The 72,089-nt window shown below is 38.8% G+C and overlaps 1 protein-coding gene across 1 annotated transcript; it reads right to left on the bottom strand.

Annotated features, from left to right (window-relative positions):
- Window positions 1–14,443: 14,443 nt before the first annotated feature.
- On the bottom strand, window positions 14,444–61,312 carry LOC146304473 (double-stranded RNA-specific editase 1-like). The gene is made up of 10 exons (XM_084713559.1): window positions 61,204–61,312; window positions 33,338–33,412; window positions 28,036–28,970; window positions 25,762–25,876; window positions 21,478–21,646; window positions 21,141–21,295; window positions 20,900–21,068; window positions 19,167–19,348; window positions 17,480–17,658; window positions 14,444–15,512 (listed from the first exon to the last, which is right to left on the bottom strand). The coding sequence occupies exons 1-10, from the start codon at window positions 61,301–61,303 to the stop codon at window positions 15,336–15,338; spliced, it is 2,256 nt and encodes a 751-aa protein (XP_084569685.1). The 5' UTR covers window positions 61,304–61,312; the 3' UTR covers window positions 14,444–15,335.
- Window positions 61,313–72,089: the final 10,777 nt, after the last annotated feature.

Raw genomic sequence — 72,089 nt, 5'->3', positions numbered from 1 at the left:
TCAACCACCAGTTAATCTGGAACACCCCGGACCGAGCTGTCCTACCTGGGTGGGTGTCACATGACCAATGGAGCGTGACATGATTGGCTGGATGTTGGCTGAATTGAGACAGGGATCGATTGCTTCTCCCTGATGACCCGGATGTTGAGTCTGGTTCTTTTTACACTGAATTTTTTGATGTTGAATTTTTTTACACTGAATTTTTTGATGTTGAATTTTTTGATTTTGAATTTTTTTACACTGAATTTTTTGATGTTGAATGTTTTTATTTTGAATTTTTTTTACACTGAATTTTTTGATGTTGAATTTTTTTACACTGAATTTTTTTTAGAAATTGAATTTTTTTTTTTACACTGAATTTTTTTTAGAAATTGAATTTTTTTTTTTACACTGAATTTTTTTGAGATGTTGATTTTTTCACACTGAATTTTTTGGGGTGTTGAACTTCTTTACATGTTGAATTTTGAAAAACTGAATATTTTGAGACAACGATTTTTCTTTTACACTGAATTTATTTCAACAAAATAAAATTCAAACAAAAAACAAAAAATTCAGAGGCAAAAAAAATAGAAATTTGATGGTTTTTAAAATTCAAAGTCTGATTTTGATGCTGAAAAAATTCAATCTTAGAAATTCATATTCAAACTCAGATGGCACAGAAATACTTCCATAAATCAGCCAATAAACTGCCCTCTGTAAAGTAAGTTTTGAATGTAAATGTAAAAATGTACAGTGGAAAACTAAAATGTAGACTACAGTATGAATAAAATATAATGCATTTGACATTTGTTTTTGCACTGTTCTCTGTACCACATGGTTCGTTTGTATACTGCTGCTGCGACGTGCACATTTTAAATGAGGTATCCATCCATATGTCTACAGTATGAGACAAAACTCAGAAAGACATTAAACACACAATACTGAAAGAATAACACTTTTGTTTTGATATAAACAGTTATTAAGTCACAGACAATGAATGTGTCCTGTCTGTGTGTTCATAAGGCAGACAGCAGGTCTTAGTATCACTGCTGCTGCTGTACTGAACATTAATGACCACAAGATGGCAGATATGTCTCAGTTCATCTTCACAATGACACACCTCCTAAACAAATATCTCACCATGCAGTGTGAGAACGTTGCACTGGTTTGTACATTAGCCAGAAATGGCAGATAATACTAGTGCCTTGTGTATCTATTGATCATTTCTTCATATTAATAATTGTATCTTATTTATGTCTATTTCTTATTTACACATATGTATATTTCTTTTGCCAACTTCAGTGTGTTCATGAGCTTTAAGTTGTGACATGGAAACAACATGGATGCTACAAAGAGGACAAAGTGGGCCTCTTTTTATCGCTCAGAGATGGCAGCTAATGTTTATAACCTGTCATTACATGGCTTTATTATATGCTCAATTCTGATTGGTCAATTACAGCATTCCAAGATCTGATATTCTGTATAGCAGATGGTTGCTATGTATAACAGACCATTGCTGTGGTTGTAATCAAAGACTCTGGAATAGAGCTTGAGATATGTGTCCAAACCTGACGGGACCCGTCCTGCCTCGTCCCACTCCCATTACAGAGTAAAAAAAAAAAATCCTGTTCAGTCCTACTCCCATCACAGAGTAAAAAGAAAAGTCTTGTCCCATCCAAATCTTAGAAGGCTAATCCTGTTCCATCTCATTCCTGTCAAGTCCACACACAACATTACACATGTTTTTATATATGAAAAAACTGACCTATTATAACATGATAATTAACTTTGTTAATAGATGAATGATGCATTAATTAGCACTCATTTGTATATCAATGTTCTTGTTTTTGTGTTTACATTAACACGGATTGAACTTTTGGCCGCTACAGGCATTTCTGTCATTCTTCCTCATTAATGTGCAAATTAATGCAAAATTTGTACTGAAACGTATAGTCAGACAGGTAGTCTGTAGAAAAAGGCAGCAAAATGTGATCTGTAAGCGTCTGTAAGCCGCAACATTAAAATTTGACCTGAAAAGATGGCATTTACCTTTTTTTTTTTTTTTACCATTTTGTAAATGGTGTCTTTTCGGGTCAAATTTTAATGTCGCAGTTTACAGACACTTGGATTACACCACATGGGCAGTATGGAGACATTTTGTGGTGTTTTTTTTTTGTGTTAATCTTTACATTTTAAAACTGGTCACCATTCACTTCAATTGTACTGGATTTGGCTGCAACGCTGCTTTCTGCTGAAGATCCAGGAGTGTTTTGTGAACTGGAGATCTTCACCCATCCTCACATCAGCACAGGGGTGAGTAGATATTGAGTGAATTTTCATTTTTGGGTGAACTATCGCTTTTAACAGGTATCTGGTTTGCAATTTGATCTCAGCATCATGTCTCACATTACGTTGTCACATATCAGCTCCTGCAGACTGTGGTGTGGTGCGGTAAATATTCATGTCATGGATGTCTAATGTTCTAATGTGACTGAGATCACACACGGATGTCTCTGCTTTATCTTGAACTTTAGCTTTACTGCATTGGAAAGGTCAAAAATACAGATATAAATGCAAATGCACACGTTGTCTTATAATGTTCTTTATATTATCTGATGTAAAACCTTTGCAAGGTCATACGAGAATCCATCCTGCCAGGCTCGAAGTTATCCATTAGTGTTTGCACCAAAAATGGTGCAAGCCAATCAGCATCCTAGGGGAGACTACTGGCAGCCATGGGCATGGTAGAGATTATTCTTCATTAAAAAAGGAGCAAAAAACAGCAAAGAAGACTTTACTTGATGTAAAAGATGTTTTCGATCTTCTACAGACCAACCTCAGCAAGAGATTGATTTGATTGGTTGAAGGTGGCTAGTGGTTTAAGTGTGCCTGCCCATTTCCAAACACTTTCTGTGGATGACTTCCCATATGGTTCTGTGTAACAAACCATGTGTCAGGTTATGGCCTCTCATGAACCCATGTCAATACAGCTGTCCTATCATAATAAATGCAAAAAGCCTAGGAAAAGAATGTTAAAGACCTTCTGTCTCTCAGTGTTTATCTGTTCCTTCATTCACACTGAAGAGACAGTCAGGAGAGGAGAAGTTTTGCAAGTTTGTCCTTAAAATCATCATTTAGAGGTAGAATCCTTAAGACGTATATGTAAATCTGAGCCTACATGCTTTCTGACAGTTCTCTTCACTGGATGGTAAACGTCTTGTGTCGCTGTAGTACTCACATCTTCCTATCTCGTCATACGAAGGAGCCTAGTTTTCACAGATCCAGATCCAGGAAGGAAAGGTCGTCATTTCATAATGAATAGGCGGGAGTGAAGAGCCTGGCTACTCACTGTGTCCCTGCATACATCAACTCCACTGAGCAGAAAATTAAAATGGAAATTTAGGCCTTGAACGGAGTCGAGGGTCCCATTGACCTGCACTGTATGATTTATGGCAGCTGATTACATCACCTCGATGCTACCTGGACCACTGAGCTCCTTCTATGCTCCAACTCAGAACCTTTCATCACAAAATACAGTGTTTATAAAATCACATTGATCCACTTTTTATTGATTATCAGTAATTGTCAGAGTAAACATCATCATTCAATTCCTTAAAAGTTGTTTGACTATTGCGCAATGAAGCTCAGACTGTCAACAGATTTGTTTTCATATTTACAATCAATTGATGCTATCAAGATGAATGAGGGAACATGAATTGATTCTTGTGCAATCCTTTAATCAGACTGCGTACACAACAGTTGCATGAATATGGTGTGACCTAATGATATTCACAGACCCAGGGACAACTGGAACCATAGACATTCATGGAATAGATAGCAGCCACAGGCCTAAATGCAGGCCATAATAAAGGTACTGGATAAATTGAACAGGTAGCACCAAAATCTTGTTAAAACTTAAATAAAGAAATTATGTGAACTTAGGGCCATAGGAATACAGGGTCCTTCCATACTGAACCCTAGGAACACAGGACCTTATGGACATAGGATGCTGGGAACATAGCACCTTGGGAACTTTGGACCATTGAAACATCGGTTTTTGGGGACACAGGGCCCTGGGAACATGGGACTATAAGACCCTGAGAACACAGAGCCCCGGTAATATAGGGCCCATGAAACGTAGAAACCTGGGAACATAAGCATCTCGGAGCTTAAGACTCTCGTATCATCAGGAACCTTGGTGCTAAGTATGCTAGGAACATAGGACCCTGGGGATTTAGGACCCTTGAGCTAGACTGCACTATCAGGGTTGAGTGCTGAGTCACACTTAAAAAGGTGAAAATGTCACAATATGTTGGCAAGTTATGAATAAACCACCACTACACATGAACCAGTTTAAACCAATTCAAAACCATTCTGCAACACTCAAATTAGCATTAATGTTATATCATGTATGCAGCTGCTATGTACCATTACACAAACACTTTCACAGGGTCCTTGTTTTAAAACATGTGAGACGAAAAAAATCAAATGTCAGCTGGAGACTTTTCAGCTCACTTAAGTCAAGTTAGCATTAGCTTAGATCACCCAGCTACACTTATAAAATCATCTTTGAGTCTTGATTTTAGCCAATGAAATTCACCATCATCAGCTAGAAATGAGAAGATGCTTTTGTTTACGTCTCTAAGGAATCACAGACCTCGTGTTTCCACAATTATTCCAAAGTTCGATGTTAAATCTGTCACCGTTATCACCGTAAACTGCATAAATGCAGTGTGAGAATGGAAAGCTTGTTTGACTTGGCAACAATGAATTTGATGTTTGTTTGTTTTTTGAATTATATGCAGATGTTTCCAGTCAAAGATCCAGAGTATAGAATATAGAATATATAGAATCTTGGGAACATTAAGAATGTAGGACCTGGGAACATAGGACCTTGTGAATATAGGGCCATGAAAACATAAGACCCTAAGAACATAGTACCTTGGGAACATAGGATACTGGCAACTTCAGACCCTGGGAACATACGACTTTGAGAGCTTGGGACCCTGGGAACATAAGACTTTGGAAGCTTAGGACCCTGGGAACATACAACTTTGAGAACATAGAACTGTGGGAACATGTGACTTTAGGAACTTTGGACCCTGGGAATGTACAACTTTGGGAGTTTACAACACTGGTAACAGACAACTTTGGAAACAAAGGACACTGGGAGCATACAACTTTGAGAACTTGGGACCTTGAAAACTTAAGAACCTGGGAACATACAACTTTTGGAACATACAACTTTGGAAACATATGATTTTGGGAACTAAGGACCCCAGGAACGTATGACTTTGGGAACTTCAGACCCCGGGAGCTTTGGACCCTGGGAAAATACAACTTTGAGAACTAAGTACCCTGGGAACATAGAACTCTAGGCACAAAAGATCTTGGGCATTCATGACACTGGGGACAAATGATTTTGGGAATAAAGGAGCCTGGGCACATACAAATTTAGGAACTAAGAACCCTGGGATTATGGACACAAAAGTGTGTTTCTCATTAAAATATGCATCTGCTTCATGCACTTCAAGAAAGGTGTGAGAGAAATCCACACCAGTGGGGAAATACAAGATTTCAAGGTATTGTTTCTTTCTGCTCTTTTATTGTTACATAGTTCTTTAGGGAACACTAAAATATGACATATTGGCAAACTATACCAAGAAATATTGATAGGAAACACAATGAGCTCATCTTGAGAGTCCAAAGCACAAGACACAGGACTCATATTAGGTTGTTTTGTGTCATTAGTGGATAAACTGCAGCCTCTCTGCAGGTACTGCAGCAGCATCGAGTGTGCAGCCAGGTGAAGCTGTTGCTCAGCATGAAGAGAACTATGGCATAAAATCACCTGAAAACAGAACTGTTTGTGTCTGCTGTCTTACATGTTTACAAGCAGGAGACAAAATATTACACCGGCAATGCAGACATACGGGTTTAATGATAATGTCATTCACAAAGTTTGGTCCATGATGTGACATAAGAGAGGAAATCAAGCAAACACCACTGAGGCTTAATGGAAGGAATTATACAGATCGATTTGGAAAAAATGGTCTCCGTGGGGGAGTGAAGGATTGGTTACAGGACGGTGACTCAAGGCAAACAGATCACTGGCCACGGCTCTGCCAGGGCTAACACCAATGAGGCATCCCTCAGTGTTAATGAGGCTAACCATCTGTGTGCCAAATTTGATTCCCAGCATTTCTCATTGCCATCACAGCAGGTTTTATCCTTTAATTGTCACTGACTGAGCACAGATAGTTGCTTTCTCCTCTGCTGTTGGTTCATGTAGCCCATAGCCAGGCTCTGGAAGCTTGTGATGACCACAAGTCAGCTACATTTTGAATATAATTGAAATGTTTATGACTTCACTATTCATCATCATTAACGAATACTGGGACAGTGAAATCTTTGTCAAACTGTCTTTCTTTCTGAGAGTGGGGTGATGAGATCTTATCTTGTTAGTGTGTTACACAAAGTTAGAGTCATGACATGGTTAGTCTAGCCTAGCACAGCCAGTTTAAAGGTGCAAAATATAAATAAAAGAATAATAACGCTTCAATTCCCAGGTCCCATAATTTCACAGTAAATAGCTTATAATTACCAAGTAATATGTTTGAAATGTCATAGAAATTACCTCCAAATTTCATACTTAATTATGTGATAATTGGCAAGTACCATTTTTGTGTAGTGGGTAATAATTACCAAGTAACGTATTTGAAATTTCTTAGAAATTACCTACAAAGTACCTCCAATTTGTATGGTTAAAAATGTGATAATTAGCAATTGCTACAACTTGCATGAAAATGACAATGTTGCTTTGTAATTATCCCCAAAATGGTACATGCCTATTATAACATAATTAACCATGTAATTTGGGGATGATTTAAAGGTAGCTTGTGGGTAATTTTTAAGAGATGTCAAATATATCACTTGGTAATTACCACCTATTTACATGGAACTATGGGACCTTGATATCGAAGGGTTACCAGATAGAAATAACAAGAAAGAAAGAAATAATAGGTTTGATGTGATGTCAAAGATGCTTGTGTATTGTGCTGCAGAGATATGTGCTGAATTTAGCATGCTAACCAGCTAGCCCTGCCACATAATACTTTGTAGAGAATATAGTCCAATAGTATAGCTCAGACAGCTGGGAGATTTGTTCAAGTGGAGAGCTTGCTACGTTCCACAAGCTCCCCTAGCTTTTTTATTCTTACAAATAATCAAAATCAACTGCAAAATGTCAAGAAAATAAATATTATTGCTCCTATTTTCCTTATTAAACAGAAAAATACAGCCATACACCTTCTGGATTCAAGTTTGCCTCTTCTACAGAACAAAGACTAATGCTATCTTAACTGTCTTTTTAACTCATCGTAACACACACTTCCAAAATCAACAGAAACAAAATAACTCTCATCAAAACCAGCTTGGTTTGTCTTTACACTGTTCAAAAAGTCACCCCTCTGTAAATTACCTTGGTACTGTATTCCCTATCATCAGTCTGCTGGCCTCCATCAGTCTCAGAGGCTGTGTTGGGTCCTGGTCCGGCCATGTTCACTGGGATTAGCAAGGACAATATTAAGGAGAGGATGTCGCTCTTACCTGTAATCAAAGAAAGTCGCACCAAACTCCTTTCACAATGCTCTGAATTTAAAGTTCTCTTGGTTCTCAGCACACAGTCTTTTCTAGTCCCTGGTTGGAGCCACAGTAAATCACCCTGCTACTGTACTCCCTGTCATAAAACTGGCTTCCATCTGTCTGGGAGGTTGAGCTCAGTACTAATCCAGCAGTGTTGCCCAGCTCTAGCTCATGGAGCTCCTGTTTGACATTTGTTTTTCGTTTCTGGACTTCCTTTCCAGGCACATGGTCAAACTATCCAAAAGTAGTTTGACTCATGGGATGTATCTTTCAAAGGGAAACAACAACAACCCTGAGCAAAGAATCTGCACAATGAAAATGGCAAATTACTACTTGGTTCATGAACAGTACAAACATAAACAAGTGAGCAGCTGTTGGCTTTTCTTTTGCAGTGATTTAGACATTTTAATTCCAGGGCTCGTCTCCTGATGTGCAAATGTTCCACCAGTATCACTGACGTTATTTTTCAGGAGCATCACTACATCCTGGGCTTAGCTCCACCCAAGACAAATGTGATTGGTTTAGAGAAATTCAAAAGTGCCAGAGCGTGTTTTTTTCCCTTATAGCAGAATGATCTTGTGTGCAGCCAGACCTTTCTCCAGCACTCAGTGCTGTGGAGATAAGTTTGGCTATGCAAGACTAGTCCAAAAGCAAACAAATCCAAAAATGGCAGGCAGGTAATCTAAAATCCAAAATCAAACAGCGGACCTAAACACTGGTAAACACTGGGAAAATACAAAAGCTAGGACTGCTTCTCTAGAGACAAACTAGCAAATGAAGGGAGGAAACACACGGACTAAATACACGGGGAGGCTAATCAGGGACAGGTGAAACTGATCGGTAATGAAAAAAGGTGAGAAAAATACAAAGACAGGAAGTAACTTAAACAAAGACACAATGAAACAAAAAATAACTGAACTGAAACGCAAAATCATAACAGGTATAAAACAAAATACAAACAGAAAAGGGGTCTTTTTGCTCTCATTCAAAACTTTTTCACTGTTTTTATGAAATAACTTTTTTCTCTATCACTTCGGTTTTATCAGTCATCCGCTTTTAATTAGTGATTTAATCAATAATCTTGCATGTACTGAGTCATACTGTTGCTGCAAAAGTTAGATTATAAAGTTATCAGTGTGTATTTTTACAACCCCACTGTAGTTTTACATCTTTGAGAAAAAGCAAACTGTGGTCGGGGCATTTTTCTGACCATCTGCTGAGTGCTGCTGTACTGTACTGTATGTACATTAAGTTCATGCAGAGGCCCATTAAGTGGCTAATGGGGTTTGATTGCTGGGGAAACGAGCCATGACAAATGAGAAGATGTCCTAATGGATGGACAACTTCAGCCACTGAGCCAGAGTGTTTGATGGAGGGGGGGGGGGTGTGCCCAGGCTCTGCTCCAGATCTGCTTCTTCAGCTCCAATACTCTGAAGGAGAATCATTTATCTCATGAATGAAACCAGGTTTTCACTTAAAACAGAACAAAATGCACATTAAGATTGTCCTGTTTAATGGTTTGGAGACATTCATTTCTTGAGATTTGTCTATAAATTGTTATTTTTCTAAATGATGAACGATGTTCTCTGTGTTGCTCTACCCTTCAAATTATGATGCTGTAGGTACCACATGGCCCTTTTCCATACACAGAGCTGGCTCAACTCGGTTTGGCACAGCAGAGGTTTGCATTTACTTTACAACAGGGCTACCTAACTGAAGACAAGCTTGAGGAGGCTCGAGCCAAGTGGCTGTAAATTGGATAAACCATTTATATACATCTCTGGGAGAAACATGCTCTTTCCTTAAATTCTTCACAATAAAAGTCCTGTATTGTTTCGTTATTTAAATACTTTTATTATAAATCAGCATAAACAGGTTTTAATTTGGAGAGAGTTTCATCAGCAGCAACTCAACATGACTCCTACACAGCTGAAAGCAAAATGAAACAAAAATAATGCAGATACCTGAAAGTACAAACAGCTACACAAGAGAGAAACTACAGTTCAAAACATAATGATTCTCTTAGAAGCTACAGAAGCTTTCTACTCTCCTGCACACACATGTTCGAGGGGGAGAAAGGAGGCTCATCACGGGTCGGTTGCAGCTCACTTGGTGGTGGGTCGGGCTTGCTTTGGCCCCACTCCATCTCAGCACGGCTCAGCATGTTAAAAATGGTAATGGAAATGCAAATCAGCTTGAGTCAGCACAGCCAAACACACCGTTGGAAAAGCCCCTGTAGTGTGAAGCATAGAGGCACTGACCAAGCTGCTGTATTTAATATGCTAGAAGTGAGAATGGACGGGTAAGTCAGGGAGACTAAAAAGTGTGGTCAGTTTGGATTCCCAGCGCCTGGCTTGTAATAAGGCAGTTCTGACCGGTCGAAGAGATGCGGGCTAATGGGCACATTGACCCGCTTGACAAGGTCATTTACGACAAACTGCAACAGAAGCAGATTATTTAACCATATTTTTTTTTAAAAAGTGAGTGTGTTGAACCAAATGATATGCATGGACAAAGGAGAAATGCTGCAATGTTGCTTTGAGAAGTGTGTTTGGACGTTTAGTGAAGTCCGCTTAACGTGATGTGAATGATTTTAGGTATAATACCAATTTTAAAACTATAATTAATAGTCACAATAGTTTTGATTTGTGGGAAAAGCAGACTAAATGGCTGCTCAGGGCAGGGCCTTTAGCTTTTATGTAAGTTTTACCATTGCTTGTTTAATTTCTATATCTGTACTTGATATAAGAAAATAAGTGGAACTATCACCTCAGAACAGGAGACAGAAAGGACGAGGTCTTGATATAAAGTAGAAAATTGCTAAGAAATGACTATTCAAGTAAAGTGGTTGAAGGGAAGTCTTAAAATTTGTCGAGGACAAGGTCCGTTTTACACAGCCCCTGTCAGAGACTTAGCCTGGGAACATAATTTGCAGATAAATTGCGGAAGGTGGAGAAGTATGAGGAGCTGTTTTCACTAATCCCACTTCACCTTGAAGCTGTTTGACTTCTCCATTCTCTCATTTTTAGCCACACTCTATCAGCTCAAATCCCACGGCCCGGAAATCAACTGCTTAACTTCGCTCTCTTACACGGACGAGGAAAGGGAACGGAGGTTCACCTGTCAATATAGAAAGCTGTGTCTTTTTGCAAGGGGGGGACTGGCTGTCCCCTGGTGATGCAGAGAGGACAGGTAATCCACAGCGAGATTATCGGCCTCTCTCATGTTGCACAGGTGCCGGTGGCTGATATGACACAAAGTAATAGGCCTCTAACAGTCCATGTGGAGATGGCGGTTGGGACGGCTTTAGATAGCAGCAGATAAACAGCAGCTGCCTAGCAGTATGTCAACAACAACAAAAGCAGTGCAGCATTCACTGGATTTGACTCTAGGTCGTCATTTTGACATCACACCGTCACTATCATCAGAGGTTTACAACTGTTTCTTGTTTGCTTGAATATTTCTTAAGTTAAGTGGAGGCTTGTATTGTATTGTTATTTGAATCTGACCAACAAGTAGCTGAATGTGGCTATCAGTGTGCATCTGTAGTGACCACAATGCAAGGAAGCCAATAAGAAAATAAATAATAACTTTCAAATACATTATACAAACCCTGACTCTAAAAAAGTTGGGATACTGTAAAACTTTTGAACATGTGCAGAATGTGTCTTAGCATTGTCTTTAAATAAGCAGGGACGTCTCTGAAAAAGACGCCTGGATGGCAGCATATGTCTCTCTGCATTAATTGGGCCTTCACAGGTGTGACAGTTACCCATGATACCATGGGTACTAACATGGGTGGAAGCAACTAATTACAAATACTCATATTACAGTAGGTTTTTTTTTGTGGGGGGTGGGGGTACTTGTACTTTTATAAGTAGATTTTCAAGTCTGTACTTTTACTTGTACTTAGTATGCATTACAAGATGTAATCTACTTCCAAAGTGTTTTTGAGCCCATGTAGTATCCTTTATACAGTGATGTGGGTTTTTAATGCTGTGCTGAAATTCAATGTTGTCTTTTCTCCTGACCCTTTGCATGTAAATGAATAGTGTTAACATTAGCTGATTCAGGAAATGAACTGACTTGCGGATTCACACTTTTTAAAATAACAGATTTTTCATCTCTTGACTTAGGGGGAAGTCAAATATTTTCACTTCTAAAGGCTCAAAGTTAAGTCACTTCATTGAGAACTGTTTTTATTGAGCTACTATTTCCAAGGTCAGTAATGAACTCAAATGCTCAAAAACCAAAGCATAGAAAGTTTCTCTGATGTTTTGCTGTGTTCTGACACATTTCTGACTGTACTCTGGCCCTTCATTTCAATCTGTTTCAACGGCTGGGTATCCAAGATGACTACAGTTGCCATCTTCCATGATGGGTCAAAGCTTTCAAAGCTGCTGCCTCTAGAGTCTACAGGGGCTGAATACTGAAAATATCCATGAGTATTCCTTTAACATTCATTTCAAAGCACCACTACAAAAGTCCTTATTTAAAGGAGCAATATGTAGCTATTATGCACGCAAAAATAATGAGTCCAAATAGTGATTTGGAGCCATTTTAAATCCTGTTTAATAGACAATCTCTGGTTAAAGCGAGTTGTTTCCACCCACCCCCTGCACTCTGGATGATGAGTTCAATGACTGTCTGTCTCACTGCCTGCCAAACTCCATTAGCATTTTGCTCAATTTAACCGTTATAACCATCCACACCTTCTTCCAAGATTATTAATGATTTCTTATGAACCATAAACAGACATGTACTCATTTGGTGAAAAAACAGACATACAAAACAGCTACCCTGGCCAAGAGCAGGACATTTCAGAGATGGACACTGCAGCTGTAGGGTTCATGTCAAGTGACACAAGTATTTCAACCTCATGTTTGCTTGATTTCTGATGACATATTGTGGTCATTTTATGATTTAAAAGCAAAGACAACCATACAGAATGACTATAATAGCATTTTATTAAATCTCTAGCTCAGTGACTTGACTCAGTTTCTACATATTTTATATTTATAGTTTTCATGCTTTACAGGTAGAGCTCATGCATTAGGTCCCCATGTCTTGTTATATTTTATGGGGCAAATCAATAACATAGTGCATGAACCCATCAGAACTGCAGAGGCTCACCAATCACCAACATAGGGACATACAGTGGACCATCTTTTCCCATTCATCCATTCACTTTTGCTTCACCTCAAAGTCAATGAAAAAAAAAAAAGTCATGGTTTTCCCTTTTTAAAAAGTGCATATCCTGTGGAGACGGAATCGGCTGGCACCTCTAAAAACCCTGAGGGCCCAAGCCTGGAGCCAGGAATGCTTGAGACTGGAAAAGGTTTGCACATGCTCAAAGTTAAAACATATTTTTCAGCAATTAAATAGAAGCAGAAGGATACGCATTCAAAATATATAAAGAAAAGACTTACATTAAACGTAAAATAAGTTAAATATGCCCTGTGTGAGTTTGAGGCTGGAGGTTTACATCCAGAGGACGTTCACAGCAAAATCAAGAATTCAGAAAATAATTAAAGTTAAAATTTACATTTGCTATAGAGGAAACAGGTGATTCTGGGGTTCTGTCGCGTTTGGTTTGAAAGAGTATAACATCACACATAAAACAGCACTTCACACGTCATCACAAACATACATCTGAATGATCTGAGATACAAGGTCTGTCGAGGCAGATTAAGGTTATAAAAGGAAACATCTGACTGTGTGGAAAACAATAAAACAAATAAGTCTCAGAAGTTTGACAGATGCTGACATCATCTTTGGTGAGCTTTTACTGGTGATAGTGGTAACTGAAGAGTTGACACCAACAACACGAGCAGGGTCTGGGTTTACTTACTGCATACTGACTATCACTGTAGGAAAGATTCACACTGACTCTGAAGTGTTTGAGTTTCATTGCATAAGGGTTGTTACTCTGATGTAGTGCAAGACGGATCGTATTGGAAGATGTTTTAGCGTCTGTTCACACCTGACAGTTCTGTTCAATCTTATGGTTCTTTTGTACAGAAAAGGCACAAGGGGAACAAAATGACAGAAGGATTTTCTCTTTCGAAATGTCGACAACAAAGCAGAAATATCGAGAAATGGGTCAAAATGTCAAAGAAAATATTTCAATGTATAAAGTCAAAATGTTGAAATGTTGAAAAGCTAAGAAAAAGTCAGAATGTGGAGAAAGTTAAAATGTCTACAACGTTGAAATCTCAAGAGTACAGTCAAAATTTCAATACTGAGGAATAAAAGTTGACATGTTGCAAGTAAAGTCGAAACTTCAAGTCAAATGTCGAAGAAAAAAAGTCGAAATGTTGAGATCGTTGTGTCAATGTTCAGTCAAAATGTCAGCAATAAACTAAAAACTTTTTGGAGCTTGGATGTTGAGAATAAAGTCAAAAGATCAAAATACTTCTTGACATTTCAACTTTATTCTCAACATTTCTACTTTTTCCTGACATTTATTACATTTACATTTTTTCCAACATTACAACTTTATTCCCATTTTGAGAACAACTTGACATTCACTTTATTCTTGACATTTCAACTTTTTTTTGCAGTATTTCAACTTTATTTCCAACATTTTGAGTTTTTCTCAACATTTCATTTTATTCTCAATATTATGACTTTATTATTGACATTTCAACTTTTTTTTTGACATTCAACATTTTGACTCTGTTCACAATATTTCAACTTCATTTTCAGAATACAAATTTTACAAAAAAAAGTCTTCCTCCTCTCATTTTTTCTCTTTATGCCAGTCTTACTTTAAAAGAACAATGCTTTAGGTCACAGTTCTTTGATTGACAGGTGCCGTGGTGGTTTCTTGGCTTCGTCCCCTTTCATGAAATTTGTTTTTAGAGGGAAGATAGAAGTTCTGCCTTTAAATTATGATCATAAAATGATCTTTTCAGAAACCTGTGTGAGATGTCACGGACACTCCATCTATGGTATCTTACAGTCTGAACTAAATCATGTACAGTATAGAAGAACAGCACAGACAGGTCCACCACGCTAGAGTATAATTAAATGGAATCAATTTGTGTTGACCCTCTCCATACAAAAACTATATCAACATAAGCCTTCTTTGAAATGGAGGGTGGACCTGTGGATGACTGTCTTCTAATGTCATACTGAAGTCTTTTGGACATTGGAGTGTGCGTATTCTTAGCTTAAAAGAACATAAAATACCATTGTGGCCTCAAATTTGCAGTCAAAGAGCTGCAGCAGAGCAGATAAAAGTCTGACACAGTTTGACAAACTGCAGGAGGACACTCTTGAGTTCTCACAACACTGATAATCTGAGATCACAATACTGAACATGATAACAAACCTTTTACTTCCTATGAATTTGGTATAATCATACATGCAAAATGAATATATCACTAGTCTTTTAGAAACAAGTGCCATTTCAGCTAACAATGCTGTTTACCAAGGTTCCATTCCAAAGTCTCTTTTTACATTTGTATAAAGTTGCATAACTGACTGAATATGAATCTTTTTCTCAGGTGTAGTGCTGGCTGAGAGGGAGGAGCATGAGACTATAAAAACGAAGGAGGAATGTTAAATCCAGGGGTTCTGACATCCTCGTTCTGCTCACTAACACACAGTCCAGGGAGACGATTCCACCACTCGAACTGTTTCAAGGAATAAAGCGAGCAGTTGGACATGTTTTTGTCAAAGACCACCATCAGGAAACCGTCACTAGCTCAGGTGGTGAGAGCAAACTGGTCCTGCTCTATAGGTTTCTTCACCCAGGCGCCCAGTCCAGCTTTGTGGAAGGCTCTGAAGAGGGTCTGCTTGGAGTTGTGGTACTCCACCGCCGCCTGCTTGGCTTCGTGGTAGCTGCTGGGCCTGACTGTCCTGATCCGCAGGGTGGAGGACAGCTGCAGGGACAGGGACACGTTAGACAGAGAACAAGATTGTGCTGTAAAGTCACGAACAACAAAAAAAGAATTCTTACCTCTGAACTATTGATATTTTACTAGAGCTCACATTTTTTACACTGCACCTAGCTCAGGGCTAAGAACTTTGTTAAACCCAGGCTAAGAAAGCTGTTAGCCCCAGAGTAAAAAGCTTTCATATGGACTTTCCACACTGCATATCTTAGCCCTGGGCTATCCTTAACCCTGGGCTAAAAGTTAAACTTGGGCTAACTTAGCTCCTTTTCACGCAGATATTGTTAAGACAGGGTTAAGCTAAGCACAAGGCTATGTGATTCACACTGCCCTTCTACTAGTCCTGGGTTATATTTCACATTGGCACTTTTAGCCCTGGTTCTGGTCGATTTTCCCACAAACTCTGGGCTATCGCTGCTCTGGAACAGGGCCAGTAAGCCCTAGGGTAAAGTCAGGGTTAGCCCACTTTGTTTTAGGATCTTATCTTATCTTCTTAAGCCAGGGCTAACAGCTCCCATAGACTGGGGCTCACAGCTTCCTAAGCTGGGGCTAAGTGCAGTGTTAAAAAAACTTTAGCCTAGGGCTTGGTGCCAGGGTTAGCCCTAAGTTTCCCCCTTCCCTTGAAAATCTACTAAACACAGGGCTAACAGGCGCCAGCGTGGAACAATGTGTTTCTTTAAGAGTAGTCACAACATTCTGGAGTGTAAAAATAAGTTGCTGTTTAAATGGGCACTTAATCCAGAGCTAGTAGTGCAGTGTGAATCTTTCAGCCCTAGGATTACGTTAACCCTGGATTAAGAGTGTGTGTGAATGAGGGTTATCCCAGTGTTAACTCTTATCCCAGGGCTATCATTAGCCTTAAGAATATTGAGAGGAAAAAAGAAAGGTTTCACATCAACACAATACTGGCTCATTCGAAAGTAGCCCAGGACGTGCTGGTCTGTTTTTCACACCGTATCAGGGCTAAGAATAGTCCTGAGCTAGAAACTGAGTTGGGAAACAGCCCATAAGCTTAAGGGAGACCTTAAGATACAACTTACGATGCACTTGGCGCTACAAAGGCTCTGGGAAACAGGGCCCAGAACACATGACTAATGTTTACATTCTAGGATGGTGAGTGCAGCCTTTGGCCCTGTTTCATACTGGCCGCCATGTTTAGTCAATTTTCAGGTGATAGCCTGCAAGCCCTAGGGTAAAGTTAGAGCTAGCTCACTTCGAAATGTTCCACGATTGTGCCAATTTGAAAGCTTTCTTAGCCTGGGACTAAGACAATTCTAAGAATGTTTTTAGCCCTGGGTTTAGTGTTTTCATTGATTCTGATAAGATGAAGATATAAAGTAATAAATATACTGAAACCTTAATGACCTCTGAGGTGTTGTTGGACCATTTAAACAGTAAATCTTACAATAACAGGGCAGGATGAAATAAAACCTAGACACAACATCAAACATAACACAAACAAAATAAATATTATCAATGATAAATACAATAAATTAACCAAGACAACATAATCTGACAGTGTCTTTGTTATGACAAGTGACAATCACACTTAAATAAACTATTTAGCTTTATGTGTTAAAATAACATGATGTGGTCGAGTTTGACACTGGTGGACATAAGACTGTCATAATTGTGTCCTGAGTAATTCCCCTGAACTTAGCTAAAGTGGTACCATTTGAACTTGTCATAAAGATATCATTAAATGTCATAAGGTGAGTTTGACCACAGACTACAGTACTTATGTGATTAACAGATATGACAACAGTCAGAAACATTCATAAAGACTCCTTTGTGTTTGTAAAAGTTTTCATGACATGGTTATGATAGTGTCATGCCAGTCTTATACACACCCCTACAAATTAAGTGTTACCGTTTCATCTAAAGCACATCGTTATCTTGGCTGCAATAAAATGTTTGACATCAGTATTTGCTGGTACAAAGTATCAGCATGTTACCTTGCAGTGCAGGCGCATCCAGCGGCTGTAGAGAGCGTGTTTACAGAGTCTGGAGGGGCGACCCAGGTCATCTTTCCCCGTGGTGGCATTGATCACCTCCAGGCCTTGGTCTCCCACCGTCCAGTTCACACTGAAGTTAGGGGCTTTTCCTGGCTGACGAGCCTCTGCGTTACTTATTCCTGTAGAACATGAAAACATGGCGGGGTTTCAGTTCATAGTGTGAATAAAATGAAAATAGATTGAAAATAGAAATTGCATGGAAGGACATATTACAAACTATTTTTAAAAAATGTCATTGTACAGGGATTTCAAACGTAGCATGTTTTGGAAGATTCCTTTAACTTTTTTTATTAATTAAAGAAAGTGTGAGCCCTAAGATTGTTGCATCATATTCTAAACCACTGCACTATACTTATTATTCTTAAAATAATAATTATTATTAATACTAAATTAGGTTGAATTTAAGGAAGATTAAACTTTCTTTAAACCTCAGTTTAGTTTTACTCTAAACTTTAAACTCCAATTTAAAATGTGAACCAGTATTAAATTTAGTGTAGTGTGTTTTAACCTTTTAGCTAGCTAACAAACAATGTAACATTTTGGTAACTTTTTAGCTAGCTAGGAAACAATGCAACTTTTTTTTGCTAGCTTTCAATCAATGTCAAGTTTTCTGAACTTTTTAAATATCTATCAAACAACGTAACAATTTGAATCTGTTTTTGCTAGTAAGCAAACAGTATAAGATTTTGTTAGCAAACAATGTATAATTTATTAAGTTTCTAGCTGGCTATCAACAATGTAACTTTTGTACATTTTTTCGCTAGCTATCAATTAGTGTAATGGTTTAATTTCTTTTATGTTTTGTTGTTTCTTTTTAGCAAGCTAGAAAACTGCAATCTTTTGCTAATGTTTTAGCTATACCACTAACACTGTGATATTTTGTTCACATTTTAGCTAGCTATCAAACAATGTAACATTTTGTGAACTATATAGCTAGCTATCAAACAATGTAACATTTTATTAACTTTTTAGCTAGCTAGCACACAATGTAATGTTTTAATTTTGTAGCTAGCTAGCAAACAAGCATTTTGTGAACTTTTTAGCTGGCTAACAAACAATGTTTTAACTTTTTAGTCAGGTAGCAAACAACTTTTGGAGCTAGCAACAAACAACCCTTTTGTCCGCTTTTTAGCTAGCTAGCAAATAATGTAACCTAAACAAATACAGAGCAGCTGAAAGCTTACACCCCCCCATACTTACGATATATTTGTTGTTATTTCATCTCCATATTATCATCTGCTTAATTTTAAATGTGGATTTATTCATTTTGATACTCATTTTTGCAAAACTCTGATTAGAACTAATCTTAGATTCAATTCCATCTTTGCTTCTCCCCTGGTTTAGTAAAGATGTTGAACAATCATGTTTCAATTTCTGTTTGGTGGTTTATTTAATGCAATGAACCGAGGGGAAAAAAAGACATTTACACAACAACCTCTTGCTGAAATACAACCCTCAAACTGGCCTGATGTTGCATAAAAGCCATGACCAGTGACAACCCTGTTTTTCACACTTCTGGAGGCCTGGTACACTTGAAAATGTCACATCTGTCCTGTCAGTGTGGAGAACAGGTGACAGATCAGTGGAGGTCAGTCATTTGTAAAAGAGCAGTGTGTCTGTTTCTCACCGCTGAGCAGCGGCCTGTTCAGGCTGAAGGACTGCGGCAGGTCCTCGATCTCAGTAATCCTCTGGTACATGGCTCTGGAGAGGTGGTCGGCATGGTACAGGCTGCCCAGGATGATGCTGGAGAAGTAGAGGGGCTCGGTGAAGTAGCTCATCAGAGAGCCCTGGAATCCAACCACGTTCCACCTGGAGGGGACAGAACAAATCATTTTGTTCAATCAGGCAAATAACTATCAGAGTTGTCCACAAATTTGTGGATTCTTGTCCTCTGAGACAAAGAGACAAACAACACAAACCTAAGGGAGCCTGAACAGACACAAATCTCCAAAAATCAACATTGTTCAAATACATTCTCCTTTAAACACAAATGTGATTTCAGCTCAGAGGAATCCTGAGCTGTTAGCGACCTCCTGGAGATTCATCGAGAAACCTAATCAAAGCTCCAGTGGCCTGATGACACCTGAGAACTGCAGCTGACAGACAGATATAGAGTGATTGCAGCGTGACACCGAGATAATTCACCCTCTTTACACATGCACATAATCATCAGCATCCCTGCTGCTCTGCTTAAAAACACCCTCCAACACGTCGAGTGGCTCTGCAGGGCCGGGTTTCATATTTAGAAAGGGAAAACTACAGTAAGCACTACAGCTGGATTTTGCTGGACAGCTGGATAATGTTGATTCATTTACTCTCATTGTTTACTGTAAATTTATTCTATGTTTCCTTCACAACAATATTCTAAACAGTGCATATATGAAAACATTTGTTCTTAAGCCATAAAAATTGGCTGTGACAGCAATAAATACCCAATCCCCCTCCCAGTTGTCTCTTTATTTTGGCTTAAAGGGCCACCTGCCTATATGACACGTCCTTAGTCCCACCCCTTTTTGCTCTTTGCTCCAATAACAGTTCAGCAAACTTGGTACCAGTCAGTAAAAGCGAGCACACATCATAAGTTAAGTTTGCTAATGTTAGCAAAACTCTAGCTAATGTTAGCCACTATGCTAGCTAATGATTGATGTACATTAGCTAGCTAGTTAGCTAGTGTTTTAACTTAGGATGTGAATATATGTCACTTTCTCACAGAAATGTTTTTAACCATCTTCAAAATTTGGTTTTCTTTGCAACATAAGGTACATAAGGAAGAGAAACTTAACTGAGGTACCGAAGTTTCTCAACTCTTATTGCTCTAAAAGGTAAATCCATAATCAAAACTAATAGGGGACCACATATCACCAGTGTACCTGTTAACTTCTGCTAATTGTAGCTGCCCTTACCTACATAGCTCAGCAGTGGGGAGGCAAAATATTTTCACTCTGTGAATTAAGAGTTTATTTTGACCAAATCAGAGTCGCTGGCTGTTGGAACAGCAGATAGACAAAGTAAGACGTTTTGGTAAGTTTTATTTCGTTTTTGTTGGGTTTGAATGAAGTATCTTCTTCAATTAATCTAGTCGTGTTTGTTAAAAGAGGTTGTATTTTTCTGTTTAACAAAGTATATATTTATTTATTAGTTAGATTAAAAAAAGTCTCACTGCTAGTAACAATGCAGCTAAAACCATGGGGACAGGCCTGAGGAAGGAAAATATTGTGAATTGATAACAGAATGAATGCGATGAATATTCCCAGTGTTATAAATAAGTTGTCTGCATGTTGTCACTGGTTGCTCAAAACTCAACATTTGGCTATTATAGGAACATTTATGTGTGTGGACAGATAGTGAACCAACACAAACCTGGCAATCTTGTCACTGCAGGACATGGTGAGCAGCCTCTCCCCCTGAAGGACCCCGTCCCATGTCTGAATGGTGTTACTGGAGCGCACTGGGATGGTTCCTTCACCAGACTCGATTTTAGTGCGGAGCTGCCCGCGGGCTTTTCTGTTTGGATGTCTGTCTCCCTGATCTGAGACAGGAGGGGAAAACAACTATAATCAACATTCTCGGGCGAAAAATGTTTAAGTGATCATTAACTCACCCTCCACTCCAGCTTCGTGAGGAGAGAAGATGCGAGCGTCTCCACAGGGGGACGTGCTGATGTACAGGTGGAACTGGACATTCTCCTTCAGTCTGAAGCCCTGCCTGTTGTCACACTTGGTGAAGATGGACTTGTGGTGCTCCTCTTCGTGGTTACTGGAGACAAAAATGTGAAATTGAAAGAAACTGTGTAATACCAAATGCTGCAAAAAGCCTCTGATTGGCTGACAAGTGGCAGTAGAATGTAAAATCAGAATGACTCACACAAGATGCATGTTTAAGTGCAATGAAAAGAAAACCTGACGCAGTCATCAGTTGTCTGCTGTACTGTGACTCACCTGAGGAAATGCTCCAGCTGGGAGTACAGGTACCTGATGAGTGAGCGACGAGCCACGATCTCAGCGTGGCAATCGTTGAGCGCCAAACCTCTGTCACTCATGTATTCGCCGTTGATGCACTTTGTTCCCGTAGACACGCAGATGACTTCAGCTTCCTTCACATCTGTACCTGTACAACAAAGTACAAAGATACAAGTAGGAATGGTTTGGTGTGATCATACACAAACTGTTGTACAGGGAGGGACTTGCCAGAGATATTGACTGCCGTTTACAGTAGTACGTCCCCTGTCATGCAGCTAGCATTAGCATCTAGCTGACTCATGCCGGACTGGAGGCTCCCAGTGAACACGGGAAGGACCAGGAATAAACACAGCCTGCGAGACTAATGGCCAGTTTGACAGTAATACAGTACCAAGGTGGTTTCCTTGCTGGATTTGGACCTGAAACCCTGGGACTGAGTCAGCAAATAGGACAGATAGTTGCGTAACTAACCAAGCTAACTAACTACAACAGCTAAAGTTACCATCATTTAGCAGTTAGCCTACTTTAGCATCAGGGAAAGTCAGCTATTTGTGTGTAAATTGCGCTGGAACTGTACTCTGTCGTAATAATGGCCTTGTAACGTTTAATGACATCTTTGTGACAAGTACAATATATATAACTGTAAACCACCCTCATATGACAGTATAATGTAATGTTAACACATAAAGTGTTCTTTCAAGTATAATTAGGCCTGCTATAGCATGTTTATCTGCTCTTGACAATGTCAAATTGTCATAACAAGACATTTCAGACAGTGTCAGCTTTGCATTAAAATTACATAACTGACCGAAGGATACTTAATGACAACAGTTATAAACATTCATAAAGATCTGTTCAAGTTCATGACAGGTGTCATGTCGTGGTTATGATGGTGTCATGTCAGTCTTATGCACACCCCATCAAATAAAGTGCTGGTAACACTTTAATTTCCAGGTCCCATAATTTCAACAATAATAATAATAATTTCATGGTAAATGTCTGGTAATTACCATGTAATATATTTGAAATGTCATAGAAATTACCCCCAGACAACCCCCGAATTTCATGGTTAAATATGTGATAATTAGCAAGCACTGTTTTCATGTAGTTGGTGGTAATTACACAGCAACATATGTGAAATTCCTCTGAATTTACACACAAATTACCCCCAAATTTCATGGTAAGTATGTAGTAATTTACGTGTTGTTTTTATGCAAGTAGGTGGTGATTGCCATTTCACATATTTGGACTTTCTTTGAAATTAACCACAAATTTATTTATGTTACTTGGTAATTACCACCAACTACATGAAACCAGTACTTGCTAATTACCATATAATTAACCTTGAAATTTGGGGCAATTTTTAAGAAATTTCAAATATATTACTCGGTAATCACTACCTATTTACCATGAAATTATGGGAACTGGAAATTGAAGCTTTACCAAAGTGTTAGCTAGTTTACCATTAAAATGTTTTGGCACCATTTTTGAGTTTGGTTGATCTGCTGCTTTAGCAATGATAAAACCTCCTGGGAAGTGCAGTTGTTAAAGCAACTAAATAAACAGTGGATAAATAAATGCTAAAATTTAACCGTCCAGCAAGGCAGTAGAAACCAACTTGGCTTAGAAGATACATAGAAAACCCAAGTATGATGTTTTAGTCTTTAAAAAAAAACAACCCCTGGAGAACCAAAGGCTAATAGAACAGTTTTTAGTGAGAAAAGCTGTGTCTTTGACTCTAAACGTGGGGTTTAAACTGACAGAAAATGTTTATAGTCTTCTAACATACACTATGTGAAAGAAAATCCAGGGTCAGAGTTGGGTTACCTTTAATATTTTACATAAACAATATTTTACATAAACACACAAAAGCATCACAATCACTAGAGAATGGAGCTGAATCAGGTCCCTGCAGATATTTTGTGCAGAACAGGCTCAGCAAACATCTCTTTAATTACTTGACTCTATGTAAATTCTGTACTGCAGTGTCCCAGTATGAAACCCCCCTGATATTTACTGCTGCAGCCTCAAACCCTCAAACCCAACTGTTGACTGAACGTACAACAAAGTAGTTAGAAAGTGCTGTGTCTCAACAATGTTCGGACAGTTTAATTAAGAATAATCTTCCTGAAAAGTTTTAATCTGTTTTCCATAATATATTTAAAAAGACACTTAATGTGACACATGTTTTTAATACACCAACTCAAAATAAGCATTTTATAGACAACTTAAAGTGCTGGAGGAAACATGGCTGTGTGAATGCTAATTATTATCATATTATTTGGGACTGTAATTGAATTCATTCCTTTTCAAGGATATACATATGGTAATAGAGACTGTGCTCGACATTAAGATTCCATTCAGTTTTGATGTATTGTCAGATACCAAAAAATATGATTAAAGAAGACACAAGTATTTTTTTTGAATAATTTAGAAAAATGGTTACAGGCAGAAACACCTATATTACAAGAATTTATCGAAATTATTAAGGGTATTGTCGTTAAAATATGTAGATTCCAGTCATATCGGGCCAAATGCCTTCAGTCCTCTAATACCTCAGAACCTGATTATTTTATTTTGTAATTTATTTCTTGCATGTAAACAACGGACAAAATAATTCCTTTATCACACAGTGAATTAATTAAGATGTGAAGATATTCGTTCCAGTCTGTCTTTCTTTTTTCAGTTTTCTTTTTTTTTTTTGTTTCTGCTGTTGCTTTTTTGTTTTGTCATTTACTTTTTGTTTGTTTTTGTCTCATTTTGATTCTTTTAAATAGTTAGCTGGATTTTAAATGTTCTTTGTTTTGTACTCGTATTTCTTTACAGTTGATTACACACAAAAAAAAAACTGAAAGGACACAGTATATATAATAATAATGGTGTAATGATCCACTCATGCATCCGATGCATCAGACTTTAATGTGTAAGATATGAGTGCATCGGTTCAGACAACCTGTATCGGTAAAAAGTTGAATTTTCTTTCTCCTGTCTCTGCCTGCACCGCTCTTACTGGACGCCTGCTGCTGCAATCGCACAAAACAAGCGCTCCCCCCTCCCTCTCCTGTGTCTCCTCTTCATTTCATCAAAACAGGCCGCACTGAAAACAGCCACAGAAGTGACATAACGCGCAAGCACGCAAGAATTTTTGAGTTTTATAAGAAAGATGAGGAACGCTGCTGCAGATCATTTATGCAAAATGTACCAGACAGCAGAGAACAGAGAGACGGGTCGGACCCACAGAGACGTCATGTCACTGTGAGAACAGGTAACACAGAGCATCACTGTTCCTCCACACTGATCAAAACCACACCACTCTTCATATGAAACAGAGCAGCACATCATCTTACTGCAAAAATACTGATATTTTAAACAGTTTTAAAGTTTCTCATTTATCTCATTTACACATAAGACTCATAATAAATATATAAACATCACTTTAAAGTCTCCTTTCTCTCTGTTTCTACTGTTATTATCTTTAGAAAAACTATCAGGATTTCTTTTTATAACTAACAGCGCTCCACAAATGTAGCATTAACTGAAACAAAATGTAAAGATTCACACATTGCATTGTCTTGTATTAAATCATATCGTATCACATTGTGACAGAGATGAATCAAATCCAACCGAATCGTTGGCCATTTAAAGATTTCTAAGATATATCATATGTTGAACATGTATTGAGATACGTATTGAATCAGTCTCAGTCAGTGAGATACACACCCCTAATAATAATAATGATAATAATACATCAATATTGACCAATTTGAACTATGGAGTCTCTCAGGGTTCTGTTGTTGGTCCTTTCCTTTTCTCTTTAGTATGTCACCTGCTGGCCACATTATACACAGTTATAGAAAAAAAAAATCCACTGCTACACTGGCATATTTGCCTACATGCGTCACAAATTTGATCATCAAATTGATTATATAATTGTCATTCTGTTGGTCTGTTACAGGCAACATCAACTGCGTGTCTGTCTGCCCTCCCTGAGGTTTTTTCCATTTTCTCCCTGTTAAAAGGTTTTGAGTTGCCCAAATCATTTTAATTGTGTGTCTTTGTTTTATTGTTAATTTTTGTTTTAGAGTGTTGTTAGGTACAGCTAGAAGTTGCATGTACATTGCATCAGTTGCATTCTTTACTTAAATGCAACAATGCCTACATGTATTGTCAAATAAAAAAAAAACATAAAAATGAATAAATAAAACAAATTAGTGGTTTTTGGCTGTTAAAATATCATTCAACTTGACTGAAAAAGCAAATTACCTGTTGTCATGACAACACCTGCTAATACTTTCCGACGAGCATGCGGAGAGGTGAAGTTGTCCGTCAGCTCGCTGAACTTGTCGACGACCAAACGGGAGACGGCGTCTGCCAGGACCTGAGGTGGCAACCAAAGAAAATATGACAGATGAAGCAAAATGGGAGAATGAAAGCTGGTTGAAAACGTGGGCTGCTCCAACTACAGTCTTCTGTTTTTTTTGTGATGTCAAATGCCAAAAAGCAGAAGACCACAGTGCCAAAGTGTGATGAAAAGCAAGTGAAAGCTTTTCTTATCTGCTCTGAAACTATGACTGAATATTTCAATTAGGAATGCTGCACTGGTGTGAATGACAGGCAGGGATCTTAGCAGCTTAAAACAGTCAAATCCTCTGCTTCACTGACTGCTCTGTAAGTAAAGAGTGACTTGGAAAGGCTGGTATAATGAACAGCAGTGTTTGAATAGCACTCAGAGGGTGATGGTAATTAAGATAGCAGCTTTGTTATCGCTGTGTGGGGATTACAGGCACGGATTAGTTTATGTGTAAATAGATTCCCAGTGTATTGAACTTGTCTCTCCTCAAGCCGTCTCCATCTTCAATCAGACTTTGTCAGGTTGGTCACGAGCGGTGACATTTGTAGACAAATCTCTCGTTAGACGACAGAGACCTAACAAGGCGGTGTTTACAGGAGACGATCAAACAGGCCGCTGCCCTTGTGGCTTTTCTTCAAAAACAAATCTTTATATGTGACAATTTTCATGCCTTTATTTTGTGATCCTAAAGTTGTTATAGGACTAGGACTTGGTATCATGAAATCTTCCAAAGCTGATAACAGATTCCTTTTTTTGTGAAATGTGGCTAAAAGTGTTCAGTGTTGATTTTCTTTTTTTATCTTAAGGAATATACACTTTTTTTCTTTTAATTTAAAATTTGTTATCCTCAGGTTAATGATATCTGAACTGGCTTACTTAAGGAGCACTCTATGAATAATAGTAACCGCAAAATTGCTATGTAACATGTAAAAAAAAAAAAAAGAAAAAAAACGTCAATTCTGGGATGTAGGTACAAGGCACAACCTTTCAACTTTAAATTCACTATACCTGCCAACCCTTCCTTATTTCTCAGGTTTCTCCTGCATTTCAAGACCTTCTCCCTGCATCCTCTACTTTTGTTGTTTCTCCTGTATTGTGCATGGACCTAAAACTTTATTATGAGTAATCCTCATACACAGATCCATACATTTTTTGTGTTTCGGGCTTGGTTCTATGAGGGTGCAGAAGCATGCATCACACCCTCAGTTTAATATTTTGCACTCTCCATTGAAATTTGAATAATAAAAGCCACACACATGGTGATAGGTGCACAGACTGTGCTTCACCATGTGCACCTTTAATTTTGGTTCATGTATGTGCACCACAGTAATGTACAAAAGGACTGTGTGAAAGTGAATATAGCTAGGTGTTGTGATTATTTAACACTCTCAGTCAGTTACATCACTGGTCTCATAGCTCTGAAACAACTGAGCCAATCACAGTTAAACGTGATAACAAAGGCCAGCAAACAAGCTTTACCTCAGGCAATGTCTGTATAACATGAACACAGGATGAAACAAGCATTTTGTGCTTAAAAGAAATTTGGAAAACAGGCTATATCCTTCATAAAAAGCAGAATATGGAGTATAACTGACCACTGGGATGTGTGTAGATGTCTGTATGGTTATACTGTAGCAGCCTGGTGTTGTTTTCAGGTGATTTAATGACCTTTTACCTTATAGCCTAATAAACTAACCTATTGTGTCACTCTGTTTTCACCTAAATTGCCATTCAATCCCAGTCCTCCTTTGAACAGAAAAACAAAGTGGACACACTTAGTATAAATATCATTGTTCATATTTTTGCTGTTTTTATGGGTAATAAAATATTAATAAATTAGCTCTTCAGTAACTTCAGTTATGGTGAATTTCACAATACTAAAATTCATCACTTCCTATTTACTATTCATATTGTGCCTCAGGGAAACAGGAACAGAACTTTAAAGTTACTCAGCTGTTAGAAATGGCTTTTTTTTTTCAATGCTGTATGTCTGACACTTACATAATGGGCTGGCATTGTATATTTTCAACTTGTAGCACACAGAGGATGCAGAGCAGAGAGAATAATTGTGAGTAGCAGAAGAACTGCAAAGAAATGGAGCAAAGTTGCTTCTGCCATTCACCTTCTGCAGTGCTGCTTTTCAAGACAAGCCCTTTTTCTAGTCATTTACCTTCCTCCATGCTTACCTGAGGCAGGTGAAGCTGCAGTCCTTCTCTGGGTATCGGCTGTCTTGATGGAGCCTGATCCAGTTGCATGTTAAACAGAGCAGACAGAGCAGCCTGGGCGGCCCGGGCCTTGGCCAGCTTCTTATTCCGCCCAGAACCCTGGAAGTTCTGAGCATCTACCGTCACAGACATAACAAAGTTCTTGGCGTGGCTCTCCCCACTCTCAGACACAAAGTCATACTTGAGGCCCGGCCGCAACTCGTTGAGGATCATTACGGGATTCTTGCCACTTGTCGGGGAGATGAAGGTGGAGGGGGCTGGAGGTAATGGGGCCTGGACCAGGTTTGGGACAGGGGAGGGTAGCAGCGGGTACTCTATCCCCAGTGAGCTGAAGGAACCGTTACTGTTGGATCCGAGGTAAAATGGGTCATCTACAGGAGGGGATGTCTCAAAGGCGTTAAAGAGCATGTCCGGAAAATCTGCCTGGTCTGAGGTGAAGTCCGTGTGGACAGACAGAGTCCGGCCCATGGCCATGTGGGCTTCAGATGCGTTGGGGAACTGGACAAAGGAGCGCAGGGCCTTCTCTGCTGCGTTCAATTTCGCTTTCTTCTTGGTAGGTCCGGAACCCTCGAAGAGCTGCCCATTGACCTCCACAGTCATCACAAAGACGGGCGCATGAACGGGCCCGGTCTGCGAGAGCAGTTTGTACTGCAGCCCTGGCTTGATTTCATTCAGCTGCATCAGGGCATTCTTAGGCAGAATGGGCCCTGGGACTTTCTTACGTTTCTTGGGCCTGTACTTGGAATGTGCATGCCCATTATTGCCCTCCTCTAAGGGACGTTTCCGCCCACCCCCAGCACTCCCATTGGGGAGTTGAGCAGCCTCAGCTGCAACCCCCTCTTTGGAGAAGAGGTTGTCCAAGTTCCGATTTTCCTTAACATCTGTGCTGCATGAACCTGCGGTGCCCAGAAAGAGTAACTTACAATGCCTTCGTTGCAGGATCTTGTAAATGTAAAATTTAGAGATTCCTTTATCTCTCTTTGCAACTGAACAAGTGATGTGTGTTCCTTAATCAATACTTAAGTGGTGACATTAGAAGAATATAGTGCCATTAATCATATTGGTACAAGAATATTCTAAACACATTCATTAATTTAAGACAACAAAAACTGGTATCAATCTGTATACAACACTAGGAGAAAAATAAGATGCAATTACATTTAAGCAATAGATTCTGGCAACATTTAAGGTAAGGCATGAAATTAGCATGAAAAGCAAAACATGTATTTCAGATATTTGTTGCAATACTCCATGTTAAACTTAGCAAATTACAGGGCAAACTGTATATACAAAGAGCTCTGTCTGAGGTTTGGGAACACATATCACCAGGCCCTGTTAACAAAGCCGATGGAACTTAATGTAAATTTCCATTTATAACATCCTCCAGCAAAAGCTCGATAGGTTACTCCTTTCGGTGCTCAGGACAGAAAACAATCCTATAAAATGCAGGTTTAGAGGGGTTGTGGGGAAAGATGGATGGGGGTGCAAACAAGGGTGTCAACTTTTCCCAAAATAACTCTGAGCCTGAAGGAGAATACCAGAGAAATGATATTAACTTTTAGCATTTGATTGATTAAATATGGCCACTTCAGACAGAAAACCAGCAGCTACCGTACATTAGCATAAATGTGGGTATAAATACAACAACAAATGAAAAACAATGAACCACTGCACAGGCACGGCCGTGAACTGTTTTCAACGTGTAAAACCTACAGCAAGTAATTTGACACAATTATGTGCCAACTGCAGGGATGGGTTCCAATAACTGGTTCAGTTTTGGATCTGGCTCCAAGTTGGTTAATTACCACAATTTGTTAGGCTTGTTGGCAAACCAATCCCTTATCAAATCTTTCATTCACAGTCTGTCTTACAGCTCTTTTGCCTTTTTCTCACATGACAGCCACCTGCAAAGAAAAACTAGAATTACCGCCTCTGTCAGCCAGTGAAGTTGCATTTTACATCCATGGCTGTCCAGACTCATCAAAATCACTGAGCGATGGACTACAGTGCTCATTGTCACCAATTAAAGTAACTGACCAAATGTGACATATGGTCACAATCCCCTTTCTGTTCCTGACTAATTAATGGCGTTGAATAATGGCCAAAAATGTGTGACGTTTGACCAGCACATTCTATTATGTAATTCTTGAGTCCAAGTGGACATTTGTGTGTAATTTGAAGAACTTTCAATAAGGCATTCCTGAGATAACACATTCACAACAACAACGTGGTCACATCGACCTTGACCCTTCACCTATGATGACCAAAGTCTAAACCCTTCATCCTTGAGTTCAGATAGACATTTTAAAATATTCCGTGAAGGCATTCTTGAGAAATTATGTTCAGAGAACGGGCAGACGTACGTACGGACAGTCCCAAATTATAAATACTCTGGCCAAAGCTCAGTCCAGAGGCGTATAAAACTGCTTACTCTGCCTCACAGTTGTTAAAAAGACTGAACCACTCTGAATTAAATGTACCTAAGTGCAGATACACTTCAGTTCATGAAACGTCCAATGACTGGACTATCAATCCCCATCAAGGGACTGGTGTTGGAAATGAGCTTAAGCAGTAACACTTTATATTAAGATGCTTGCAATAAGTGTTAGTTAATAGGAAATAAGACCCCTGTAAGATGCTAATTAACATACATATGTGTTAATAAGACTAATTTAAGTTTTCATATTAGCACATTTACAAACACTTCTAAGATACTTCTCAACAATGTTCATTGAGGTTAAGTAACCCTTTATTATGCACCTATTAATTTTCAATATTATTTTCACATTTTTTTCCTTTAGTGGACAGTGACACCTGCTGAGAGACATGAGAAGGGCGGGATTAAGAGGGTATCTTCCAAGCTGCATTTGAACCCAGGACACCTAACTCAACTAAAGGCAGGAAACCTGAAATAATAATAAAAATAATGATAATAAAAATGATGGTTAATCGTTAATAGGTGCAAAATCAATGATTAATTAACTATAATAAGCTTTATTCACACTGAAGATCCGGTACCCCCTGCATGCATTGGTTAACTGTTAATAGAGCATTATTCCTACCTTTTAGCTAACAGTTATTACAAGCACCTTGATATAAAGTCTATATATAGTCTATAAACACATGCACAATACATGCTTATACAACTGTTAATGTTTTCCTAATAACTAATAAACTAAACTAAGCTAGTACAGCCCAATCCCCTGAAGTGCACCAGGCTCTGAAACCAATTTGACACAGTGACCTAACATGGTAATGACATCACACGAAAAAGATTTTTTTTCCCATAGGCTACAATCAGCTGTGAGATGGTGGATAAATATTTCTGAGTGCCACAATCCCCACAAAATGAGTAGTTTCATTATCTGATTCGATTTATTTGGTCTGACAACAATTGGGAAGTCTAGAGCTGCAAGATTAAATCATTTTATCCTAATTTAGGTTAAGTAAGTGGAAGTCTCTGGAATGCCTTCAGGAAGTGGCTTTTTTGGCTTCATGTACCACTGAGCAGCTTTCACTGGAATGAATGGAAGCCGCCTCCGACACTGTATCCTTAATACATCTATAGTACAGCCCCCAGTGAGCAGCAAGTGCTGCTTTCCCTCGCAGCAAAAGAGTCACAAGAAGCACCCTTTTACTTCAGTAGAGTCTCTGTGGTTTAGGTATATTGAGGAAAATTAAAACAGTACGTAGTTTTTAACTAAGATGTCTTCATTTACATCTAACCAACTAGCTAAAAAGATTTGATAAGGGATTAGAAAGATTTCTCATTTGATAAGTGGATTGGGAAGTAAATTTTTTTTGCTAAAATGCAACAGTACCATGTCCCCATCCCATCCAATATGAGTGGTACATCACATTCTTTTAAACCAAACTGTACAGTGCCTGGACAGAGTTGAGTTTCAGTCACAGCAAGTCGACTACTGTAGACAAAGTAAATAACAAGCATGCAGAAAGGGGACGGAAATCAAACATGGAAAACACAATAGCATATAATGCCCTGAGCAACAAGAGGGGGACAGTGATTATAGGTCTGTTGGGGGAGTGGGAACATACTGTCATTGTTACTCCATTCAAACAGCCAGTGCTGCGGCTCAGCGGGCAAACATTTTCACTTCCAGCAGAAACAGAAATTCTCGTCATTAGATTGCGTGAGAAGTGAATCCATTGGTTATGTCAAACTACAAGGTCAACTGTCGAGGGATCTAAATGTGTCTTGGCATGTCCAATTTGTAAGGTCAGTCCAAAATACATGACCTGGCATCTCTTTGATTTCTATGACTTATGGTTTAGAATTTAGAAGCAAAAAGCCCTTGAACAACCTTGACCACTTCCATCACCAGCCTGCGAACCAACTCTCCCTACACTGTCAGCCATAATCCACATGTTCCCCCGCCTGGTTTCACTTTGGCTTTCACAGAACAGGGACGGGATTACTGCTGTCTGAGCACAAATAAAAAAGTGTTTGAAGAGGCCACATCAGTTAACGTCAGAGTGAAGCATCAGCGCGCCGAATCACGATGCAAAAATTGGTTATCTGGCTCACGTCTTCACAAGCTGACTCCTTTCAGTCGACCCTGACAAAAAGCTAGATTCACTCACTCTTGAAAATGGAATGTCGCCTCTGCCTGATGCTTGATCGTATCATTTTTGCAAATAAATAGCCAACTTATCAAACCATAGACCTTTCCCTGTGAATGAGCCATCACAACCAAAAACAGGCACATGAAAGGTGTCTGATCAAAGTAATGCTTTGTGTTAACTATATTTGCTTTCCCTGCATGTTAAATTCACCTAGAACCTTGCAACATCCATCTTTTCCTTAAAATCCTATTGAGGCTTATCATGGGTCAGATGGTTTTAGGGCTGAAATAGGTCTACGTTCCAAATCCAGGTGGCTCTCAGGGGGCTTTAGGGAGCTTTTTTGTTGAGAGCAAGGGGACAAGCTTAGAATCTGGCATCAAAATGGAGAGAAATCTCACAGTAGATACACCCTGACCATGGGATTAAGCTCCGATCCTGCCTCCTGAGCTGGCAAAAGGGGAATGGATGGTACACTTTCAAGGACAGTCTGAGGCGAAAACAATATGCAACAAGGATACTGAAGCTCAGGATTCTGGATTTCCTTTAGATATATGCATGCATCTCGTACACATCTTGGACATTATGGGGGTCCAGCATCACAATATATACCTGGGGCAGTAAAAGACTTTATGCAAATGCTTATTGATACAGCTATTCTGAAATGGAAAAATGGACTCACTCATGCTTTCTGCTTCGTCCCCCTCTATGTTGAGCACTCTCTGTTGGTTCCGAGGTAGCCGAGCTCCCACTCGACCTGGAGAAAACAAACAAAATTTGCAAAGCAAACAGTTAGATTTGGTGGAAAAGGGTCCGCAACATGGATTTTGATAATTAAATAATCAAATCAAAACAAAAGTTTGATTGCTGGTTCTCTTTTTTTTTCCCTCAGGTAGGGGTTTGTTGAGACATTCATGGTATCCAGAGGATGACATCTAAACACTTTAGTGATGGGCTGTGTGATACTTAAGATCATTTTTTAAAATATATGAAAGTCAGCAATAGGAAACTGGAAACCTCAATTCAGCTTTCTATAATGGCACTTTTCTTCATCACATCAATGTATAATTAAGATTTGAGATTTTTTTTTTTTTTTTTTTACGTGTGGATCGTGAAATTACAAAACAGTATTTTAATTTCTGGTCATGCCTCAAATTACCTGAGAGGGTGGAATCTAAACCTCAGTCTCAACTTAAACTGTCATAGATCGCCATAATATATGTTACACACATGCATGTCCACATCAGGTTTAATTGTAATAACTTTGGTGATTCTCTGACTAATGCCATTCCCATCAGCTGCACAGTGTTTAGTTCTTATTAGCAAATACAGCTCGGCATCTCAATTCATTTCCAGGGGGTGTTATCAACATGCCTTTTACAACCAGTCAGAGCATCAAAACCTGTGACATTAACACTGACTGCCACAAGCAAGTTCGGGCGGTGCTTGGTCCATTTTCAAGTAAGGAAGAAATGGTGGCCTGGTTGCAAACTTTTTCAAATTACAAACATTTAAGGGCAGAAATAGGTGATGTAGACACTCCTCTGTCAGCCTTCATGTCAAACCTGCCCCATATGAATAAAAAGTTGACTGGCCTAGAGAAATCAGGACAGGTGGAAATCGGGAGAGTGGCCAGATGTATCTCCATTAGCATTTAGCTAAAAGCACAGCTATGCCTAAGTACAGCCACACAGAGCTGATAGTTTGGCTATAGACAGTCTTGTTATGCAGATACCTTTTTATGATATTTTATAGTGGTTTCCTCTTTTTATGTGCCCGTCCTTTGTTTCCCATCATTATTTCATTCTTACATTATTTTATTTACATTATCTTTTTTTAAAAGATGTTTTCTGCATTGTAAAGCATTTCGTGTTAAAGGACTGAAATCCATCATTGTTTCCATGAACACACAACAGCGGACAGACAAACGCTCACTGTTAACCAGCTTGGCAGAGAAGACAAACACTAACTGGCAGGTGAAACAGGGTTCCTGGTGAAAACATTAACATTCAGTAGACAGCAGACAGAAAAGCCCGAGCAGCCTTTTGAGACTGACACATTTGACTAACCTTCATTTTCTAACAGCTTCTTATTCATTCCATATAACATGCTGAATGTTTGAATATGAAAACCTTTTTGAGCATTTTGTCTTTATGAAGCAGTCATCACAGTCAAGCTGATGGGCAACATTTAAAGGTAAAAAGGGTTGCCAGTATCTTCGAAAAATGTGTCCACAGAGGTTTTCTGTTTTCAGAGCGGTGGCTACGTTATGCAGACATACATGAGGAATTTGAGGCACCATGATATCTCCTAGTTTCATGGCTGGCAGAGAGACAAGTGTTGGTATGTGGAGCTAATTAAAAATAATGACCTGTGTGGGTTGTCTGTCTTATCGGACATCTCAACTGCTATTACTATGACCCTCACAGTTTAACAGACATTTAGTGAGATCTATTGGGGACTGCCCATTGGTCTGATGGACAATTATTCTGAAATGTCAGTAGTCTGAAAAAATGTCCCATTGGACACAAAGCCACTTTTTTTTCCAACCAGTTATCCCCAAACTCCAATTGTTTCAAAGGCTTTTTGCTTTAAAAATGCACAGTCTTGTTGCAGTTGTTTGGGTTAGGGGTTAAGGGTTGGGGTTGAGTGTGTTACTGCAGGAAGAAAGTGCATTTGGGTTCAGGTAAAGGGCTGTTGAACAAATGGACTTTCAGTACCAGGACATTTTTCGGACTATTGAGATTTCAGAATAATTGGCCATCTGAATAGTGGCACAAAATTGGTGTATTAACTTTCAAACAAGCAAATGAATCCAAAAACTCTCAAGGGACTATTTGGGGGTAGATCAATTAGCCCTTGAACTAAATTTAGACCCTGTTTTTTCTGGTAAAAAACACACAGAGTTCCTAAAAATGTTCCTACTTCCTGGGGAAAGTCCATGCAGTTAATGGCAACATATAATATGATGTTCATGAGATGTTTGAAATATTCATAACTAGGGTTGGGGACAGTAAGTCAGTACTTTTAAGGGTACCAATGAAATTTCATTGCTACTACTAATTACCGGGTACTGTTAAATCATTAAAAGATACAACAGATTTTGGTACCTGAAAGCACATCTTGTAGCAGAGAAGAGTGACATGTAGAGACAAAAAAAAAGACTCACCCCTCTGACTAAACTTTAGAAAACTCAGTGCAGACACTCACTGCAATATTTGTAATCTGAATTGCAAAGTCAGGGAGGGCAACACATCTAACCTTTGGAAACATCTGGTCAGACATGAAATACATCTAAAACCTGAATACTGTGGCGTGTTCGATAGCCAGGAAGCTAGGCTAGGCACAGTGGCAGCAGCTAGCACACCTACAGGTGAACAACTTCAGATAATTAATTATCTAGCTGGATAAGTTGTTGATGGTGAAAACTGGGCTTTGTCTTGGTTGATGTTAGCTTAGCATTTTTAATAATAGCAATGTTGAAATTAAGAAATTGTGACTTATTTTTTACTTTTATTTTCATTATGACAGTACAAGTAAAGCAGCAAAAAAAAAAACATATTGTAGGTATCAGTACCAAATTTCAGCTACCAGTACTGACTCAAAAGTGAACCGAACTCAACCCTTACCACACCCAACCCCCCCAAAACACCCCACACAGCTGTGGTGTAATTGGCCATGACTCCCAGTTTAACTTACTCTAAAGAAGATCCGTAATCTTTCTTAAAAACTGCATAAAATGAACACATTCATATTCGTGTCTGGATGTAATATTAAGTATAAATTAGCCTTTACTTGGTTTTATCTGTTACTATGTGCATGTTTTGCACTCTGCCGATCATTCACATAATCAGTGCACGCTGTGAAAGATCAAAAATCTTTCCACAAAATCATTAGACCAACACTGTTTCTACTTTTTGTAAGATGGAGCAGTTCTATACCAGGGCAACAAAGAAGAGAATATCTGATATTTTGTTCATAAAAAGAGCCATAAAAGCTCTTTGATAACACTGAGCTGATGTGTCTCAGGTAATAAAACTTTCATGTAGATTGATCTAACAGCAAAGTCACATGAAAGAGTCTTTTTAACCAGACCAGACAGAAGTTTAATGTTTGAAAAGTTGAGAATGCTTTGCACTTTACTTAAAAGCAGCTGCTATCAAAGACTTTCGAAACCAGACGTGATGAAAAGATACTTCATTGTTTGATATTTGGCTTTATGAGATCCATGCAAATGACACAAAATAGAGCGATCACTGTTATCGTGCCATTAAAGTCCATGGTGCATATTTCCTTACAAAACCTTTGAGGAACTTTGTTTTAACATATCTAATATTGACATTTCCCTGTTAGAACCGATCCATCCCCATTCCCTAAATGCCTCCTCTGCTTAAATGTCACAACTCATCACCCAGCTTATTCTCCCCTTCAGCCAGCCCCCTCCACCTCCACCCTGCCCAAAGCTACTCCTGTCAGACAGAGGTACTCTTCTCTCAGGTTGATAAGAGACACTGAGCTGCCATTATTTCCTGCAGTCTAATCAGAAAACTGTCAGTCAGTGTGCCGTCCCTGGACATAAATAAACAAACCGCGGCCAGCTGAATTACTTGATAATTATTGTCGATTTACAGAGATACTGGTGGCTGCCGGGGGTTCACTCCTCTGGGCAGATTATTATGTGGGGCTCTTAATGGTTGAACAGTCGGTCTTTAGACCAATCCTGAATTTCTCAGCTCTGGTGGGTGGCATGAACTGCATCACTGATGTTGCATCCTCACGATTCTTACATTTCAGAAGGAAAACTGACTTCACTGTGTGAGCAAAGTGCATAAACTCTAACAGGCTGGGAAAGAAGCCAGACGAGCAGCAGAAAAGCAGTACCCTCTTAGAAGTAAGGGTTCAAAAAGGGGGGTTTCTGAAGGGCGGAAGTTCTACTCAGGACCATTTGCTTCTGAAGCAAGGGTTCATCAAGGGCTCTTTGTAAGACTAGGGTTTCTCTAAGAACCCTTTTCATCCATAGAACCCTTTTTGGAAGAAAGTTCTTCAAGGATTATTAAAAGAATTGTATTTTCACAATACATACAATCCATCAGACTCAATCATTTTTTGCCTCAGCTGTAGAATACAATAAGGTTCTTCATAGAACCCTCGGTAGACAAGACAGTTAAAGGTGAAACCCTTATAAAATATATGTATAGAACCCCCAGGGCTGGTTCTACATGAAACCCTTGGAACATTAAAGGATTCTTGGTAGAACCCCTAGGTGGGCTCCAGATGAAACCCTTGGAAAATAAAGGAGTTCCCAAGGGGACACCCTGGGTGGGTTCTAGACTAAACCCTTGGAATATAAAAGGGTTTTCGGTTGAATCACCTGGATGGGTTTGACATAATACCCCTGGAATATAAAAGGCTTCTCATTAGAACATCCTCTGTGGGTTCTTGTAAACACCCTTAGAAGATGGAAAGGTTCTGGATGGAACACCCACAGAGAGGGGATTTCTGTAGACTCTCTTATAGGAGGTGGAACCTTTCAATGATGATCCTTTTGTTTGGGTTGTAGGTTGCACCTTCTGAAAGGATTTCAAGTGAAATTTTCATAAAGCTTCTACCAGGAACCAAAAAGGGTTCTCCTATGGGGACATGCTTAAGAACCATTTATGGTTCTAGTTAGGTCTTGTATTTCTAAGACTGTATGTGACAAAGAAACAATACATTTAAAAAAAACATTTCCAAAATTAATTAATGATGCCATATTCAATATATAACTCCCAGACTCGTAGTCACAGACTAATAGAGCATAGTTTCCCAAACCAAAGGTTGCCACCCAAAATGGGTCATGGACCTATTTTTGCTGGAGCACCACTTCATACATACTGTATTTTCTCAAAGTGACCAGGTACTTTATTTATCTCAACTGCAGAGGGTATCAGGCCTTTATTTGAAGCAGGGTTGTATTAGAGGGAGGCTTTTATTTCTTATTTCCAGTGCAGAATGAAAGACAGAAAGCAACTACCAGCAATGTCAACCCTTTGATAACATCAAAAACAGAGGGCAAGGATTCTACCACAGTAGTAAAATATAGCTGAAAGGTAACATCCACCTTAGTTAACTGTTAAAACTATAAACCAGTACAAAACTGAAAATTAAGGTACGAACATAAACTACGATGTTCTGAAAAGACATATTACTAATACAAACAAAAAAAAATAAATAAATAATATTAAATTATTAAATATTTAGTATGTGGCTTCTTTTTGACCTTTTTGTCCCATTTGCCCTGTTAAAAAAACAGCATTATACTGTTTCTACAAACTAAGCACTTCCTGTACCCATTTCAAATTAAAAGCCCTCTGGCAATTCAGTAGACATCATTGTTTTGATGTACTTTTATGGCGAAATAAATACATTTCATATACATATTCGCTTCATGGTTTGATGTGTTTTTTATATTATTGGAAATTCATGATGTATTTTTGTAAAGTTGAGTCCCAGGCAGACACCAAATTTCTCTTTTTGGTCTTGAACTGTACAACATGAAGACCTTAAACACTGTAACAAATGTGAGGTTCATTCAAAACTAATGGTCAGATATGAAAGCACAAAATAATTCTCCTAAATACAGTGATTTGGTTTGGTACAGTTTTTCTGTTCTAATTCAAGTAGATATCTTTAAGAGGATTTAAGCCGGTGGTGGATTTCTGCCAAGCAGTGGCAGCGTGCCAAACAAGATGTGCTTTCAGACTGTCCATTAACATGGACGAGTTCCATGTGCGACAAGTGGAATGCTAAAAACTAATTTAAAAAAGAGAACAATAATGGCTCCAGTGAGCTTCTGAAAGATGGAAAATGCAAACAGCTCAATACAAAGAGGTTTCAGTATGTAAGTCCTGTCTCAGCACCATGGACAGCATCCTTTACACTTACGCTATAACCTGCTGTGAAGAGAGAGACAAACACATTTATATCGCCAATCATATTGATATGTCCACATGTTGACATTTAAATGTTTATAGATGTATAGTGACTAGTATATGTCCCAGATAAAATTAAAGACAGCATTTTGTGGTGCAGTTGAATTGCATTGTTTTAGTTTTCTTTCTATGTGAGCGATGGTCCAAATCAGTGTTTCCCAAACCTTTTTACTGGGGACCTGCTTTTTAGAAATGATAAAGCATTGTGACCCAATTCAAAACAGGCCTTATTAATAAATCTCGAGAGACTTAATTTCATTAATGGATGTTCCTGACCATTGTTACTGCCATTTCCATATCACTACATGTTATCATGACACGTGCCTACACACATTAAATTCTTTATTAATGAAAAATAAATGCATTTAGGCTGAGTTAACACGCCATCTCAACCTTTTTTTTTTCCGCTCTCATCAAGAAAACAGACCTAAAAAAAAGTTGAGTCAAGGCAAAATTTCAAGGCGCCTTACTTCAACAACTGTACTTAATTTTTTAAATATAATTTTTGCGGGTTTATAAAACTCAAAGATTCAAGTTTTGTCTAAAGAAATAAATGTGGGTCAGGACCCAGTCTTACTCATTCATGTATAATGCAATACAGTAATTTAGTAGTGCACTTCCATTAAAGTGGGACACTTGTACTTGAGCTCAGCAGAGGCCAAGATATCCTGAGTTTTACTCACTAGTTGGGGCCAAGCTCTAAACACTGGGATTATACTGGATCCTGTTTCCCATGATGCAACTCGACAGAATGCCTTGCTAGCCCCTAGCAAGCTCCCATTCTTAAAATTCCTGTCATATTGTCAGTTGTCCTATCACAATAAAGGCAAAAGCCCAAAGAATAATCTTAAAAAAAAAAAAAAGAAATCCATCCAAGATGAGATTACTCTGATGACATCACTATGACATATTCAGGGTTACTTTCCCAGACTTGGCAAAGTTTATTCAGAACTACATTAACCATTAGTGGTGGGGGGGAATTCAATTAACTTAAGAATCAGGATTCCTTTCCTTTTTTTTCCCTTTTTTTAATTTTATTTTTGCTAACTTGCTCTTGGTGCATTAGCTTGATGCTAACACATAATGGGAATTACCAGTAACACACTATAATACATAGTACAATAGAAATCAGCAGTTATAGCTTATTATCTTATAATCTTATATTTTATTTATTGTTCTTACAGCACTAGCTTGATGAGCAGGAACAGTTACATGTAGCACTTTATATTCACTGTATTGAACTGCTGAAATAAAAAAAGCAAAATAAAAGCAAATAAAAATTGCAGTAAGTGCAACACAAGTAACACAAGTATTGTGTAACTATCTTTTTTTTTAAAAAAACAAAAAAACCAAAATCAATAACATGACTACAGATATATTCTTCAGAATAGCCTTCAAATACATAAAACCAACTGTGTTCCAAAAAGGTTCCTCCTGAAGGGTTGTGGTTCTACCCTGAACCATGTGCTTCTGAAGAACCTTTTTTTAAAGAAAGGGTTTGTCAAAGGTTCTTTGAAAGACAAAGGGGTCCATTGAGAACTATTTTCATCCAAAGAACCTTTTTAAGAAGAGAGTTCTCTCTTTAATCAAGGGTTCTATGTACCAAAATATGAATGGGTTCTTGATAGAACCCTTGAGGTGGGTTCAAGATATGATGAATGGAATATTAAAAAGGTTCTCCCTGGACCCACTGAGTGTGTTCTTGATTTAAAAAAAACAATGGAATATAAAAAGGTTACCCTGTTGTATTCCAAGATAAAACCCTTGGAATAAGAAAGGGTTATCACTAGAACCTGCCTGGGTGGGTTCTTGTTGGCACCCTCAGAAGTAGAAAGGTTCTGGACAAAAGAGGGTTCTGGGTAGAACCATTACACCATAGAAGGGTTCTCTGTAGAACCTCTCATTGGCGGTTCTGGGCGAAACCTTTCACAGATGGTTCTAGGTATAACCCTTTATGTTAGGTTCTTGGTAGAACTCTGTGAAAGGATTCCAAATGCTACCTTTATAAAAGGTCCTACCAGGAAGCAAAAAGGCTGGGGACAAGCCAAAAAAAAACATTTTTGGTTCTAGTTAGAACCTTTATTTCTATGAGTGTTATAGTCAGCCATAAATGTTAATACAGAAGTCAAACTTTAAGTTCCGTCAGAACCCAACTCAACTCATTTACTAACTTTTGTCAACATTTCATAGTGAGGAAACTTTTTTGAATTTTTGCATTATTTATGTTGTCAGAGTTGAGCCTATGTCTTGAAACTCTCTGATGCTAGGTTGTGCTTTGTCTCTGCAAGAAATCCATTTATAGACGTTGTTGGTTCACAATGTTTGCTATACTCAGCTACAAGTGTGCAGACCTCAATTAGACCCAATGAAATGGCTAATCAGCTTTCCTCTGGGAGAAGAACAGAGCGAGACTCCGAGCCAATGGGATTGACAGGAGCGGCTTCATACTCGGTCTGTATAATCGCTGCTCTGTTGGCAGATATGGCCCCGTGCCCCGCTGCCACTCAGCTGTGTGGCTCCAAACATTCCAAATGACAATGTTATCAGGCTCCTCTGGCTCTATTGTGTGAGACGGGTGGAAGGAGAACAGGGCTTAGGTTGCCTTTCTCCAGATAATGCGTGAAGAAAATTAACTCAGAGAAATAAAATGTCAACAAATGTAGTTATCAGGAAGGCCTGTGACAGAAACAGAAACTTTCCGGGCTTTGAAAATTGTATTAGTCTCATTGAAAAAGCTTGTTTACCTCATTATTTACTGTCTGAATCACACAGAGGATGTGGTGACTTGTTGCCATTTGCTACAGATCTGATTTCTCTGTTGCAGACAATGTTTTATATGCACTGGTTCATATACACATACGTATGGAACGCTATTTGTCGAAGAGTAACACAAAGCGCCATCAAGAAATTGGAAAGAAAATGAGATTGTGGAGGATAAAGAGGCAGCAGGGATGGAAAGTGGCATGTATATTAAAGGAATCCGTGGCCTACCATCCATGTCGCATGGAGAATATGTTTCTCAGACAAGCAGGACAAAATAAATAAAAATCTATTTACACCTCCTACTTCCACACTCCGACACAGTCCCGCCTCACATCACGCATCACAGCACACTAACCACGGCAGCCCTCAGAACGAAATACATTTACACAGCGAGCAGAGGAGGCAGACGCCGGGTACATTTAAACTAGCTCAGGAGCCGCTGCAGAGAAAATCAACTATGATACAGAGTAAACTGGAAATATTAAACCATTAATGCAACTGCAAGAAAAACCAGGTAACAAGTCAAACTGGACGTGGTGAAAATCAATCCACTTCTCTGCTCCTTTTTCCCCACTATCCTGTTTAGAGTCATGGGGGGCTGAAGCAAGTCCCAGTTCACACTGAAGCAGCAGACAGACTGGATAAAATGATGCATTTCGTTGCAAACGATTGTACAGTAGCACCAATAAATAGCAAAGTATAACCCTAACCTCCTGAGAACAGCTGAGCAGCACATCTTGCTAGGCAGCAGATATCAGGACACCTGCCGTGAGGTGCATGATGGATACGCTACACCAAGCTAATGAACGGTCTGTTGTATTTGTATTTGCATAAATAAAGCGCTAAGGTCATGAAACTCAGATCAGACTGTCAAACATTTTTGGACAAAAAGGAAAAAGGGAAAGGCACATCTGTCTGGAGCCACAACTATTAAATTCTGTTTTCCACTGAGACTTTCTGGGGTGGATTTGGCATCCATAGCTAGCCTGAAGAGGCTCAAGACTAGCCGCCAGCTGCGTCATAACCCTAGGCTACGACATATTTGCCAACCCTTCCAACTGTCCTTTTGCTAAGCCCCGCCTCCAAACAGCAACTGTCCAATCATAAGTTAGCAACCGTCTGTCAAGCTTTCCATTTCTCTCCTGCATTTGTTCTGTGGGGGTTTGAGGAGGAGGATGTGGACTGATGAAGAATCAAAGTGGGTTGACGATGATGCATCTTCCTCTGGCTCGCTGTCTCAGGTCTAAGCTGGGTTAGCTTAGCTCCTATTCTGGCTCTGTTCTGGGATCGCGGCCCAGTTAGTCCGGCTGGGTGACCCGTTTCATGGTCCGCTGAACTAATCACCTCCCTGCTCTTCCTTTTCCCACATTAATGAGTGTATTTCTGTCATCTATCATGTAGATATACCTGCTGAATTTTATCATCTGACCAATGTTTGCTGAGATGTAAGCTAGCTTTAGCCTCAGTCTGTTAGTATTAACATTATATCATGTACACAGCTCTTAGCTAACTTTTCACAGCGTTCTTTTTTAAAAACATGTCATGCCGTATTTCCCCAATTTCTGAAAAGTTTTCACTGCTTTTTTTCTAATGAATTAATTTCTTATGAAATTATAACAACATTTTTAAAATATGTTTTTATTAATATTTAATATTAATTTGTTTAATTTTATTTTGAAATTTGACTTCTAGGCTAAATGCTGTGGTCACATTGTGTATTCAGGCTAGTAATTGTCATTTATAAGTCATCTGCAGGCATCTGTTTGCAATGTGTATGTTACGTTATTTTCATTCTTTAGAAAGTCACCAGAATGCAGAAAACAAAATCTGTGAAACTCATATTTCCTCCTCTGATGCACTTTAGTTGGCAAAATAATAAAACTTTTTTGAGTGTACAGGCTACACATTTTTACAGTTGAAGAAGAAGAATGTTGAATCACTATAGACAAAAGCAACTACTACTCGCAGTACTGTGTACAGCACAGACTACCAGCTGAAGAGTTTAGTGGTCCGGTGCATCCAGATGTCTCCAGTGTGAGCCAAGAGGCCCAGGGACACACCATGGACAGATCAGCAGTCTGTCACAAGACATGTTTATCTTTGTCCTACTGAAGAAACTTAACAAAACATACCAAAAACTATCCATCATCACTGATTGTGCATTTGTTTCCACTGTTCTTCATCTGCTTTGAGGGTTCTGCTCAGGAGGTGTTATTATAAAATCAAGTTCCAGGTAGTTTCAGGGCTTGCTGGCAGTGCTGTCAATCATGATCGGTCAAGCAAATGTGTTCACACAAGGCCGACTGCAACAAACACAATGTCTGGCAGAAATGTGGATGGAGCACACAGCCAAACAGTGGAATGATGAAATTTTAAAAATGAAACAAGGTAATAGAAAAATAAAGGATTGCAATGAGTACAAAGTGGCGCAAGGTTTGTGAACCTAATTTTGGACTGTTGGAAGCATTTCCAGCAACAATAAATTGGTTCACAGCTCAAAAAGTTGGTTCCCAGCAGGTTTTCCTCGTGAACTAATTTCAGTTCATGTCATTGTGCAGTATACAATGTCATCCTTGTCTAAAACGATTGCACTCAAAACTGGTGAAAAAGTCGGCTGGTTCACTGGAGAGCATTCAGGTTAAGAATATAACTGTTAACAGACAATTTGTGGAATTTGAGTCTAATTTCCCATCACTTCCATCACTCATGATAATAATGTGCTTACCAAAGCAGTTACTGAGATTTGGGAACATGGCCATGCATTAAAAACAGGTCCAGGAAACAAAGAACACTGAGCAGTCAGGTGATCAGGCAGGTTGGAAAAAAAAAACAACACTTTGTTCAGATTGTCTAAACCACTTTATTTGGAGGTCAAACTGAAAGTGGACACACCTGAGAGGCTGCTAATAACACTAAATTGCTAATTTCACAGTACAGTCAGTCAAATGTGAGGAAGGTCAGTCTGTGAACTCTGATGGATGGTCACAGTTGGAATTTTACTGTTCACCTTCATTTTCTCTAAACAAGTTTGATTTGCCTGGAGGTTTGTTTCCATCCTGTCTCATTGTCTGACCGCTTGTGTTGGACCTGCTTTTAATGTTGTTGTCACATTGATCAATGACTGATCAGTAACACTGGTATTATTACAGATGGACTAATGGACAGAATGACACCAGTCAGTGTGCGAAATACGGGGGGGTCCAGGGGGGTCCGACCCCCCCCCCCCTGATTAACCCATGAGACCAACGAAAGCCTCAAAAGCAAAATTTGAAGGGGGTCTCAAATTTTGTCAAAAGAAATAATTCATTGTCACTAATGGTCACTAAAATGTTTTTTAAGCTCACCATGTCCAGTATTCAGAATTAAAAAAAAAAAATACTCAAATATTTTTTGCCAAACGGAGCCAGCCAGTCCTCTGTGTGTATGCAAATTAGCCATGTGCGCACCAAACAGAAGAAAGACGTAAAGTTGAGAAGTCATACTGGTCATACTAAAAATGGCAAGCAAGCGAAAGCTAAACCAGAGTGTATCACTTGCACACTTTGGGTTCACATTCAAAAAGGTGGCACTCAGAGATGAAGATGCTGGTGCAGGTAGCACAGTGGGCCCACTCGCTACCAGAACAGAGGATCCTCTCCCACCCAGTGACTCCACAGAAGAACAAGGTGAAGTTGAGGCCGAGTGCTCTGAAGACGCAGCAGGTGCTGGGGTAACGTTAGCTGCTACTGCTGCTAGCACTGTCATATTTGCTGTAGATGGATGGTTAAATTATGTCACACGATTGGTCATACTGCAGGCTCTCATTTGGAAGTGCACTGATCGCGTGCCGATAGGCTATACCTGACATTTATTCAGTCAATTGCTCTTGTAAGTGCGCCAGATTGGTGTCAATTGTTGTTGTGTCTGCATTGTAATGCACAACTTTGCCTCTCCTTGTTATAAAACAACGTGCATCCATACAACTTTAGCCAGTGCAACCTCCTATGTCAGTGTTGCTTTGCGAATACTATGGGATTATCAAAAATTGTTAAGTGTGTGCCTGTGTGCTGTCACGTAGGCTATAGACTGATTGTCTTGGCTTGCATCCATGAAATATTGTAATGTTACAGACCTACTGCATATTGAGAAAATTTAGATCGGTATTGCGCAACAATCGGGAGATGGGGACCCCCCCCCGAATATTGATGGGTATTTCGCACACTGACCCCAGTTGTAACTAGAGGAGGTCACACAGTAGACTGCAGGTCTCCTGAAGGCAACACATTGTGAAGCATCTACTGCAATGCCACCATGTAGCCAGCAGAGATTTACAAAGTTCTGAAGTTAAAGTTTAGTCTCAGTTTTCTTTAAGAGGTGTAGAATAGTGTCATGGTTTTTTCCATCCTCGGTTCAGTTAACTGTATAAACCTAATATGGAAACAGTAAATGTGATGATAAGTCTTACTTATTCAGAACATTTTCTTATTTATTCCGAACATTTTGTTGTTCATTCAGAACATTTGTTATTTATTCAGAACATTTTGTTTGTTAATTCCAACAAGTCACCACTATCATGCTCAATTATTCATGCCTATAACCAACCAAATTTCATGAAAACCTGCTCAGAATTAAGTGAGTTCCAAAAAGTTTTTGCTTAGCAGTTGTTGTGGACTTGCAGCCCCTACAGCCTGGTAAGGAGTGAAGTGTTACGAGTTAGTGAAGCAGTCAATAAAATAGGTTTTTCAACATTCTTCAAAAATTGTGAATCACCGCCGCCAAGAGAGGTCCTTCAGCACACAGTTATAAATGTGCACACAAAATATTAGGCTGAAGGGTGCAGTAGTATGTTAGATTAGCTGCAGACAGATAAACACACAAACACATGCAACCACCCACATGATTCGCTCGAGGCTTAGGGATAAAAAATTGAGAGAACTCTAAGTTGGAGCAGTTCTGAATGCACAGCACAGATTTAAGTAACACTGTCAATAAGATAAATATTCACTGTAAGTGGATTTTCATGGTGTAGTGAAATTAATAGAATCTAATGGCTGCCTGGAAAGCAAATCAATCTGTAAACTGATGAAGACTTTGGAAAACGACTCGCTGTTAACAGGCTAAAGCGTGAAAAATCAATTGGTCTTATTAAGTGTGTAGCGGCTCTACCTTCTGTCATGAAGAAATTAAAATAACACACTGCGTACATGACTAGACATGTCAGAAACACAGATTCAGGGACATCAGCCTACGTCAGCCTCTCGTCCAGCCCTCAGGAAACCCCATCAACAAGAACAGAGAATTTGGACACCAGCCATCAGTGGTAACTAGCGACTGAGCCGACAGTGATAAATGGATTTTGGAGCCTTTTTCTGGCGCTTGAGGCAAGTTACAATCATAGCCCGAGAGGGAAAGCAACTGCAAACAGCTGTCACAGAACTCTTTTAGTGGCCTAATGCAGATGGATCGATGGTGAGGAGGAGCAGACAGCGAGGAGGGGAAGAAACGGTGGCCTCAAACATGTGACACAGACAAAAAAAAAATACAACTTTCCTCAACATTGCCGGCGGCGCTGCGCTTTTTCTCACACACAAACTCCATTTTCTCACCATGAAATGACATTTCGAGACGTGCAGAAATTGGACGCTGACGGGCCGGGGTGTGACATATTGATAGGCCGGGGAGAGGTGATGAGATGGTGGCTGAGAGGGGACAGGGAGGACATACCTGGAAGTGTCTGATTCTATCATACAGACACATCAGGTGGGGAAAATGTTGATCCTTTGTTATGTTCTTACTAATTCACTGTAACAAGTCATTTAGTGACATTTATTCAGGTTAGTTCAACTTAAAAAAAAACAGGACTTCAGTGGAATCAGCTAACAATTGTTAATTAACTTAACGTGAATATAAACAATGTAGTTTATGAAAGTTAATTCAACTTAAAACCCACACAGGAATTTAGTGGAAATCAATCTTTTCTCATTAATGTAAGTGTAAAAATTGTATTTATTCAAATTAATTTATCTTAAATTTTCTACTATTTATTTTCAGAACACTTCAGAATTTATATTTATTTATGAATTTGTAGACTTTTGACTGGAAACGAGTTGAATAAATGTTTTCTACAGAATTCATCAACTCATTGAATTAATTTTCTAAAGAAACATGAACCGCAGATTTGCAGATTTGCCAACATGCATTGTGTGAGAGTTAAAACTCTCCTTTTTATAGTTTGAAGAAAACATATGTGACAAGGTTCTTTGCACTGTAAAACCAAATGCTTACATTAATTAATTGTATAAGTAGTAAGTTTAAGCTTTACAGAATGTGAAATAATTGTTTTTTAGTTCTTAAAATTAATCAGTTTTTACAGTTCCTGTAAAAAAACAAAGAAGAAGAGAGAACAGGCAGTTGCCTTCAAAAGATTTCAAACTCTCAAAATGTTGAGAAACTTTTTTTTGCCAACCTAAAATCTTTTGTTGAGATAATTTACTTTACTAATTTACTTTTTTTACAGTGTTGAGTTGGATAACAATCCATAACATCAAATAATAGGATCCGCAGTTTGATATTGTAGCATAATGTAAATGTAAACGTGACATTTTGACTGTGAACAAGACTATCACTAAATGAAGACATTTCAGTAAAGTTTGCTCAATTCATCGAGATAATTGCCTGACCTTTTCAGCCTGCGAGGTACAAACAGAAAGCTTATTAACCTGCACCTCTCTGGAAGTTTCTCTTTGAAATTCACTTAACTTTTCACAGGCTCCTGGAGCTGGATGGAAATGTGACATTTGCAGCAGATTACAAGAAAAATCACAACAGAATCTGCTTAATGTAACTGCTAAACCGTTCTATTCAATCACACGTGGAGATAAATTAATAAGCAGTCAGCAGGCGACACACTGAGACGTACAGCAGTAGATCAGTTTCAGCCTGAGTGGGAATATACATGAAGATTACTGGAGGAAAGAAACATTTAAAAGTTTAGGGATATTGGGATCAATAATTTAAGGCAAACACAAACCTGTTGGACCGTATGTTAATGGAGACAGATATTTTTTATACAGTTTGAATTCTGTCATGAATTCCACATATGCAAGTCAAGAAAGTCTCATTTTCTTGATTAATGGCCCAAAGAGTTCAAGAGAATGTTTGTGCAAGATATTATGAAATTCTCTGCAGGCATTCCTGAGATATTGCATTCATGAGAATCGCACAGACAGACATGAGGTCACAGTGATCTTGACTTATGGAGTCAAAGTGAACATTTGTGCCAAGTTTGAAGAAACTCCCTCAAGAAGTTCTTGAGATATTACGTTGACGAGAATCTGGACAACCCGAAAACATAAAGTGACCTAAAAAGTTTATTACCATTTAACCAAAACAACAATCTTTCTCTAACCTCAACCCTTTTCTATTTTTATTTTTTGCCTGACCCAGGGGTGTTTCTAGAGAGGGGGGTTGGGGGTGGCACTGTCTACCCCTGAAATCTGACTGGCCACCCCAAGTGGCACCTCCTTTATCCTCAAGTATGATTGGTTACATGTCTAGTGACAGGTGGGACCTTAGTTTTAACCAAGTATTTGATTAGTAGTTTTAAATGTGTGTAGTTTTATTTTGTGTGTAAACCTACATTATTATTTTTTTACAAGGTTGATGTTTTTTAACATAAAAGTAAAAAAATTAGTAATAATTATAATAAATTAAAAGTATTTTTCATGATGGAGTGTGGGAGGTGAATTTAGAAGTACAATTGAAGTACAAACAAGAACTTACAGAATAAGATGTGGAAAATCTACATTATATTTGTATAGTGCCATTATGCTGTGTTTGATTGGTAAAATCATTCTTTAAATTGTGAGATACTGTAATGTTAATAGTTCAAGTCCATATGAGAAATGGTACATCATGGTTGGACTTGGAACCATCCTCTCCAGTGTCTCAGTCAAGGGCTTTGTATGTCCAACCATCCACTTTGACCAACTTCCCTGCTAAATATACTTTTTTAGGGTTATAACAATGTGACCTGGCTTCCATCCCTGCTTTTGAGTGACCACAGTCATTACTTGCACGGTCACAGAAGGCCACTCGTCCACTCCAGTCGCATTTCTTTGTTTAGGGTTCAAGTAATGGCCATTTTGCAGCATGATTACATTTCTTTATGTACTCAATTTATGCTACAAACACCAGAGAACAAATTATAACAAAAGCTATGAATTTTCATGGAGTGAGGGAGGTGATTTTAAAAGTTTACAGTTACAGGACTGAGGGAAGAAGCCTCTCAGTAGTCTGGTGGTACTGCAGCAGATACTTCTGCATCTCTTGCCAAATGGCATCTTGGGATCACAAGTTTATTATTTTGTTGTCTCAACATAAGAAAGTTTGTTTCCTCGTGATAACAAGTTGATTATTTGATGATTTCAATGAATGAATGGATGAAAAAGATAACAGTGCTCAAGTTCTCATCATAACAGGTTAATTGTTTCACTTGTCTAAAAATATCAAGACAGACTTTGCTATCTAAAATATGACAAAATAATTAACCCATTATCATGAGGAAATAGCTCATGATAATTAACAACATTATCTTTTAAAAATAATTGTAAGACCAACTCTTCTGAATAGTTTTCAATAGCATTATTCACATATTTTCTGCAGGATAAAGCCTGAGTTTACCCTTTTGTTTTCTTTTTAACCCTGACAGGTTCAACCTCCATCTGTCCGTCTGGGAGGGACTGATGAATTTGATTTCAGCCAGTAAAATAGATGCTACAGGTTTCATAAGTGAATATGAATACCAGCCAGTATAGACGTCACAACAAAAGTTACACATGTAACACAGGAAACTTCGCTGTACATTGTTCAAACGGTTGTCTAATTGAGCTGTGTTGCAGCAGCACAGCTGAACCACAGAGAGTAAATTCCTCACTGCTTCCCAAGGACACTGGCAGGCTTCAGCCATCTTTCTAACATTTTCACAGACAGGACTCTGTGAAATCTTTATGACGGCTTTAATTTGCTGTGTGGCCCTGGCGGTAGCTAGAGGGGCCGGGGCGAATGCTGTATCAATTCCACACGCTAATGCGACTCACTTAACCAACAGGGCGTCCATGCAGACCACCACACACCCTCCTCCTCCCCTCCCAGAGACATTCATGCTGCTGACAGCAAACTATTCAAACCACTGTGGTGCCCTCTCCACTGGGGGCCAAGGAGAAGTGCCAGCCTTCCTGAAGGTAAAGCAATTAAGTGGATTATCTACTTCCACACTGCAGAGGAGACGCAGAGAGAGAAAGCTTTGATGGAGCAGTGTAAATGAAGCCCCGGGGCCAACGACTGCAGGAGTCACTTATGAAATAAAGCTGATGTATTCAGCCCAAGGTCATCTGAGGAGGGGATGCTGCACATCACCTGGAAGTGACCACCAAACTGTAACTTGTTTGTTCTGCTTTTTGCTAAGGGGACAAGTGACTCATCATCTTGATGTTGAAGCAACCAGTAATAAGCTTTCTCTCTTTTGCTGGTCTTACTGCATTGTGAAAAGGTGACTTAGGCCAGATGTCTACGTGTGCACATTCATTATTTTAAATAGAGATGCACGGTGAAAACTAAGAGCGACACCATTGTGCATTTGTTGCAGCACACCTGCATTTTTTGGTGCAAGAGAGAGAAAAATGTCAACTTTTTGGCAAGAATTAACCATTCAGCCCCACACGACTTGCTTTGCCTTTTCCACCCAGGGAGGTCACAAAATCTGATTGAAAGGAGAGTCAAACTAAAGATGGAAGATTAACTAATTATGCACATTCAAAAGATACCAGCAGCTGTACGACTTTCTTGACTACAATTTTGACACCAAAAGAAGGAACGTATGTATGTGTAATTTATCTTATTCTCCAGGGTGTACTCTGGTTTTCGCTCCACAGTCAGTTGGGATTGGCTCCAGCTCCCCGTGACCTTCCAAAGGTTGAGCGATCAGGTGGATGGATAGAAGTATTTGAGTTGTCGCACTGACAGGGACAGATACTAATATTTTTGAGCAACAGTCCAATGTGACAACACATTTGGTGGCCAAAGTACATTTTTTGTGGTCTAAATTTAAACTTATGTAAAAGCAATGCAGAAACTTGACACAACATTCTTTAACTGTGACAAGTTGTTTCTGGGACATTGGTTAGTTGAGGAAACTGGCGACACACACTGCAATAAAATGGGTGACCTTAGATAAACTCCTGCATCCATTCACTTCTAAATTTTCATTACTGTTTTGTCTTTTTTCAGTCAACTTTCTGTGTTTCTGGGTCTTCTGTACGGATCACATTAGCAGTTGAGTAAGCTTAGTAAATACAGACTTAGTAGACCCTGACATAACACCTTCATAGAGAGTAGAGATGTTTTTGGAACTGTAACATTGTGTTAATGAAGACACACAGAATGGGGATAGAAATTGGTGGCCACAGAGTCACTTTTTGTGGCCATGTGTCATCGAACCATGGTTAATGTCAAACCCACTTACCCTGTGTGAGGTCTTTGATCAGCACACAGTCAAATGTAAAAAGCCAGTTACAGAAGCTGACAGAAACCCACTTACTTCTGCTCAATCAGTGTGTAACCTGATAATATAGGCCTAAACTTTCCCTGACTACCAACACACTGGTATACTGCGGTATGTAAACTGTCTATAATTATACTGCAGTTGTGAATGCTCGTATGTTGACAGTGAGTTATCTTCCTGTCAGCCTCAGGACTGGACTCTCTGCAGTCTGGTTTTGTGCAACTTTGCCAGTTTTATTCCCCCTCTATCCCCACTGTTCCCCTGGCACACACTCTCATTTTCATTTAACGCTAACACAGGTACCCCGGGCCTCCTGGGCCTGAAAATTGCTGCTGACTACATGCTTGTGAAAGCTCTGCTTGTGGGACACAGAGACATACATGCTGAGGAACGAGTAGAGCAAGAATGTTTTCCCAGAGGACTACATCTCCTTACAGTGGTAATTTTACTACTCCACTTTAATAAATGGAAAATAAAAGGAGTAGAGTTTCTAGTCTATGGGCTACAAGCTTCTTTTCTCTGGTAGTCCAAGGTCTTACAATTACTGATAAATGCAGTTTTTAATGTGTTAAAACATTGGCATTGGCAATGAACCTTGGTAAAAGACATAAATCTTGAGGAGTGGGATCGTCTGTGTTAGCAGGTCCATCCATCCCAAACCTTCTCCCTAAGAGGCCACTTTTTGAAATTCTCGGTCTCTGTAAAGGACTCGGCCATGTCTCTGCCTCGCACAGAGGGTTTTATTTGTGCACCGTCTGATTTATTCATTAACATCGCTACTGTGATTGGATATAAAGCCTTCTGCTTCGAATGTAACAAATTATTTTACTCATTCCTACTTTGAATTTTTTTTTTCTGTTACCAGCTGTCACTCCTTATAGTGACTATTACTATACTATGACTATACTATAAACACACAGCAGTGTGTAAATTCTGCAATGCAACACTTTGTGAGACGGCTGGGACCACGTCAGGCTTTTAAAAACACTTAGAAATAAAGCATCAAGACTAGTAAGTTAAGAGTAAGTGATGCTAGCAAAGCTGGTTAGTTAAAGTGACGTTTTGCTCCGACAAACGCTACATGCCACAGTGCCACTCCCTCACTCTGTCTTGACTAGGTCTCGCCCTGCCCTGCCTGGTCTTAGTCATGACTTGGTCTCAGTTTTAGTGGTCTTGACTACAGTCCTGTCACTACTTCCAACTTCACTTCAGAGAGACAAGTCTACGAAAGTCGACCGGCTCGGCCAAAGAAAGATTCTGGGTGTTTGGACAGAAAGTAAAGTGAATTTTAGAGACGCAAAGTGTGCAAAGAGTGCAAAGTCTCTGTGACTCCAAAAATACAAGAGCCTGAGGACTTTCATTGGAATGTATGGGGAGCAATCTTGGAACAAAATTACAGATCAGATCAGAGGAAACTTAATGTCCCAAAATGCTGAAGCATACCTTTAAAAGAATAGTCAATAAATAGCAATATTGTAGTGTAGACTTCTAGATGTTGAGAATTGAGGGTAGAAGATAAGAGGTTTGTTGGTTCTGAGAAGTTTAAAATATAAAACATAAGTTAACTGCAACTTATAACTTTCAAAAAGACCTTATATGACAACTGTAGAGCCAGAACACTGTGTTCCTGACCTCTTTGTAGCACTATGAAGACAATTCAGCTACTGAAAATCACTCTGCACATGAACATCAGTTCCAGATTCAAAATGTTGTCCTCTGGCGCCTGTTTTGACGGCTGTCTACGGACGCCCCCTTTGACCAGATGACCTGAGGTGATGGGCTCTGACTTCTCTTGAGCTCAGTCATTTTCATGAGTTTTTTTATTTTTCATAAGGTCTCAGAAGGTCGGCGTGAGAAATTCCAGGTTCCCCTTGCGCTTGCTGACCCTCCTCCACCCCATTCGCTCTGCATCACTGGTCTCACCGCGCACAACAGATGGCTATCGCTGCTCTCCTCACCCGAGTCAAGGCCGGGCCAGGTCCTCTGCTATCTCTCACAGGGTGGGGGAGGAGGGGTTGGGGGGGGGGGGACGGAAAGCTCGGGGTTGATGTTGAATTTCACACCCCACGGCCTCAGGATTAGCGAGACCAAGAGCTGATGGACAGGCAGGTGGAGACGGAGGGTGGAAGGTTGGTGCTGTCTACTGATGCCAAACAAGCAGGGATGTCTCTGCACGCTTCAGAGTTTTTGTCCAGGCTCTCAGCTGGGATCAACTCACGTTAATGATCATGCCCTTTAGTGTTTTTACAATGATAATTACTTTTCTGATGTTTGTCAGCTTTTTATGGACACAGTCACTCCCTTCTTATTAAGAACGTCTTTATATCATTCCCTCTTTTTTACTGGGTCATTTTTCAAATTTTGTGCAGTTGCAGACCCAAAACTATTAAATTATTTACCTGCTTACTATTCAGGTAACCAATTGATTGACCAATTGTTTTTGGGTCATTTTTTAAGATTTCAGTTTCTTAAATGTGAACAGAATATATTTGGGTTGTGGACGATACAAGACATTTGAGGACATCACCTTGGACTCTGGGAAACAGAAATTGATATTTTTCAAATTTTGACGTTGACATTTGATATTTTATGGACCAAAGAATGAATCACTAAAATGATTGACAGACTAACTGACAGTGAAAATACCTGTTAATTGCAGTCCTACTTCCTTTACTGTAAAAGAGAAGTAAGGAATAGTTTCTTTAATGCTGGAATCAGAAATGCAGTGGGAAATACATGGCTGAAAATCTGAGCAGACATGTCATTTTATGTTGATCATGTAAAGGACAATTGATCCGTTTGTTAGGATAATATAACCACAATGCTAATTTCTGTAAAAGAAATCAACACGGCAATCAAAAAATCAGGAATCCCAACAAAATACAAGTTACTTCACAATGAAATGTGGTTAAACTATTTTCAACAAGTAGTTTTCAACAAGTAGTATATGACATTTTATCGACCAGACAACAAATTAATCAGTAAAATGATTGACAAATGAATTAACAATGAAAATAATCATTAGTTGTGGGCCTATGACCATCAATGTAAAAGAGAAGTGAGGAATAGTTTCTTCAGCAGAAATACAGGTGTACTGGGTATACTGGAATCATAAAGCAGTGTGAATGCTAGAATCTGAAATGTAGTGGGAACGCTGGAATCAACTCTCATATAACCAGTTTGTTAGGACTCATCGGAGGAAACTGCTTCATGTACCTGCAGCTTCTAACTCTGATTCATTATTTCCTGTTGATGCAAAAGATTTGACAGCTGACAGGAGACTTTAACGTGGGTAAACATGGCTGATCTTTATTAACGGCAGACTGGATGATCATCTGTCACGGCACGTCAGATTTAAGCTGATAACATGAGTGTATTTTAAATACAAATCTGCCCTTAAATCTACCTTAAATTAAAAGTCAATATTAGTAGAAGTGATACATGAGCCTGCCCTTCACGCCTGCCGCTGTACCTGTCAGATGGGGCGTTTTGATGGACACTGGGGGTAGAGGAGGGTTGTGTGTGTGCGTGTGTGTGTGTGTGAGCCTGGGGGTTTCAGAGGAGTCTGGGTTATCAGCAGAGCTTCAGGCCGAACCCCGGCTGCAGAGCTGGGGTAGACAAGGCGGGCGGGGGGAATCGGGTAAGGTGAGGGGAGGCGGGGAGGCTGTATCAACTCCTCCACATCACAGCGCGGCGGCTGTTTGCCAGACAGAGATCTGCGGCTGCGGTTGTGGGCCGACAGACACATCCCTTAGCGGCGGCGTGCCATACACGCCTCACAGAGCACATCGGCTTATACCTCGTCTGAAATTCACTTTTGCTCCCAGTAGATTAAACTCACACTTCAGTTCATCTCACAACACCCCGCTTAGCAGGGACACGCAAATGATGGGCTCCTTACTCGCCCCGCATGCAAAGTATGTACAATGGCTCCATTTTTTTTACACATTAATACTGTTTACCAGCCTCCCCGTGAATAACAGTTAGGCTAAATTGAATATTCCCGAGTGGGATAAAAAGATGAAAAATCGCAGAGCACCTGCTGCTTCGGCTTCTCGCGGCGATAGCTGAAATTTGAATTAATGCGAGGATTAAGTGCACTTGAGTTTTGCAGCCACTGAAAATATTAGCAGACGTTTGCAATCATGAACGGAGCCAATGAAGCAGGCTGGAAGAGAAAATGACTGGAGCAGAGCCGGAGAGCTGCTCTGTGCCTCGAGAGCAAACACATGTTCAGGCAGGGACACTACAACAAAGACTAAATACAAGTCTGACTATGTGATGGAGTTAATGCTCCTGTAAAGTGCACGACATGCTTTTTCTTAAGAGGTGATTAATTTGGCAAATGTCTGGCACCGTTCCATGAAACCAGCGCCGTGAGGATCCTGCAGGATTTGAGGTGATTTGTGAGCTCAAGTAAAACAGAACTCCCTGTTTGTAGACTTTGTCATGAGAGTGTTGATTCATCCAACAAGATGACAAAATGATTATTGACATAAGATCAAATCAGCCACACTGATCAGTGCAGAGCTACACCTTAATTTAATTTAGTCATCTTTATGATGTAATTATGAGTATTTTTTTCAAGCCTGCAATTTTACTGTTACATATACATTATACAATGCAATCTTAGTTACTTTTAAAATCATGACTGAGTACTGAGTAGGATTACAATTTTAATTTATATCCTACTTTCATCTTTGTAAAAGACAAGTAAGGAGTGGTTTCAGCAGCTGAAATACAAGCAGAGATGCAGCTGGAATGCTGGGATCAGAGATGCAGCTGGAATGCTGGGATCAGAGATGCAGTTTGGAATGCTGGGATCAGAGATGCAGTTTGGAATGCTGGGATCAGAGATGCAGCTGGAATGCTGGGATCAAAGATGCAGCTGGAATGCTGGGATCAGAGATGCAGTTGGAATGCTGGGATCAAAGATGCAGCTGGAATGCTGGGATCAAAGATGCAGTTGGAATGCTGGGATCAGAGATGCAGCTGGAATGCTGGGATCAAAGATGCAGCTGGAATGCTGGGATCAGAGATGCAGTTTGGAATGCTGGGATCAAAGATGCAGCTGGAATGCTGGGATCAGAGATGCAGTTTGGAATGCTGGGATCAGAGATGCAGTTTGGAATGCTGGGATCAAAGATGCAGCTGGAATGCTGGGATCAGAGATGCAGTTTGGAATGCTGGGATCAGAGATGCAGTTTGGAATGCTGGGATCAGAGATGCAGTTTGGAATGCTGGGATCAGAGATGCAGTTGGAATGCTGGGATCAGTTCACTGCAGCTGCTCTCATGTAACCAGTTTAGAAGAATCATCAGAGAAAACTGTTTAAGTCTTTGGGATGGATATTCTTCACATTTTTCTGACATTTCATGAACCAAACAATAATTGATTAATCAATAAAATGATTGACACAATAATTAAAACTAAAAACAGTCCTACTCCCATCACTGTAAAAGAGAGGTGAGAAACAGTTTCTACAGCAGGATTGTGTGCTGGAATGCAGTGGGAATGCTGGGAACAAAAATGCAGTTGGAATGCTGGAATCAATTCAAATGAATATCCAAATCTTTCATCTGCATTTTTGTAGCCAATAAGGCGGTCCGACTGGCCAATCCAAACTGGCCAATGAGATGGCACAGCAATGGTCTGGATACAGCCAGACCAATAAATCAGCCAGCCAATATTATCTGATATGCACCAGTTTGAAAACTTTTTTTTAAAGAGAAGATAAAGCAAATTTATCATTGTATTTTTTTTATAGCCAACATTTTATGTATATTTCATGCTTTTTTTTAAATTCAAGTTGAAGTGAAAATTTACTGCTTCAGTTCCCTGATATCATTTTGGATAATAAAAGTTAAACTGTAATTTCTTGACTCCATTACATATCTCTGCCACTAGCTGGTGACTGCCACATTTAAGGGATCATCGCAATATGGGCTTATATATTGATATCAGAATGGTTTTTACTCCTTAATGTCATTCTTGGCATCGACCCAGAAAAATCCATTATCAGTCAGCCTCTCGCTTGTAGAGCTGAGTGTGACCACGGAGCAGAACAGAGCAGGAGTTTTTGAAAAGAATACCTTTATTTAAGTAGATTTACTTGTAGTTGACCAATATTTCAATAATGTAACAGTACTGGACTCTTTCTGTTGAAAACTATAGATGACTGGGCATTGATCTTAAATTTGATTTCAATTCTTTCATACAGGCTATCAATCATTATAGCATTACAAATGCTATAGCTATGCTAACAATTATAATATATTAGTAGTGGAAATCCCCTAATAAACATGATTAAAGGATGATCAGAATGATTTTATTATAAGATACAGTGCTGAAGACTGAAGACTGAATGGATCCATCTGTTTTGTCACAATTACAATTCCTTCTGCAGTTTCAGCACCATGGACAGCACCAAACATAATGAACAAATACATTCTGATATCATGGAAAAATCTAAATTCAATAACAGATTATCATACATCATGGGCCAATATGCATACTGAGCAATTTTACTTTTGCTACTTTAAGTATATTCTGAGGCTAATACTTTATTTTAAAGCGTTCACATGTGAGGCTGAAAGGATCGTCATTTGCAATGTTTATCCCATAATGCATTTCCGAGAGTTTAAGTTTACTGTTTTATGTTCCAAAAAGCAAATGTTACTGTTTATTAGTAATATTTATTAACAGAAAATACAAGGTGAATGTGTGGCATTCAGATTAGAATGTATAAATGTCATGAGCCTGATACCCAATCAATGTTTTACATCGATATCAGGCCCTGAGACCGATATTGGATCAAATTGGTCCCATCTCTAATCATAATCATTAGGTCCAGCACGCCGTTCTTCTGGTTTCTGTTCTGACAGTCGTCTTCCAGAGTGCTCCCTGTTACCTAAATCTCAGTGTAACTACAAAAACAAACAACAACAACAACAAAAACAATCAGGTCAATCCAAGTCCAGCAAGTACACCAGGCCCAATTGTCCCTTTACACTCTGTTCAAGCTCTGGAGCTGAAAACACACATGTCATTTCTTAGGTGGAGCTCATCTTTAAAGGGATAGTTCATCCAAAAATGAAAATTCAGTCATTATCTACTCACCCTCACACCGATTGAGGGTCAGATGGATTTTGTCAGTCCGCACAACACTGCTGGAGTTTCACAGGAAAACAGTGTTGTAGAATGTGATGGAAGTGAATGGTGACCAGTTTTTAAATGAAAAAAACAACTGAAAAAAACTGCATACTGAACCACACATACTGTGTACATGTGCACATGAATGTGGCTCCAAGCTACGGATCTACAGTGAAGATTCAGGATAAAAACATGGTAGAAATAACATTTTTTAGTCAACTTGTCATGTTGGAGCTTTAGGAGATTTGAATTACATCAGATGAGCAGTATGGAGGCATTTAATGTTTTTATTCTGTTATTTTTTTACATTTGAAAACTGGTCACCATTCACTTCCATTGTTTGGGAGATTCTGCAACACTGTTTTCCCATGAAACTCCAGCAGTGTTTTGTGGACTAAAACACTAAACCTGTCCTTCAATCAGCATGAGGGAGAGCAGATAATGACTGAACTTTCATTTGCGAGTGAACTATCCCTTTAAGTGCTGCTGCTGGCTGGAAATTACATAAGAAGTCCAGTCTTTTGTTTATGCTGAGAAGCAGTCACCTGAATCCAGTCTAAACCTGGTCACAACAACCAACAACGGCACCTCTCTCTCCACAATCAGGATATGAGCACTATAGTCAACTGTGTGACAACATTAAAGGGAAGCTCTGAATTCTGCAGCTGTATCACAGAAGGAGAACAGAACAGAAAGTTACTTCTCAAAAATTCATTTTCATCTACAAAAACCCTTTCCAATGTCCATGGGATAGACTTCCACTTCGGCAGTGAGTGAAAGAACTAAAAGAAAAAGAACAAAATGCACAAAACTGCTCGATCATCATCTCATCATCACTAGTTCTCACCAGTTCACTTATTCTAACTAGCAGATTTATGTACGGCACAGAGTTATCACAACAAGTAGCTCCAAAACAGACCAATCAGTTTCGAAGAGCAGCCCTCGGGGATTGATCTGACCTTCCCATGATGAGAACAAAACAGAACTGTCCATGAAGCAGAACTAACGCAATCCACTCAACCACAGCATTGTTTCCAAAGTCACTGTTTGACTCTTGAGCACTCACACAGACTGACAGGCAGCAGAGCGGAGCAGCAGGTAGACTACAGGACAGAGGGATACCTTTGCGCTCGGAGCGTTTCTTCCTCCTCCTCTTGAACCGGCGGCGGATCAGGCAGTAGTAGGCTGCCGTGCTGTGAGAGCTGTCCAGCAGCAGAGCCATGGCTCGGGCTGATCTGTCCCCTCAGCTACCCTGTGGGCTCTGCTCTGATGTGCTCCTAATGCTAACTATAGACACTGAGTGCGCCTATACAACTTTGGACAGGGGAGAGGAGGAGGAGGAGGGAGGGAAGGGGGAGGCAGGGGGAGGGGCAGCCAGTCTACCATGAAGCAGGCACAGAGCTGTTGGCACATTGACTCGCTGTGGTAAATGGCTGTCAGATAAATGGGCTGGGATGTCTCCTGCTCCTCCCTCCTCTGTCTCTTTCTGGCTCCTCTTTCCTCTCAAATCCACACTCTGGGCTATGATGAACTTGGCAAGCGCTCTCAAAAAAAAAAAAAAAAAAAAACACACCAAAAAGTGCCTTTTCAATATGCATCTGACACTGCACGAAACAAGTGTTTAGAAAGTGGCAAAAACAGCGAAATCGTTCGAGGAAACGGTGCTGAGTAATGGTGGATAAAATGCCACTTCAGATGTCATATTGTCAGAGGACTTTTATAGATGTTTGGCAAAAACTTAGTGAACCAAAGATGTCAAATATCAAACACCTGAGATGGCTTTAAGATAAATCATTTAATAAAAAAATAAAGCAGCCCTCACATCCCATCAGCTGGAACACTACGGAGAGGAGAAGCAAAAAGATGTTCGATCGTCTGACACATTGAACCAAACTCAGCTTGTGTTGGCCAATCAAATGCTCACAAGGGCACACTGATGGTAATTACTTGGTCATGTAAAAGGTGTACAACTACTGCACATGTAGAGTTTGTACAAATGGAAGATGACATAATTAGTGATAACTTTCCAGAGTTGTAAAATCCTGTCTTACAGACTACTTACCAACTACCAACAACTACTACCAACACAACCCATGAAGGTTTTCATAGTGTCTATTTGCACCTCGTTGCAAAAAGTCACAAACACCTTTGGCTTAGCTGTAAGTAACAACAAATTCTTTGTCAGTATTTTTAGTCTTGGGTGAAATTAGAAGTCAGTGTTTCACTTTACTGACTTATTAATTATAGGTTTGGGCAACAAAAACTGTCTCTTGTCATTCAGGTGAAAATAGCCACACTGGTTATTGCCATGCAAAAGCTACATACACCCAGGTGTAAATAGCATCTCCCTTCATTCTTTTAAAAAAGGTGTTGAATTCATACTCCACAGAAATAGGGGACGGCATATTACCAGAGAAACTGCTAAATGCTGTTACCTGTAGCTGTCGTTGGCTAGTGAGCTCAGTTAGCTAGTGCAGCTGGTGGTCCTGTTAGCTGACTCGAGTCACAAATTCGACTCTATCACTCACTCTGTTCTCTCTCTTTGATTTGACGTGAACACCGGTGACTCATGATTTCACTTGGACTTGGACTTGAAAATACTTGATTCTTTCCCCCCCAAGCCCAAAGATGAAAAAGTCTGTCATTTAAAAAGTAAGAATCAAGAACAAACCAATGACTCTTAATTCCACAATAATAATAATTTGATGATGATATACATTTTTTTGGTAAAATGTGTCCTTAGTTATTGGCTCCGCTGGAGGAAAAACTTGAGTAGGACTAAAAAAAAAAAAAAGATTAGATTAGATTAGATCAGGATTAGTGTGAATGTTCATTTTTGCATCACAATTGTCACATTTTCTCTGAAAGAAAATCATGATGATGCATCTCTGCACATATTTTTCCCTGCAGTCTATGCAATTCGGGTTTTGCGTTTTGTCCTATTGTGATTTTAATTATATTTCAATTAATTGTGCAGCCCTACACTTGAGTTAGAACAATGTTTATTTAACAATGATATATTTTTATTATATCATCAGCTTGATGTGAAATGTGGGATGTACTTTTATGGAACTGCAACGCTAAAACACTAGAATACTTCCTTATAGTCATGTTAAGGACTGTATATGTTTTGTCTCGCTTTTAACACTGGTCGTTGTGTATTTTTACATTACAGGCTGAACAAGCGTGGAACTGTAAAGGGATCCATACATCATTTGCAGTGGTGGGTTGACATGTTCAGGGAAAAAAGTGTGACATTTGAGAGTAAACACTGCCCCCTTGTGGGCTCCAGAGCAACCAGAACACCACAGCTGAGCAGACACTTGCAGCACCTTCTCTTCATTAGCCAGGTATTATGATGATGATGGTGATGATGATTATTGGTGGAGAAATTAAGATGAAACTTTAATGATCCCTTCGGGGGGAAACAGAGCTTCCCCACGGCAGCCGTTTGGCACAAAGGCACAGGTGGAACTAATGAGATTAATACGGGCTGTGTTCACTTTAGCTGTTCCACTTCCAGGGTGCTGCTATCACTGAATGTTATTAGTCACACCTGTGCTGCTCCCACTGACAAGGATCTACTGGGTTCTCGCAAGAAAATCCAAACAGACTGGTAGAAATATATATAGTTCATATATTTAGCATGTTTAATTTTATGTTAATCTCTGCTAAAGTTTAAGTTAATTTGTGCAAATTTGGTAACCACATATATTTTGAAAGTGCTATTTAAGTATGTATTTGCTTTAAATTTATGTTAATCAGTGCCATCATTTATATAGATTAGTGCCAGTTCATGTTGCCTTGTATACGAGTTTACTAATGTAGTGATGTTGATTCAATTCACCCAAAATGATAATTCAGTCATTGTCTACTCAGCCTCATGTTGACTGAAGATCGGGTTTAGTTTTTTCCACAAAACACTGCTGGACTTTCACTGGAAAACAGTGGAAGTGAATGGTGACCAGTTTTCAAATGTAAAAAAACGACTGGGAATAAAAGATAAAATCCCTCCATAAGATCTAAAGATCTCCATCACTTGGACGTTCTAGAGGAGACTTGTGTGAGGAATAAACATTTGTCAGATTTTCTGTTTCCTCTTTTTTTGTTTTTACATAAATGTCAGCACTAAAAAAGGCATTTCAGGATCATATTTAGGCGACTTTCCCGTCATACACTTCCTTACTGTGTTTGTTTCTCTCATCCAGAACATACTGAGAACACAAAATCTTTTGGGTTTATTTTTGTTGCAGTGTGTGCGAGGTTGACCCACATTTTTAGGTAAAATGCTTGGAGCATTAGTGTCAGTCAGACCTCTAGGATCTTGACTTTTCTTCCAAAGAACTCACTGAAATCTTTTAGATGAAAATGAAAACGGATCATTTTGGGAAAGCTCACCACCCAAGAGGCTTCACAACACCACACCAATAACAACTGAGCAAAGTTTTCTCAGTTAAATGAAAATACCTACATGTTTCAAAGACAGTTCACATCAGTTTTCCTAGATTTTGTGGCCTTTGTTATGTGATATATCATTTTGCTCCTTTTCTCTGAAGATTAATATTATACAAACAAAGTCATTTCATTTTTCTGGAACCATCAGCACCATCACTTTCAATTTTATCCATGCTTTTTGCGGTTGTACTGACATCAGCATGTGCAATATTGTTAAAGATCATCACACAACATATTTTTATCATATTCTAAATATGAACAATATGATGAGAAACAATCAAAATCAGTCCAAACTATCAACAATAAAACTGGGACCATAGTGAAGCAGCTTCATGTTGTATGGTTGATCACAGCCCACAGGGTGGTGCTATTGAGACCATGTCAGACTTGATATCAGCCAGTAATTTAAAGGGACATTCTTTCTACTTTACACATGAAACTGTCAGCAACAGTCATAATCCTTGTTCACTAATCAGGAGAACCATTCTGCCAAGTAAAACTGTCCTCTGCAGTTTTGTCCAGTGTGAGAAGACAGGACCTACATATGTCCAACTTGGTAAAAAAAAAAACTTGAAAAACTTGGTATTTCTCCTTGTGTGTCTGATGTGCATTCTTGTCTGCTCTCACTGGATCACCTCATCACTTTCTAGATAAAATAGAAAAACTGTAACATAAAAGGTTGTTTATTAGCCTAAATCTTTGTCTTAAACCTGTGATTAAACCTGCAGGACCTCACACAGAGATGACTTTTTTATTTTTATGTGATCATCATTTTTTAAAGATTTTGGCTACTGTACTGTTGCATGACTGCGCATTTTCAAATTACTTTAAACTGACTTTAGACGAGTTCTTAAACTGACCTTAATATCGTTACACTGGAAAATAGAACTAAATCAGGAGTGTAGTGGTAAATACAGTAATACAATACTTCTCCCTAAGTGGGTTGGGTTGGGTTTACTTCCCAGTACACCCCTGAACTAAATAGTACATAGAAAAATATTCTAAAATGTGAGGTTTGTATTCTGAGACCAGTGTATCTTCCCCAAACAGACTCACAAACATCAAATAAAGTCTTAGTCCACTAAAATAAAGTCCACTTAGTGCAACTTTTCGTTGCAGACTTGCATGTCAGTGCAAAATATGTCACTTCCTGTTGCCAGCAGGTGGCGCTATGACTATTATGGAATATTGTCATGTAGATGTGTTCAGGCTGTGACTCTTATCAAACATGTGAAGTTTGTACAGTACTATTTGTGTACTACTTACACTAAAGTTATAGAAATTTCCTGTTTCATGGCCAAACATCAAAGCTCTACGCCACACCATGGACACACCTTTTTACAAAGTCTTTTAACAACTTTTGATCACAAAAAATGTAGAATAAATCAAATAAAAACTGGAGAAATAAATCAGAAAACACAATATTTGGGGGGATTAGATTATTTCATAAAAATTGTAAATTTATTATCTTAGTATCAAAACCTTTTAAGCTAAATGCTTTAGCGACGTTTATTTGGAAAACATAATTTAGACAGTAAAAAATTATTTTACCATATATATATAATGCAACAAAATTAAATGTATTACATGAACAACAACTAATGATTAGACTTTTTAATTCTTTGTAGCAAGAAGTCAATTTTATCTTAGCTTCACTACCTTTAACTTAAAACAGCCATTAAATAAAGCATGTTTTTATGAAATTATTTAGTTCTGGATTTGTTTTCTTTGCACTAAACTTAGTGATCAGAAAGCTCAGTCAGGTTACATTAAAGTCAACCAAACACTTGAGCAGAAAAAAAAAAACAGTTTATCAGTTAGTTTGTTAGTTTGGAATCTAAGCTAAAAAAAAAAAAAAAATACTTGAATACTCTGTTTCTGTCATATTCTGTCATTAAATCCCCTCTAAATCTCACAGACCGGACCTTTAAGGTTCTGTTTAAGCATCTACAGTAGAAGGGAAGCAGAGTCAACCAACCTGGTTTATGTCTTCTTCAAGATCTGGAAGAACTTCACCGATACTGAGCTCTGAAACAAGAAAACACTCGTGTTATTTTTGGGATTAAGCGATTTAAAGTCAGTGAATGAAGAGTGAGATTACAGCGTGTGGCCTGTAGGTGGAGCAGTTGTGCTGTACATCCACAGCGTAAGAACAGATTGAGCTCCATGTGATATTCCCTCTTCCCACACTGTTCCCTCTCCTCCCACTCCTCTACGCATCTTAACATTCATCACAGCTGAAGGAGCTTGTTATGAGGAAGAAGAAGAAGAAGATTCAGATGTTTCAACGCGCAAGAAGAAGAAACACTCAGTCTGACAGAGACAAATTACAATTAGACGACACTCAGAGGAGATTTTTGTGTCAGAACTCCGAAGCCTTCAGGGTGCCACCAAATTTTATTAAATTAGTTCTGTTTAATCAAGTGGAAGAAAAGGGCTTTTTGATGTCTATTAGGGTGAAACTCCAGTTTTAAATACTGTGATTCAGTGAAATGAAGACAGCAGCAGAGGGAAGCTCACAGAGAGGCAGGGATATTCCAGGCCTCGGGGCGCTGCTCGCCTCGGGGATGCCCTGTTTTGGACGGTCGGAGGAGAGAGTGCCGAGAGATTTTAAGAAAGAAAATCAACCTTGAAAGTATTTTCTTCGGTCTGAAGTGCAAACAGCCAGTGAGGGCTCTTTGCAGGGTGAGGATCTTTGATAGGGTCTAAGGATGGAGTGTATGGAGTGTAAGAACTAAAATCTGCCTCCATTAGCATTTGAGAATCTTTTGATTGAGTATTAGAGGACACTGTGGCTGTCCCATATCAGGTATTTACCGTTTGTGTAGTTTTATTTCATTTCATATCATATTTTTCTTTTTTCTTATTTTTTTTTTCTTATTTCTTATTGTACACATCATCTGATGGATGCCATAATCACATAAATAATCTACAGTTAGCAGCTTTAAATCAAAGACAATTTAAGGCCCAAGTATATAATTAAGTTATTAAACACAAGTCATGATTCTACAGTATGTTAAATATTTTATTTTTATTTATTATATTTATTTAATGGTAAAACTGCATGTATTTTCATGTTTGTTGCCTCATTTAGAGACATTTTAAGGCAAAATATAAATAGAAATAAGAGAGGGAAGAATTTTTTGCATTTTGAGAATAAAGTCCCAAATTAAAAAAAAAGATTCTTCCTCCAATAATTTATTTTCTTATGCCTGAAATTGATGAAAATGACTTTATTTTCCACATTCCAATTTTATTCTCAACATTTTGACTCATTATTGGCTTTATTTTCATAGTTTTGACTTGATTCTACATTACAACAAGATTCTCATTAATTTGTCTTGATTCTCCACGTTATCAACTTTATTCTTGACATTTCACTTTATTTTAGACAAATTTATTCTTGACACGTTCTCAAAATTTCAACTTTGTTCTCGACATTTCAACCTTATTTTCCACATTTCTACTTAATTCTCCACATTATCAAATTTATCCTCAACATTTCGACTTTATTCCAACTTTTCCTCATTTCTATTAAATTCTCCACATCATCTAATTACTCTCCAAATTTTGACTTAATCCTCCATTAAAACAGTTCCTGCCAGGGATCAATAAAGTATTTCTGATTCTGATTTTGATTTATTTTTTTTAAATTGCATTTTTATTCATATTGGGGGTTTTATTTGCATTTTTCCATCCCTCCTTTCCTTCTTCTCTGTGTAGGTTTGTCTCATTTATTGTCTTCTGTTGCATTAAGGAAATGCTGGTTACACATTTCCACCTTGGTTACAGCAGAACACTGAAGATCAGTGCTCATCAAAAACCCCGAATTAAAGAAAGACTCCTGGATGGACTCAACCTGAAACAACACACATAATCACCATCTGTCCTCCCGTCCAACACTAACAGCAGAACACTTCAACAGCACTTTAATCAGGGTTAGTCAAATCAAAGACAGCGATCACATCCGGGGTTGTGATCAAGAAGACGAGCGTCAGCTTTTAATCAAAGGGAAACGTCTCGAGTGAGCGCAGATCTGTTTGGACAAGGACATGAAAAACAGCGGCAGGAGCCAAGGTCGCACCGACTGACAGAGTCAACACTGTGGACTCATTTTACTGTCCATTACACCACACACTCGCTATTACACTCACATCATTTACTCTGCCTTCTCCTAAATTCATTTAACGATTGCCTTCACTGCTTTTCAGCAGATTTGCTAAATTCAGCTCCATATTCAACGCTTGTTTCAGCATTTTGAATGTTAGCGCTGCATTGTAGAAAGCTACGCTGGAAGAAGACAGAGGACAGCCGAAAATACATCTGCAGTCAACTATTTGAACTGGACATGTCTTCGGTGTCAATCACAGAGCACGTCCCTTCTGCAGAATGGAAATAAACCCTGATTGTTATTCTGAGTCTCTGGCAACTTTATGAAAAAAGGATCTCTACAGAGAATAGAAGAGGAAGAGGAAGGTTCTGGTCAAAGCCACCAGACTCCATTTACAGAAACCATTGTTCATTTTATCATTTTATCATCGTGAAACACACCTCACATCCAAAGAGTGACTGTTGGAATGGTGGAAAGACGAACCGAGATGGTTTTGGTGAATTTGACAGCGTTTTTTTCTTTCTTTTTTTAAAAAATAATTTTTGAATGAATAAATGACGGACAAAATAATGATTTATGTAAATGGAGTCTGGTAAATTTGACCAGATTAATAAAACAGTTGGTTCTAGTTTTAAAAAAAGGATCTTCCTCTTAACATCTCTCTCTCTGTATGATATGGAACAAGTGTTGTCTTTTCTTGGTTTTAAAGGTTACATTACAGTGAAGTAACGTCATTTGTTGAATTTACCAGACTGTTCTGGCTGTTCTATTATTTGTTTTTACACCTTTAATCATAATATCTATATTACTGAGGATTTTGTTTGTTTATTTAACAAAAAATGGTTTTATACTTTGTAAAAGCACCAACTGTCAACCCTGCAATATTACTGCAATATCAACATTCTTACGTTAGAAACTTTTGTGCAGTCTAATCTACAGAAATATATTATATTAACATCATATCTTTGGATCATATATTTCTTTATGTTATTACAGAGATAATGTGCTTATCAAGATATATGTCATGTCATGTCATTATTCATAAGACATATAACACGATGCACACTTTCTCATGAGGCTGACCTTGCAGAATCCTGACTGAAACACATCTGAACGCTGTAGTTGACCTGCTGTCATACTCTGATGGACGTGGAGGGACTGGACCAGATCTGCTTCTGTTAAAGACAACGTCTTTCTCCAAACTGTGCATTGTTGCTTTCAGCACCAGGAGCTGTCCACTGTAGGACCAACACAACTGAACTACACACAGCCGAGGCTCTACAATGCAAGCTCCAGTGGTGGACAAAACAAAACCAAGTACATTTACTTGAGTACTGTACTTAAGTACATTTTTTGAGTATCTGTACTTAACTTGAGTATTTGTTTTTTTTTGGAAACTTCTGACTTTCACTCCACTACATTTCTAGGAAGGTTGTTGTTACTTTTTGACTGAGCACATCGTTGAAGTCAGCTGTTGGTGTTTTTTCTTTTCTAAAATGTAATTGGTCACATGCTGTGTTCCTCACAGAAAGAAACCAATCACAGTAGCTCCTCTCAAATGGGACTGATGTAAAAGTAGAAATACGTCCAGGCGCACTAACAAGCACAAGCAAGATCTCCCTCTTTCATTCAAACAAAAAGCAGTAATGGTGACGGCAGGAGAAAGACTAAATTAAATCTCAACATGTCATTATAATTATTAATTATTCCAGGTAGCTTTTAAAGTTGGATTGTTTTTATCGGGGTGAAAAGTACCACATAATTCATGTATATATACTGCCTCTGAAGACAGAAAGAAATCTCAGTTATTTAACAGACTTGGAGAACAACTTACACTTAACTTCAATCTGCTTTTATGATGTGATTTTAATACAGTTACATCAGAAATGTATTGATATTAGAAAATTTACTTTGTAATTTGTACTTCTGAATAATTAAGTATTTTTAAAAACATACTTTTGAATACTTAAATATTTTTAAAAGGAAGTACTCTAGTACTTTAACTCGACCAGGAGTATCTATACTTTGACTCAAGTACTGCAGTTGAGTACTTTGTCCACCGCTGTCCACAACCCAAAGATCTTCAGTTTACTGTCAGAGAGGAGTAAGATATTATTTTTATTTTTATTTTATATGGAATGAATGAGACGGCATCCTGAGGAGCCGCATTTATTGAATTATGTCATTAAGTAAGGACCTATTCTGCATTTTCCCTACAAATACTTCAAGGTACACGTGAATTATCACTTCATTTTTAATAAAACAACATAACCATGCTGGCAAAAAGCTCCAAGCAAACAATGTGTACCTGCTGAGCTGGCTGCCACACTCCGCCACATTATTCACGATATTCAAGAAATATCCGAGACTTTTGATGCGAGTTTATTACAAGTTTAAGATTAAAGGTAGAGACATGTGAAAAGACTCTCACAACTCCAACTCGAGCAAGAGACTCCACAGAAGTTTGAGAATCATTCCCGGAAATGCAACATCCGAATTTTGGGCAATGGAGTAAAGCAAGATTATATCTTATTTTATTATATACATTATATTGAAATAGCTCTGGGTAAAATAGAGTGAAAGAAAAGCAGCCTACAAGTGTCACACATTTATGGGAACTTAGTTGGGAAGAACTTTCTGAAGAATATTTGATTTCCATTGTAGAAAAAAATGCCACGAGTGTGTTCAGCTGTTATATCTGTCAAAGGTGGCTAAGTTTAGAATACATTTTGGTTTATAAATTGATTCCATGATTTATTTTTTAACCTCAATTGTTTATTTGTTCTATGCTTTCATTTACAATGAGACATTAAACTGCATAATTCTCAATAGAAATTGGAAAAATTGGGGTGTTCTAAGACTTTTGACCGGTAGTGTATATGTCAACTGCTGTTTACTAATTTACCTTAAAGAGCCACTAGGTGGCAGTTTAGTTTAAGCTTATTACAGAATCAAGATTTCTGTGAACAGTTTGAACTGGAATTAGCAGAATTCATAAAGATCAATAGACAGTCAACGGATGATGGTAGGTATCTGTGGGACTCAATAAAAGGTTCATAAGAAATAATATAATTTCGTATTCCTCTAAGGTGAATAAAGAACAGCTTAAAAAATCATTATTTTATGGTAACCGTCCACGCCGTCTTTTGGCTGATAGATTAAAGATGAATGACGAAGTGACAAATATAGCAGCTATTACATCAGAAACAGGGACCATTTTAAGGGATCCTAAGATGATTAATCAGAGATTTCGTAACTTTTATAGGCAACTGTATGCTTCAGAAAAATAAAGCTTCCACAGCAGATAGGGAAAGATATCTTGAGAAATTAAACTTGAGGCTAATAAATTAGGAGCCCCTTTAACTCTTGATGAACTTAAGTTACCTTGAATAAGGGAAAAGTCGCCTGGAATGGATGGTATCCATCCTGAGGTTTACTTAAG

This window comes from Lutjanus erythropterus, chromosome 24 (assembly GCF_056507025.1).
Source record: "Lutjanus erythropterus isolate fLutEry1 chromosome 24, fLutEry1.hap2, whole genome shotgun sequence".
Classification (NCBI taxonomy): domain Eukaryota; kingdom Metazoa; phylum Chordata; class Actinopteri; order Lutjaniformes; family Lutjanidae; genus Lutjanus; species Lutjanus erythropterus.
This window is presented reverse-complemented; position numbering and strand designations above follow the sequence as displayed.

What these genes read in the sequence shown, in the direction of transcription:
- LOC146304473 (XM_084713559.1), bottom strand. Translation starts at nt 61,303, where the DNA reads ATGGCTCTGCTGCTGGACAGCTCTCACAGCACGGCAGCCTACTACTGC. An exon ending in GAACAGGCCGCTGCTCAGCG is followed by an intron (nt 17,659 to 19,166) that starts GTGAGAAACAGA and finishes CATGTTCTACAG; the next exon opens with GAATAAGTAACGCAGAGGCT. An exon ending in GGATGCGCCTGCACTGCAAG is followed by an intron (nt 15,513 to 17,479) that starts GTAACATGCTGA and finishes CTGTCCCTGCAG; the next exon opens with CTGTCCTCCACCCTGCGGAT.